Genomic DNA, 72,089 nt, shown 5'->3' on the forward strand with positions numbered 1-72,089 from the left:
GGACCTGAAGGACTCATCTGGGCCTGAAGGACTCATCTGGACCTGAAGGACTCATCTGGACCTGAAGGACTGATCTGGGCCTGAAGGGCTGATCTGGACCTGAAGGACTCATCTGGACCTGAAGGACTCATCTGGGCCTGAAGGACTCATCTGGACCTGAATGACTCATCTGGGCCTGAAGGACTCATCTGGACCTGAAGGACTCATCTGGACCTGAAGGACTGATCTCGGCCTGAAGGACTGATCTGGACCTGAAGGACTCATCTGGGCCTGAAGGACTCATCTGGCCCTGAAGGACTCATCTGTGCCTGAAGGGCTGATCTGGACCTGAAGGACTCATCTGGACCTGAAGGACTCATCTGGGCCTGAAGGACTCATCTGGACCTGAAGGACTCATCTGGACCTGAAGGACTCATCTGGGCCAGAAGGACTCATCTGGGCCTGAAGGACTCATCTGGACCTGAAGGACTCATCTGGGCCTGAAGGACTCATCTGGACCTGAAGGACTCATCTGGCCCTGAAGGACTGATCTAGGCCTGAAGGGCTGATCTGTGCCTGAAGGACTCATCTGGACCTGAAGGACTCATCTGGACCTGAAGGACTCATCTGGGCCTGAAGGACTCATCTGGACCTGAAGGACTCATCTGGGCCTGAAGGACTCATCTGGGCCTGAAGGACTCATCTGGACCTGAAGGACTGATCTAGGCCTGAAGGACTCATCTGGACCTGAAGGACTCATCTGGACCTGAAGGGCTGATCTGGACCTGACGGACTGATCTGGGCCTGAAGGACTCATCTGGACCTGAAGGGCTGATCTGGACCTGAAGGACTCATCTGGACCTGAAGGGCTGATCTGGACCTGAAGGACTGATCTGGGCCTGAAGGACTCATCTGGACCTGAAGGACTCATCTGGACCTGAAGGACTCATCTGGGCCTGAAGGACTCATCTGGACCTGAAGGGCTCATCTGGACCTGAAGGACTGATCTGGGCCTAAAGGGCTGATCTGGACCTGAAGGACTCATCTGGACCTGAAGGACTCATCTGGACCTGAAGGACTCATCTGGGCCTGAAGGACTGATCTAGGCCTGAAGGACTCATCTGGACCTGAAGGACTCATCTGGACCTGAAGGGCTGATCTGGACCCGAAGGACTGATCTGGGCCTGAAGGACTGATCTGGACCTGAAGGGCTGATCTGGACCTGAAGGACTGATCTGGACCTGAAGGGCTGATCTGGACCTGAAGGACTGATCTGGGCCTGAAGGACTGATCTGGACCTGAAGGACTCATCTGGACCTTAAGGACTCATCTGGGCCTGAAGGACTCATCTGGACCTGAAGGACTGATCTGGACCTGAAGGGCTGATCTGGACCTGAAGGACTGATCTGGGCCTGAAGGACTGATCTGGACCTGAAGGACTCATCTGGACCTGAAGGACTGATCTGGACCTGAAGGACTCATCTGGACCTGAAGGACTGATCTGGACATGAAGGACTGATCTGGGCCTGAAGGGCTGATGGAGTCCTGCGCTGTTAGGGCCTGACAAGAAGACAAAGGGTCAGAAGACCAGCCCGGAGTGGTGCTCCGGACGGGCGCTTCGACACTCAAGTCAGTATGAGCAGGAGTGCAGAGCAATTCCGAACTGAGGAGCTTAGGATTTTGGATTTCAGATCTTAGAACCCTCACCTTAGCACAAGTGAAGGCTATTTATAGTGATTCTGAGCCACCTGTCCAGGACAGGTGGTAACACCTGACTGGACCAGGTTTCATGCCTAGTAAGGGCAGGTGGAAGTCCCTGATTGGTCCAGGCAGCATACCTAGCAGGGGACAGGTGTGGGCTTTGCAGTGGTCCCTGTGAGGGCCACGTGTCAACAGCGATTGGTTGCATATTTTGGACCCCATCAGTTGCCCCCTGGTTCTTCGAGCCATGAGAGTGGCTGGGAGAAGCAAAGAGAGGGTTAAAAACAGCATCTGGCCGGCCTTAAGGCCTCTGGGCAGCTCAGGCCGGCCTCAGACTGGTCCTGAAGAAACTGCGGCCGGACAGGGGCCTCCGGGCGCTCTGGTCTGGCCTTGAAGTTTGGCCTGAAGGAGCACGGCCGGATAGGAGCCTCTGAGCTATCCAGTACGGCCAAATTTTGGAACAGAAGTCTGGCCGGCCAAGCCCTTCTGGGCGGCCTGAAAGGGCAGAAATTGCGCTGGAGGTTTGTCCGTCTACGCCTTCTGGGCGGCTCGGCCGGGCAGAATCTGCACTGGAGGTCTGTCCGTCGAATCCTTCTGGTCGGCTCGGCCGAACAGAATCTGCACTGGAGGTTTGGCCGGCCGAGTCCTTCTGGGCGGCTCGGCCGGGTAGACTTTTTGTCTTCTTCAGATGACCAGATTTTCTGGTCGGCCTGAGATGACCTAATTTTCTGGTCGGCCCGAGCCCTTCTGGGCGGCTCGGCCGGGCAGAATTTTGTCTTCTTCAGCGAACGCATCATATCCTGTCCGGCTAAGCCTTCTGGGCGGCTAGGCCGGACAGATCTTTGTCTTCTAGCGAACGCGTCATATCCTGTCCGGCTAAGCCTTCTGGGCGGCTCAGCCGGGCAGGTCTCTTGTCTTCTAGCGAACGCGTCATATCCTGTCCGGCTAAGCCTTCTGGGCGGCTAGGCCAGGCAGGTCTTTGTCTTTTAGCGAACGCGTCATATCCTGTCCGGCTAAGTCTTCTGGGCGGCTCGGCCGGGCAGGTCTTTTGTCTTCTAGCGAATGCGCCATATCCTGTCCGGACAGCCGGACAGGTCTTTTGTCTTCTAGCGCTTTTGTCATCTAGCGATTGCGCCATATCCTGTCCGGCCAGCCGGACAGGTCTTTTGTCTTCTAGCGCTTTTGTCGTCTAGCGATTGCGCCATATCCTGTCCGGCCATACGGACAGGTCTTTTGTCTTCTTCAGATGACCAGATTTTCTGGTCGGCCTGAGATGACCTAATTTTCTGGTCGGCCCGAGCCTTCTGGGCGGCTCGGCCGGGCAGACTTTTTGTCTTCTTCAGATGACCAGATTTTCTGGTCGTCCTGAGATGACCTAATTTTCTGGTCGGCCCGAGCCCTTCTGGGCGGCTCGGCCGGGCAGAATTTTTTCTTCTTCAGCGAACGCGTCATATCTTGTCCGGCTAAGCCTTCTGGGCGGCTCGGCCGGGCAGGTCTTTTGTCTTCTAGCGAATGCGCCATATCCTGTCCGGACAGCCGGACAGGTCTTTTGTCTTCTAGCGCTTTTGTCGTCTAGTGAATGCGCCATATCCTGTCCGGACAGCCGGACAGGTCTTTTGTCTTCTTCAGATGACCAGATTTTCTGTTCGGCCTGAGATGACCTAATTTTCTGGTCGGCCCGAGCCCTTCTGGGCGGCTCGGCCGGGCAGACTTTTGTCTTCTTCAGCGAACGCGTCATATCCTGTCCGGCTAAGCCTTCTGGGCGGCTCGGCCGGGCAGGTCTTTTGTCTTCTAGCGAATGCGCCATATCCTGTCCGGACAGCCGGACAGGTCTTTTGTCTTCTAGCGCTTTTGTCGTCTAGCGATTGCGCCATATCCTGTCCGGCTAAGCCTTCTGGGCGGCTCGGCCGGGCAGGTCTTTTGTCTTTTAGCGCTTTTGTCGTCTAGCGATTGCGCCATATCCTGTGCGGCCAGCCGGGCAGGTCTTTTGTTGTCTTCAGATGACCAGATTTTCTGGTCGGCCTGCGATGACCTCATTTCTCTGGTCGGCCTGAGATGACCATGATTTTCTGGTCGGCCCGAGCCCTTCTGGGCGGCTCGGCCGGGCAGACTTTTTGTCTTCTTCAGATGACCAGATTTTCTGGTCGGCCTGAGATGGCCTAATTTTCTGGTCGGCCCGAGCCCTTCTGGGCGGCTCGGCCGGGCAGAATTTTGTCTTCTTCAGCGAATGCGTCATATCCTGTCCGGCTAAGCCTTCTGGGCGGCTCGGCCGGGCAGGTCTTTTGTTGTCTTCAGATGACCAGATTTTCTGGTCGGCCTGCGATGACCTCATTTCTCTGGTCGGCCTGAGATGACCATGATTTTCTGGTCGGCCTGAGATGACCATTTCTGGTCGGCCTGAGATGACCTCATTTCTCTGGTCGGCCTGAGATGACCTCATTTTCTGGTCGGCCTGAGATGACCTCATTTCTCTGGTCGGCCTGAGATGACCTCATTTTCTGGTCCGCCTGAGATGACCTCATTTTCTGGTCGGCCTGAGGTGATCTCCACTGCTGGCGTCCTCGGCTGGAACTGATCTCCAAGCCACCGGGATGAGCCGGAGTGGGCACTGCTAGCGTCCTTGGCTGGAACTGATCTCCAAGCCACCAGGATGAGCCGGAGTGAGCCACTGCTGCTTCAAGGTGGTCTTCACTGCTGGCGTCCTCGGCTGGAACTGATCTCCAAGCCACCAGGATGAGCCGGAGTGAGCCACTGCTGCTTCAAGGTGGTCTTCACTGCTGGCGTCCTCGGCTGGAACTGATCTCCAAGCCACCAGGATGAGCCGGAGTGAGCCACTGCTGCTTCAAGGTGGTCTTCACTGCTGGCGTCCTCGGCTGGAACTGATCTCCAAGCCACCAGGATGAGCCGGAGTGAGCCACTGCTGGGCTTCTAAGTCTGCAACCACCTAGCTGTGAGCTAAGTATGCAAACACTTAGAGTCTTCGAAGGTGGTATTCACTGCTGGCGTCCTCGGCTGGAACTGATTTCCAAGCCAACAGGATGAGCCGCAGTTCACCACTGCGGGGCTTCTAAGTCTGCAAGCACCGAGCTGAGAGCTAAGTATGCAAACACTTAGAGTCTTCGAAGGTGGTATTCACTGCTGGCGTCCTCGGCTGGAACTGATCTACAAGCCACTAGGATGAGCCGGAGTGGGCCACACTACTGGCGTCCTCGACTGGAACTGATCTCCGAGCCACTAGGATGAGCCGGAGTGCACCACCGCTGAGTTTGCGCTTCAATCCGTCCTACCATTTTTGTCTGAGTGAGATTTCGAACAGCTTTTTGTTGCGGGGTCCCACGGATGGCGCCAAATCTGTTAGGTCTAAAATTGGTAACAGGTTATGGTAGGGCCGGAAAGGCTGATCTGGACCTGAAGGGCTCATCTGGACCTGAAGGGCTGATCTGTGCCTGAAGGGCTGATCTGGACCTGAAGGACTCATCTGGACATGAAGGACTCATTTGGGCCTGAAGGACTCATCTGGACCTGAACGACTCATCTGGGCCTGAAGGACTCATCTGGACCTGAAGGACTCATCTGGACCTGAAGGACTGATCTGGGCCTGAAGGGCTGATCTGGACCTGAAGGACTGATCTGGACCTGAAGGACTCATCTGGACCTGAAGGACTCATCTGGGCCTGAAGGACTCATCTGGACCTGAAGGACTCATCTGGGCCTGAAGGACTCATCTGGACCTGAAGGACTCATCTGGACCTGAAGGACTGATCTAGGCCTGAAGGACTCATCTGGACCTGAAGGACTCATCTGGGCCTGAAGGACTCATCTGGACCTGAAGGACTCATCTGTGCCTGAAGGGCTGATCTGGACATGAAGGACTCATCTGGACCTGAAGGACTCATCTGGGCCTGAAGGACTCATCTGGACCTGAAGGACTCATCTGGGCCTGAAGGACTCATCTGGACCTGAAGGACTCATCTGGACCTGAAGGACTGATCTAGGCCTGAAGGGCTGATCTGGACCTGAAGGACTCATCTGGACCTGAAGGACTCATCTGGACATGAAGGACTGATCTGGGCCTGAAGGGCTGATCTGGACCTGAAGGACTCATCTGGACCTGAAGGACTGATCTGGGCCTGAAGGACTCATCTGGGCCTGAAGGACTCATCTGGACCTGAAGGACTGATCTAGGCCTGAAGGACTCATCTGGACCTGAAGGACTCATCTGGGCCTGAAGGACTCATCTGGCCCTGAAGGACTCATCTGTGCCTGAGGGGCTGATCTGGACCTGAAGGACTCATCTGGACCTGAAGGACTCATCTGGGCCTGAAGGACTCATCTGGACCTGAAGGACTCATCTGGGCCTGAAGGACTCATCTGGACCTGAAGGACTCATCTGGACCTGAAGGACTCATCTGGACCTGAAGGACTGATCTAGGCCTGAAGGACTGATCTGGACCTGAAGGACTCATCTGGACCTGAAGGGCTGATCTGGACCTGAAGGACTGATCTGGGCCTGAAGGACTCATCTGGACCTGAAGGGCTGATCTGGACCTGAAGGACTCATCTGGACCTGAAGGGCTGATCTGGACCTGAAGGACTGATCTGGGCCTGAAGGACTCATCTGGACCTGAAGGACTCATCTGGACCTGAAGGACTCATCTGGGCCTGAAGGACTCATCTGGACCTGAAGGGCTCATCTGGACCTGAAGGACTGATCTAGGCCTGAAGGACTCATCTGGACCTGAAGGACTCATCTGGACCTGAAGGGCTGATCTGGACCTGAAGGACTGATCTGGGCCTGAAGGACTCATCTGGACCTGAAGGGCTGATCTGGACCTGAAGGACTCATCTGGACCTGAAGGGCTGATCTGGACCTGAAGGACTGATCTGGGCCTGAAGGACTGATCTGGACCTGAAGGACTCATCTGGGCCTGAAGGACTCATCTGGACCTGAAGGACTCATCTGGGCCTGAAGGACTCATCTGGACCTGAAGGACTCATCTGGACCTGAAGGACTCATCTGGACCTGAAGGACTGATCTGGGCCTGAAGGGCTGATCTGGACCTGAAGGACTCATCTGGACCTGAAGGACTCATCTGGGCCTGAAGGACTCATCTGGGCCTGAAGGACTCATCTGGACCTGAAGGACTCATCTGGACCTGAAGGACTGATCTAGGCCTGAAGGACTCATCTGGACCTGAAGGACTCATCTGGGCCTGAAGGACTCATCTGGCCCTGAAGGACTCATCTGTGCCTGAAGGGCTAATCTGGACCTGAAGGACTCATCTGGACCTGAAGGACTCATCTGGGCCTGAAGGACTCATCTGGACCTGAAGGACTCATCTGGGCCTGAAGGACTCATCTGGACCTGAAGGACTCATCTGGACCTGAAGGACTGATTTAGGCCTGAAGGGCTGATCTGTGCCTGAAGGACTGATCTGGACCTGAAGGACTCATCTGGACCTGAAGGACTCATCTGGGCCTGAAGGACTCATCTGGGCCTGAAGGACTCATCTGGGCCTGAAGGACTCATCTGGACCTGAAGGACTCATCTGGACCTGAAGGACTGATCTAGGCCTGAAGGACTCATCTGGACCTGAAGGACTCATCTGGACCTGAAGGGCTGATCTGGACCTGAAGGACTCATCTGGACCTGAAGGGCTGATCTGGACCTGAAGGACTGATCTGGACCTGAAGGGCTGATCTGGACCTGAAGGACTGATCTGGGCCTGAAGGGCTGATCTGGACCTGAAGGACTGATCTGGGCCTGAAGGACTCATCTGGACCTGAAGGACTCATCTGGACCGGAAGGACTCATCTGGGCCTGAAGGACTCATCTGGACCTGAAGGGCTCATCTGGACCTGAAGGACTGATCTGGGCCTGAAGGGCTGATCTGGACCTGAAGGACTCATCTGGACCTGAAGGACTCATCTGGACCTGAAGGACTCATCTGGGCCTGAAGGACTGATCTAGGCCTGAAGGACTCATCTGGACCTGAAGGGCTGATCTGGACCTGAAGGGCTGATCTGGACCTGAAGGACTGATCTGGGCCTGAAGGACTCATCTGGACCTGAAGGGCTGATCTGGACCTGAAGGACTCATCTGGACCTGAAGGGCTGATCTGGACCTGAAGGACTGATCTGGGCCTGAAGGACTCATCTGGACCTGAAGGACTCATCTGGACCTGAAGGACTCATCTGGGCCTGAAGGACTCATCTGGACCTGAAGGACTCATCTGGGCCTGAAGGACTCATCTGGACCTGAAGGACTGATCTGGACCTGAAGGACTCATCTGGACCTGAAGGACTGATCTGGACCTGAAGGACTCATCTGGACCTGAAGGACTGATCTGGACATGAAGGACTGATCTGGGCCTGAAGGGCTGATGGAGTCCTGCGCTGTTAGGGCCTGACAAGAAGACAAAGGGTCAGAAGACCAGCCCGGAGTGGTGCTCCGGACGGGCGCTTCGACACTCAAGTCAGTATGAGCAGGAGTGCAGAGCAATTCCGAACTGAGGAGCTTAGGATTTTGGATTTCAGATCTTAGAACCCTCACCTTAGCACAAGTGAAGGCTATTTATAGTGATTCTGAGCCACCTGTCCAGGACAGGTGGTAACACCTGACTGGACCAGGTTTCATGCCTAGTAAGGGCAGGTGGAAGTCCCTGATTGGTCCAGGCAGCATACCTAGCAGGGGACAGGTGTGGGCTTTGCAGTGGTCCCTGTGAGGGCCACGTGTCAACAGCCGATTGGTTGCATATTTTGGACCCCATCAAACATCTTTAGAATGTCTATACTGAATTATTCTCGGTGGGTCAATACCATACATCCTTGATCAAAGCACACTGAATTATTCCTCAGTTTAACAAAAAAATAACTTGTTTAACTAATTCCCTACTGCCCCTTCATATAATTGATCAAAGGACACAGGATTATCCTATCGAGATGATTTTCGGGGTACTGTCTTTCTACGGTGGGACCAAAAAATGAATGGCTTAGAACGTCCAGTTATATGGCTCCAATTGTACTTTTGCCACCAATAAATATGCGCTCGTAGATCATATAATTGCTATGTTTAGTGCATAATATAAAGATATATAAAGGGCAATGATATTTTCACTCCCCCTACAGCAAGCAGTCGCTTCCCTCTTAACGTGATTTGACGTCAAAAAGCGCTAATAAGGGGAGCAAATGCGTACCGCAGGGGGGAGTGAAAATATCATCACCCTTTTATATATCCTTATATTATGCACTAAACATAGCAATTATATGATCTACGAGTGCATATTTATTGGCGGCAAAAGTACAATTGGAGCCATATAACTGGATGTTCTAAACCATTCATTTGTTGGTCCCACCCTAGATAGACAGTACCCCAAAAATCATCTCTATAGGTTAATCCTAACCCTCCAATATATTTGGTGTAAAATGAACGGCTTAGAATGTTTAAAAAATGATGGTATAAAAATTTCCACAAATTGAAGGGTTAGAGCTTAGGACTAGGGCTGCAACTCGGGTCGGGTGGGTCGGGTTTTGGAGAACCCAACCCTACCCGAGAAATATCTCAGGTCGGGTCGGGTCGGGTTTTTTTTCGGAAAACCCACGATTCCCAAACCCGGCCCTACCCATGATAAATCTCGGGTTGGTTCGGGTTTTTTCACGTTGACGCAATTTTTTAAGGAAAATTCTTGTTTGGCAAGGCAACTCAACTCATAGAAGCAGAAATTACACTCACATTACACTTGAATCAAACAATGATGTAATTACACTCACATTACACTTGAATCAAACAATGCTGTAATCAAACAATATTGTAATTACAATCAAACAATGCTGAATCAAACACTTGAATCAACTCAACTCATAGAAGCAGAAATTACACTCACACGCAATAACAGTGGGTGCGTGGGTTTTCACTTTTTACTTTTAACTAACAATAGAAAAAAATGTACATACTATAACTTATGTAACTCGGGTCGGGTCGGGTCGGGCCCCTTCAAACCTGGCTCGACCCGAGATTCATGCGGGCTTTTGAATGCTCAACCCGGCTCGACCTGAAACCCATGAAACCTGAACCCAACCCAGGCTATTTTCGGGTCGGGTCGATGCAGGTCAGGTAAAACCCGGCTCGAGTTGCAGCCCTACTTAGGACCATACTATGGAGATGGATTTTGGTTTAGAAAAGTCCTTCAACAACAAATAATTCCTCTAACTTTTTTGTTTGCCACACACCCATTTACTTATGACCGTTTTGAGTATATATATAGTGATATACTAATATTTTGATTTTCCTTCTGTGTTTCCACTCCCTTGTTTTGATAACATCACTCCTGACTTCATTAATACGCCATTGGATGTGTTTAATTTGAAGGTGATAAAATAGTCCCATCCGGACAAAAATGATACTAGAAGCCAAGCTAGAGTGACATATATCTAGGATTTGACCTTGAAATGTGGGCAACTTTATGTCAAATCACGCTGTAAGGGGGTATGCAAGTACTGTTTGTCCTTGAAATTTTGTAGAAAGCTTTCTTTGATTTGACCTTGCTTCTCAGATAGAAAGGACTAGAAGCCAAGCTAGAGTAACATATATCTAGGATTATGTCTACTAGTAATACCCGACGTGCGATGCACGACACTGCCAAAAAAAGACTATGATACCAAGAAAAGATTTAGTTAAAAATATGTAGAAACAATATTTTTAACCACGACGTGCAATGCACGACACGGCCAACAAAAGGAGTATGATACCCGACGTGCAATGCACGACACGGCAAAAAAAAAGGCTATGATAACAACAAAAAAATTAGTTAAATATATATATAGAAACAATAGGCAAAAAAGTATGCATAACCACGTACCAAGTAATGAAAAAATGCAAAAGAAAGAGTTTTCTAATTACTTTTTCTGGAAAAAAAAATATGCACGATACAGCGGAAAAAAAGTATATGATACAAAATTTCGTAATTAATTTTTGTGTAAAAAAATAAAAATATGCACGACACGGCCAAAAAAAAGTATATGATATGAAAAAAATGTTATTTAAAAAATATGTAGAAAAAAGAAGTAAAAAAGTAGCTACAAATAAATATGCTTTTTATATTTTTCTAAAAATATTTTCTAATGCTTTTTAACAAAGGACGGGGGTAGGATTGAAATTATGTTGGTTTAATGGGTGCCTTTGTTAAAAAGCATAAAGGAGGGGGTAGGATTGAAAATATGTGGGTTGAATGGGTGCTATTGTTAAAACGCATAAAGGAGGGGGTAGGATTGAAAATATATGGGTTGAATGGGTGCCTTTGTTAAAAAAAGGAGGCGTAGGATTGAAAATATGTGGGTTGAATGGGTGCCTTTGTTAGAAAAAGTCAAAAAAAGTGAGGTGTAAATTCCATAGATTTTTCAAAAAATTCAAAAAAGCTTTGGCTTTTCCATCCAGCTTATTATAGTAGATTCTTCCAAAGGGTAGTACCATTGGACGCATTTGGTAGTCATTTCAAGTTTCAATAATGGTACTCCATTTATTAATTAGCTTTTACAAGTTACAAGCATGGTTTAAAATTTCGGTTTCGGTAACCGTTTCGGACCCCACCAAAAACCGAAATTTTAGATTTCGCCCAAATTTGGTAATTTGGTTCCAAATTTCGGACCCAAATTTCGAAATTTCGGACTGAAATCCGAAATTACCGAAATTTGGTAAATGGCGAAAAATTGAATTTCGGAAAAATTTTCGATTTCGGTCCCCACCGGTATCCAAAAATTCGGATATCGGTCGAAATTTAAAACCATGGTTACAAGTTACAACCATGGTTTAAAATTTTGATTTCGGTACCGGTTTCGGACTTCCCAAAAACCAAAATTTAGACCGAAATTCCGAAATTTCAGTCAAAATTTGGTAATAATTTAAAAAAGAATATTTAATTGATTTTGAAATTTCAGCTGAAATTTTGTAACATATATATTTTTATTAAAAAGATTTCAATTACCAAGATGCTCTAAATCCGAAATTTAAAAAAGGTCTCCACCGAAATCCGAAATTTCGGATTACGGTCGAAATTTAAAACCATGGCTACAACTACGAAGATGCTCTAAACCGCAAACCAGAATAGTAGTTAATAAAATAGATTGCCATTACAAAAGGGAGTACGCATATATCATTTCCTCCCAAAAAAGGGTGATGATATTTTCACCCCCTGCAGTACTTGCACACCCCCCTTATAACCTGATTTGACGTGAAATGTGGGCAACTTTATATCAAATCACGCTGTAAGGGGGGTGTGCAAGTACTGCAGAGGTGAAAATATCATCTCCCCACAAAAAAATCTAAAATTTAGGAGAAAAGTACGGAAAGGGCTGATGTTTGGAGTAATTACGGATTACGGCACCGTTTAAAACAAGAACGAAACACGGGCTAATCTTCAAAATCGGGTTGGAAAAGACCCTGATACCCTTCTGACATCGACAGAAACGTCATTCAAATTCCTTTTTCATTACTGCCTATTAAATTGGCGTGCTTCACAAGGCTTCTTTTGGTTCGTTTGAATGCGTATTTGAACCGAAAGAACATTAGGTTCATTTCTATCTTGGCCATCGGAAATAACTAGAGACGGATGAATGCTTGACACGTGTTGAAAAAAAAATTGGAACGCTGACAACCCAAAGTCAATCATTATCTTTTTCACTTCTCTTTTGGCTTAGATCGGTAACGTTATTGAAACGTCTCTTTTGGCTTTGGGTTCGTTTCTATCTTTTTGCTTCTCTTTTGGTCCTCACTTCTATTTTGGTTTATAACGGTAACGTTATTTAATACGCCTCTTTTGGCTTAGAACGGCGATGTTATTGAATATTTTATTATTTCTCACGTCTCTTTTGGCTGAGAACGCGCTAGATTTAGCAGTACGCCACCGGAATATTAAGGGGTACGTCGACGGAAATAAGGTGTAAGCGGAAATAAGGTGTACGCCGGCGGAAATAAAGGGGTACACCGGCGGAAAGCGTAAATAATGAGGTAAGCCAGCGTAAATAATGAGGACCGAAAGAGAAGGAAAAAGATTCTAAGCCAAAAGAGAAATAATGGGTATGCCGGCATAAATAATAGGGTACGCTGGCAGAAATAATGGAGACCTAACAAAGAAGGGAAAAGATTCTAAGCCAAAAGAGAAATCATGGGTATGCCGGCGGAAAGCGTAAATAATGAGGAAAGCCGGCGTAAATAATGAGGACCAAAAGAGAAGGGAAGAGATTCTAAGCCAAAAGAGAAATAACGGGTATGACAGCGTAAATAATGGAGACCAACAGAGAAGGAAAAAGATTCTAAGCCAAAAGAGAAATAATGGGTACGCCGGCGGAAATAATGGGATACGCCGGCAGGAAGCGTAAATGATGGGATAAGCCTGCGTAAATAATGAGGATCAAAAGAGAAATGAAAAGATTCTAAACCAAAAGAGAAATAATGGGTACGCCGGCGGAAATAGGGTGTACGCCAGTAGAATTCATGGGTACGCCAGTGTAAATAATGGAGATCAACAGAGAAATAAAAAAGATTCTAAGCCAAAAGAGAAATAATGGGTACGCCGGCGGAAAGCATACATAATAGGGTAAGCCGGCGTAAATAATGAGGACCAAAAGAGAAGGGAAAAGATTCTAAGCCAAAAGAGAAATAATGGGTACGCCGGCGGAAAGCATACATAATGGGGTAAGCCGGCGTAAATAATGAGGACCAAAAGAAAAGGGAAAAGATTCTAAGCCAAAAGAGAAATAATGAGTACGCCGGCGTAAATAATGGAGACCAACAGAGAAGGAAAAATATTCTAAGCCAAAAGAGATGTATTCAATAATGTTATCGTTCTAAGCCAAAAAAGAAGTGAGAAAAGATAACGCTGCTCACTAAAGTATTCAATAAAGTTAGTGTTCCAAAAAGTGTAAGTTTTCCAACACTTGTCAAGCATCCATCCATCTCTAGTTATTTCGGACGGCTAAGATAGAAACGAACCAAGGTTCTTTCAGTTCAAATACCTATTCAAACAAACCAAAAGAATTCTCGTGAAGCGTGCCAATTTAATAGGCAGTAATGAAAAAGGAGGACTATGTCGATGTCGGAAGGGTATCAGGGTCTTTTGACCACCCGATTTTGAAGATTAGCCAGTGTTTTATTCTTGTTTTAAAAGGTGCACGTAATCAGTAATTTCCCCAAACATCAGCCCCATTCCGTACTTTTCTCAAAATGTATTCCCCGTAGAAGAATGGCACAGTAGGGCACGATTTGCCTTTTCTAGGATCTTTACTGTACGGCCCAAAAATCTTGTAATCATAGCATCCAATTATGTATATGTTTAGCCGTTGAATGTGATTTTTTTTGGGAGATGATATTTTCACCCCTCTGCCGTACGCATTCGCCTCCTTATAACGTCAACGGTGGGCAACTTTAACGCTTTTTGATAGGGCTGTAACAGGGTCGAGTTGGATCGGGTTTTTCAAAACCCTAGCCCAACCCTGGAACTCATTATCTCGGCCCTGACCCTGAGTCAGGGCCGAAAAACCTCAACCCATTGCCCGCCTTACAAGACTCAGTGCTAGCCCTGGCCAGCCCTGATTGGCCCTGATTGGGCAGGGCCAGGCCAGGCCGGCCCTAATTGACCCTAGTGCAAATACCTGTTAAGAGTGCCAAAAATAAAGCAACCACTTATCATATAAAACAAAATGATCCATAAACAGAGAAAGGAAACAAAATAAGACAATATGAATTCAACAACATGATGGCCGACAGAGACAATTAATAATAATAATCTAAAGAAACATCAATCTAAGATAATAGAAAACATTAGCAAAAGAAACATGCACAGATGGTTCAATTCTATAATAGAAAACTTAGGGTCGGGTCGGGTCGGGTACCCGAGGCATTAACCCAGAACCCGACTCGACCTGAGTCAGGGTCTACAAAAATGAACCCTGACCCTCCCTCAGGGTTGGAAATCCCACCCTGACCCTGCTCGGGGTCGGGGCTAACAGGGCCAAACTTGCACCCCTACTTTTTGACGTCAAATCACATTATAAAGGGGCGAATGCGTACAGCGAGGGGGTGAAAATATCATCGCCCTTTGTTTTTTAAACGGTGAGTGATACATTAATAGATAGCACAAGTCCCAAGACTGAGCAAGTCAAGGGGGAACAACCAGGAGAGAGATAATACAATGGAAAAACCAAAATCAAACACGGGGAGGAAAATCAAATCTTTTAAGGAAAAATTGCTAAAGGGATACACCCAAAATACGAGAATTGCCTAAGGGGTACACAATTTTAAAAAAAATTGTTAGAGAGGGACGAAATGGGGTTATCAACTATCTTAAAGGGGTTTATCAATCTTAAAAGTCGCCCTCCCATTCACGGGTGATTGAGTGCATCGATAAGGATTAGTCCCACCCAAAAATGGGATGGGGTGGGGATACCCTATGTCATCAAAAAGAAAAAGAAAATTAAAAAAAAAAAATCTCATCAATTAAATCTGCAAATCTGCACGGGTACTCTCTTCTACCATCTATACATCTAATGGTGTTAAGGAAATCTCCCTCAACAATCAATCTATCAAGAGGCTCTTCTGCTATTCGCATGCCCTGTCGAACTGCTCTAACCTCTGCCTCATTGACATCCTATCTCCAATGAGGTCCAAAGAAAGGTCATTTAATTTCACGCTCCTCATCTATAAGAAAGAAAGGTCACTAGTAGCGGCTGTCCCAAGTTATAAAAAAAGGGAAAATTGCATTTACACGCCATCTAGTTTCTGACACATCCACTTCTACCCCTGTAGTTTAAAACGTGACAACTACACCCCTGTAGTTTCAATTTGTATAAGGTAGGCCCCCCTCAGTTGACGGGTTCGTCCACAGATTGAAGGGTTAGAATGATCCGATGGAGCTGATTTTTTAGGCACACCCTATCTATGTCAGAGCCCATCAAATCAAATGAACACTTTGGATCATCCAAACAATGTGGGCCCACTGTATTTTTGGTAGTGTTTGGATTCGGGTATGGGCCGACATTGTTTGGATGATCCAAAGCGTTCATTTGATGGGCCCTGACATAGATAGGGTGTGCCCAAAAAATCAGCTCCATTAGATCATCCTAACCCTTCAATCTGTGGACAAACCGTTAACTGAGGGGGCCTACCTTATACAAATTGAAACTACAGGGCGTGTAGACGTGTAGTTGTCACGTTTTAAACTATAGGGGTAGAAGTGGATGTGTCAGAAACTAGAGGGGGTGTAAATATAATTTTCCCCAAAAAAGGGTAAATACATCATTTCTCATGTTACAGTTGGACGATTTTTGGGCCACAGGGCATACTCCAACCACATCTTACAAGTTACAACTTTCATCATACGCTCTCCAAAGATCACCTCTTCTCAAAATTTCAAAAAGTATCCTTTTAATCTCTGATATGGTACAATTCTTTTCAACATATTTTTCTTGATTTTGTGCATCTGATCCAAAAACTCCCCTTGGTTTTGAACAGAAGGTGTCTAATTCCTAGTAATCCCATCAGGGTGTTCTCCAAGGGGATGGAAATACTTGGATAAGTGCCCCTGGGATTGGCTATCCTAATTGGATAATTTTAGTTTGAAACTATACTGTCCACAGTTCAACCATTTTGTTCTGGTAATATTTTATCCAAGATCAAAGGTCGACTTGAACAGAGGATAGCAAGTCTAGCCAAGGATAAAATAAACCACGACTCGCTATCACCATGGAGAACAGCTCTACTGGGAAATTGTCCTAATATTTAGGCCGTTTAGATGGACCCTGATCAATGACAGGATCAAGAGGAGGAAGCTGAGGCTCTGACTGTTGTTGGGCGTCAGGGCCTTTCTCTGCCTCTGTAGTTGGTGGGGGTACATAGCCTTCTGGAAATGGTGGGGGTGGAGGTGCCGGTGGGAGCTGCACAAATATAATGTAATGTTTTAAGATTAACATCCATAAGAATTTAAGAGTACAATTAATTGTAAGGAGATAAATCTAACGAATTCCTTAACTCACAATTGATTTTGCAGAGATAAGAAAATTATTTCCATACAATCTTATATGAAAATAATGAAAATTCATCTATCACTTCGAAAAAAAAAATGAAAATTCATCAAATTTCCTGCGTGTACCTTCTGTTTATTTTTTTATTTTTATTTTTTTCGAAAGACTAAGGGCCTCCATGGATACCTCTAAAAATTATTTCCATACAATCTTATATGCAAATGGTTTTGAAGTTAAATATGATTACTTGCAAATAATGATTATAATAGTTTTAAAGCTGATATAATTAATGGCTTTCCAAGGAGGCCTTAACGTCCCATTTACAAATATGATTAAATTAAAATAATATTACCTGTAAATAAGGACCAATGTTGGTACCAATCTCCTGCATGCTCTAGTGATACAGGCAATAAGTACTCTGTTGCCATGAGGTGTAGGGCTCAAGACTGATACAGGAAGAGAGTAAAGCCCTTCAAAAAATACCAATGTTGGTGGCATCGGCCCTAACTTAGTAAATTTTCTTTCCCTTGGGGAGGCACGCACTTCAGCCAACGCTTCCAATAAATGGCACCACAGCTCTTAACACCATGCGTAAAGAAGATAGATAGCCACACCAAGCATCTTAACTCCCCTTCAAACGGAGAAGGTCGAATATGGTCCTACCCAAAATCTAACCTTAAGCTAGACTCATATAATGTGACTGCAGTATCTTGCATTTCACGTTCTTGAAGAATCAAACTCGAACTGTTTTCCCAGCATATGCTAGTTAATATCAGTTCTAATGACTGCTCAAGATTCAAGAACCTTGATCATTGTTGAGCTTGAGGGAGAGCCTTGGAGAACAATTTAATATATTTTTTAGCACATGCTAGTGTTATGTGTGTCTTTTAAGTGGGCTTAGTAACCATGTGTTGTTGTTTACTAACATATTTTGCAGTTCCCTCTATATAAAGGAGCTGAGATCCGTCCTGAGTCTAGCCCTCTCATTGTGAGAGTTCAGAAATATCGTAATCCCACAGTAGTCTAGCTCTCTCATTGTGAGACTGCTTCTCTAAGCTTCCTAGTTACTCTCCTAAGTTAATAGCGGTATTCATCTACTGCTGCAGTATAGCAGTAGCATCATCATCTATGCTGAAGATTCGAAATAAGAACTTGAAGCATAAGTAGAATAGGAGAAGTTTGGTGGGCCAAATGTTTCCATCAATTTTTGGAGTTTTTTTTATTTTTGTATTGTTAAAAATGTATTATGGGGATGTTTAGAAGTAACGTTAATAAGACTTAAGAGTAAAAACTTTGGTCTTTTAAGTTTCTTTAAAGCTGGGGGTAGTTTAGGTATTATAAAAGTTCCACTCAATTTATTTTGCGTAGTTCTCATGAGCCCTAACAATGTAAAATATGAAATTTTGGGTAAAACCTTACTCTTTAAATAGTTTTTTGGAGTTCCCTTTTGGATCCAGTTAGGTCCTCTTAAGAGTCAAGATCAGGGGTTAGTATTAATTTTAGGGTTTATGAGGCTGGGAAGTTACATAAGTTTCATTTTCTTTAACTTTCTATAGTTTCTTAATGAATAAACATACATTTTCTTATTCTTTGTGTAATTGTGTGTGGTGCTTGAGATTCTTGTAGTGAGTCAACAAGGCTCACGTGGTGTGATACCACATCAATGAGTATTCTTGTTCTTGGTGTGATGCTTCTAGAATAAGAGTGGATTCATGATTAGATTAAACAAATTATTGTTTAAAACCGCAAGCATACAGAGACAGGCAAATGCTTTCGACCTGAATGGACGGCCAGATTCTTTGATTCAGATGTCCTAGATCGACGATTTGACGACACAAATGTTCAAACATATTCCAGATGCCCGACGGGCTTACATATATTTTTCAAAGATGATTCAAATGTCATGCGGGCCATTTTGGATTCCATATGTTCTTTAGGATTTTTATTTTAATTATAGGGTTTTAAATGAGTTGTCATTCAAAAAAAAGTCTTTTATGAGTTTTTTAAGGTATAAGAACAGGGTCTTTTTTTCATCAAAATAGCTTAAGTTCTTATGTTATGGCTGTTTTAAATAGGCCTCACACATGTGTTATGAAAATTTAAGTGGGGACAAGCCTTTAAGTCCTAATGGTGGTTTGGTCCTTAGGGTTTTTATTTGTTTGATATAAATATTTTATGTTGTATTTGGAACAGACAACACAGCATTGATTGGCTATTCGATATTGAGAGCTTCTTGGAGAAAAGGCTTCATCTTCTTCCTCTTTGGTGAGATCAAGGTTTTAAATCTCGGTTTCGGTTTCGGTTTCAGTACGAAACTTCGGATGAAATCTTGTAAAAATTTCACCGAAATTTCACGGAAATTTCTGAAACGTTTCACCGATATTTCCAAAATTTCGGGTGGGTGAAATTTTGTACTTCACCGGAACGTTTCACCGAAATTTCCGACCGAAACGAAACGTTTCGGGCCGAAATTTCCGAAACGTTTCGGCGAAGTTTGGTACTTTTCCGACTCACTGTGAATTTCGTTTCGTTTTCCACCGAAACCGAAATATTTCGGCCGAAATGAAACGTTTTGGCCGAAATTTAAAACCATGGGTGAGATGGCAAGGATTCTTTGGTGATATGCCAAAGGAACTCATGGTGTAAAGCCTTGAGATAAATAGAATACTTCTCATTAATTGTCATTACCTGTTTCTCCTAATCTTTCCTCTTCTTTTTTGGTTTTGTTCCCTTAAACCAACTTCCAAGGAATCCCAAACCTCTATTAATCTCAACCAAAACCTCTCGTGCATTCTTTTTCACCTACCTCTACCCAAAACCCCTAAAATATCCATTATAAAAAAAATTCCCAAAACTAATGTCACACAATCCCGACATATGTTTGGAGCTTTCTAACATACATGAACACTCCTCCAAACCTATCTTACACCCCGGAGAAATATTTTCCGAATCTAATCAACTATTTTAGAACCCAAACTCTTAATTTTCACCCAGCATTTTCACTCATATCCCTACCACAAGGTCCACAACACTCTACATCAGCCCGGCATAAATATGCAACTTCCTAGCTTGTGTCCGCCCATCTCTAAGCCTACCCACCCAAAAGCCCTCTTTGAGATCCAGAATCTTCCTCATAACTCATAAGCATATTGCTATTGTTTGGAGACCTTGTGAGATTTTGTACATGAGATTGCAATACATTCTTTGTGGGGTTGCTAAAATTTTCTGATTGTGAGAGTTGTAACTTCTTGATATTCTTTCTACTTGCATGCTTATGTGTAAATTGATCATATAATTAAATTTACTCAGATAATTTTAAAATCTCCATTATTTAATCATATTTTCCAGCTCGAATCATAGGAGTTTCATGCTATTCATATTTAAGGTTGCTAAAATTTTCGGATTGTGAGAGTTGTAACTTCTTGATATTCTTTCTACTTGCATGCTTATGTGTAAATTGATCATATAATTAAATTTACTCTGATAATTTTAAAATCTCTACTATTTAATCATATTTTCGAGCTCGAATCATAAGAGTTTCATGCTATTCATATTTAAGGCACTTTTATTATCCTTTTCATATTCATGGACGTCCAAAACTTTGATAGTTTGTCACTCTTGTTCCAATTTTTAGAGAATCTTAAAATCTCTATTGTTTAATCAAAATTTCCTGGTCGAATCATAGGAGTTTCATGCTATTCAGATTTAAGGCACTTTTGTTATCATCCTTTTCATATTCATGGACGTCCAAAACTTGATAGTTTGTCACCCTCATTCCAATTTCTAGATATTCCCATACAGGTGTGATCTGTCATACGTCAAATTTGGTATCAGAGCTTAAGGTTTAAGGTCTCATATCCATTCATTCTGTTACCTTCACATTGGTCTTCTTTCTACTGTTGGTTTCCCCATTGAATGCCCGCACATAGTGGTCTTGATTACCACTTGAGTCTGATGGAACCCAACCGAATAGTTGAGTTGTTGAAAGACTTAAATACCAAATTCGAAGGGTTGGAGTCCCATCTGGATTTCGTGGATCGCACTACCCAAGATTTCCAGACTCGTCTTCTATCCTTAGAGACTCCACGGGTTGTACAAAGTCAAGAGGTACCTGCGGCTGAATCCACACCAATACGTGCACAAACACCTCATCTCACGTCCAACCGTAGCCACCTAGGCTGCAGGAGCCTCTCCCACCTTTTAAAAACCCACACCTAGGATATGCTCCATGATTTAGAGTATCCCCACCATCCGGGTTATTCTACACGACATGACGATCACATCATCAGGGCTATGCCTCATGACAAGAGCACCCCTAGCATCAAGATTATATTCCCCGTATTGTTAGGATTGTGAACCTCGGCATGATCTCCCTCCTCGATATTGGGATGAGTTTGGAGAGCAAGAGAGGATCGAAGAGGATCAAGCACCAAGAATGTGAAGGTTGAGGCTGCTACTTTTAACAGACGATTTGACCCAAAGGTCTTTATGAACTGGCTCACTAATATGGACCAATATTTTGACTGGTATGAAATGATCGATGCACAGCGAGTCAGGTTTGCAAAGATGACTCTTGCGGGACAAATGAGACTCCATTGGATAGGAGAAGAGCATCAGTTAGAGGCTATGGGATAGGAGCCCATGCTTCATTGCGAAGAGACGAAAGTCAAATTAGAAGAAAAGTATCTTCCCACTAACTATAAGGATAAGCTTCTAGATCAACTCTTCACCCATTGCCAAGGCATCTTGACTATGTCGGAATACATGGGTAAATTTGATGAACTCATGGTAAGGTGCGATAGGCACAAAGATCCCAGAGTCACTCTCTCTAGATTCAAGACTGGGTGGAAGCCTGACATTAGATGTGAGATGCTCATGTGCCTCGTAGAAAATCTAGATCAGGCTCTCCAATTAACACTCGAGGTAGAGCAATACCTATGGTCTCTGGCCCCTAGAAAGTTCAGCTCCCAAGCCGAGGAGTTACTTGCATGCAGATATGGGGAAGGAGACCAACTGGGTCCATTGATTACCGAGTTGAAGAGCTAATAATTGATTTTTCATTCATTAATGCAAATGTTTGTGAATGCCCACCTCCCCGGTGTGAGTTGTTCATGCATTGATGTGTATGTTTATTCAAATTAATGGAAATGTTCATGAATGCTAGTCTATTTCTACTGTCGCATTGTTTGTTCTCCCAAACATTTTTGTTGACCATGATTTAGAATTAACAAAATAATTATCTTATACTTACTAGTTTTCAATAATGGAACATAGGCTACAAGAATGAACAGCAACGCCTACAAAAAGGACTGTAATTTACTAGTTTCCTATAATGTTACACATGTTATTAGAATGAACGGAAGCACTTAAAAAATAGCATGATGAGCTTTACGAGACAACATTATCAAGTTACCTTGCGTTGTAACAATCCAAGAATATGATCAACTCGTTTGACTTCCTTATAATCAATCGTTTCTTTTCCAAATTTTGGTTCAAGATTGACATTTTCACTCTCAGCGTCAACTGCAAAGCCAAGTAACATTTAAAAGTTGAGGAGAAATAAGAAGCTAAGTAAGATATAAAGCACATACAATGAAATTAATAATGTGGATAATCATTGAAAGAGGAAACATACAAATTCATAAACTTGATATCAAAAGGCTAAGTTGGGATTCATATAATATTGATATTAATCAATAAGATCAAAGTGGAAATTAAAATTAGCATTCCGTAGTGGTCATAAACTTAGGATAGGTTTTGCTAAAATTTATAATTCTAGTCTCACAGTGTGCATTTTTGTTGATGTAATAAAGTGCAGGAAGGGGATATATGCCTGTATAGTGCCTGCTCGATTTTCTTAGCATTTCATTGCATAATTGACTAGGCTCAGACCCAACTAGCACGGACAATTATTTCATTTCTTTTGAAAAGGACAGCCACCCAATTAGTGCATGCATGCAGAAAGAGCAGCTTTTCATTGGGGGGGGGCATGATAAAGTGGCGAGGGAGCTTGCCGATGCAAGACAATACCTAATTTAGGGAAAATCCTACACTGTTAATGGGATAATGGCTTTAGGAAAGGCTTAGGGTTAACACGGAAAACTCAAAACACCTAAAGAACTCACCTAGGGCTGATTTAATGACAATTTAATTAACGGGCAGCAGCAATAACGAGACTGAAATTGCATTCAATAATTAGAAAGAAGGTAGTTATCAAGAGATAAACCTTAAACCAAGCAACCAATAGGTAAAAGATCCTTTAGGTAAATTGTTAATGACAAGATCAGTTCTAAACTAGCGTTTAACATGCGACCAATTAAAATAACTAAAAATTGATGCAAATACCAATCGATTAAATCTATTTCAATAAGAGAATAGTGATATTTCAATGAAGAACAGCAAGCAAAATTATCATCAGCACTAAAAAGGTCAAACAATCCAGTTTTAGGCCAAAAGAGTATTTTGGTAATTTGGACAGAATAGGGTAAAACTGCTGTTGGGTTTTATGGTTAATATCTAAAACGTAGAAACAATGCAAATTTCAGGCCTAGGATGAGTTATGATGGTTGGTTTATGCTATCAATCTCTAAAAACGAAATTTAGGGTTCATTAGGTGTGAAAATTCAATTGGGCTAAACAAAAAAAGTTTAAAGTTATGGTTCTTGTAAGGTTTGGCTGAGGTTTAATCACAAATAAAGTTTCTAAAAATCTCAAGATAAGATCTTGAAGGATGAAGAAGTTATTTAGATTCTAGGGTATAAACTTTAAGGTTCAAGAAACACAAAAGATTGAAAGATTCGATGCCTTACCTTGTTTGTAAATGATTTGAGAGAAGAGAAGACGAGAGGAAAGTGAGAGAGATTGGCTCCAAGCCACCAAGAGGAGAAGAGAAGAGACAATTCCAAGCCACAATAGCTATATAAAAAAAAAAGTTAATTGTATTTCCCCACTAAAATTAACGTTAAACACATATATAGGTCTATTGTGGTGCTTCCCTACAATTTAGGTAAAGCTCCACAATTTTAGCATCTTTCTCTTATCACAATAGAATAATCCTAATCTACTAAACTTAGCACATTTAATTAGTGCCACTAAATAAGGAAATAAATAATGTCTCCTTAAATAAAGAAATAAAAAATAGACTACACAAAAAAAAACATCACATATATGGGGTATATATGTGACGTCCCTGGCTAGGGGTGTGACGCCCCATGGCTAGAGTGTGACGCCCATGTCTAGTACATGGTCTCCATGCTAAATCAGTCCTCCACCTCTCTAAGCACTAGTGTGTTCCACGGCCTCGCCTGCGCCTATAAACCTTGAATTTACATGCATTGTTGATGTCCCCATCATTTCTCCCCGGCTTGGAAAGATTCACCTCCCCAATCTAGATGTAATCAGCCTTGCCCCTGCTTTGCAAAGAGGGCAAGCCTTGGCGCAACGGTAAGGTTGCTCCATTGTGACCTGGTGGTCACGGGTTCGAGTCACAGAAACAGCCTCTCTACAGAGCAGGGGTAAGGCTGCGTACATCTAGCCCTCCCCAGACCCTGCAATGGCGGGAGCCACGTGCATTGGGCTGCCCCTTTTTTTTTGGAAAGATTGGCCTCCGGTGAATTAGACTGATCGTACTGCTCCCATAAATCTGAAATGAGCTCCTGAAGCTCATCGGCTGTGATCCAAGAATCATCGCTCTGTCGCATCCTCGCATATGACTAGGAACTTCCTGACTCTGCTGGTGCGAGTGGAGACAATCTTCTCATCTAATATATCTTCCACTACTTCTTTCCTTTTCTCAAATCTACGTACTGGTGGTGTAGAAGAAGGTAGCACTGGGATGGTTGGAGATGAAGCACATTTGGAGTTTTCAATGGCAGGATATCGTTCATGGTATGGACAAAGGTCTTCAACATTGAAAGTATTACTAATTCCCATGTTAGGTGGTAGATCTAAAACATAGGCATTAGCACTAATCTTTTTAATTATTTTAAAAGGTTCTGCGCCACGAGCATGCAGTTTGCTAACAACACGTTTACCATATCGTTTAGGCCTAATTATTACCATTTCCATATCACCTTCTTGGAATTCTTGTAGCATTCGATATGTACATCTGCATAAGATTTATATGTTTCATTGCTAATTATTGTCTTATTTCTACATGTAAGTCTCGAATATGCTACGCAAAGAACTCGGGGACACTCTAGAACTAGCACTAGCTATAGGAATAAGATCAATTGGTTTCCGAGGGGAATAGCCTGTGATGATCTGAAAAGGGGAAAGACCTGTACTACAGTTCACAGAACTACTATAGGCAAACTCAGCTTGGGGAAGAACTCTATCCCAACTAGAAATGTGATCACCAACAAGACACCTAGGAGATTCCCTAGGCTCCTATTAATGACTTTTGTCTGACCATCTGTTTGTGAGTGGTATGCACTAGAAAATTTTAATTCGGTTCCCATCATATTCCACAAGGTCTCCAGAAATGACTGGTGAACTTAACATCACGATCAGACACAATTGTTTTAGGAGACCATGGTGTTTCAAAACCTCAAGAAAAAATATCCAAGCAATAGCAGAAGCATCGGATGTTTTAGAACAGGGAATAAAATGAACCATTTTCAAGAACCTGTCTACCACTACAAATATCGAATCATGTCCTCTTTGGGTTCTCGGAAGACCTAAAACAAAATCCATACTCACATCCCGTCATGGAGAATGACCCGTCATGGAGAATGAGGTACTGGCGATGGAGTATATAATCCCGTGTTCTATTTAGGCATCTTGGTTGTCTGACAAGTTCGACAATGGCTAACAATCCTAGCAACATCTCTTTTTATTCCAGGCCAATAAAACTTATCTTCAACCAACGATATGGTCTTATCTCAACCAAAGTGTTCTGGAACTCCTCCAGCATGTAATTGCCAAATCGTAAAATCTCGTAAGGAGGTACAAGGCAGACACAGTTTACTTCCTTTGAACAATTAGCCATCCAACATTAAATAGTCAGATCGTAATTCGGAATGTCCATCATTTAAGGCAATATACACACTTCCAAAGTCTGGGCAGGTGACATATTCATCCTTGATCTTGTCAAACCCAACGACTTCTACAATCTTTGAATTCAGCAAGTTCTTAAAGTGATTCCATGCTTGAAATTCACACGAGGCATTGATTTTTTGGAAGGCTTTAAGAGACATAAGGAGTGTGACATGGCTGAGGCCTGAAGGCATCTGCAGCTGTATTCTCAACATCGGGACGATGTTTGAGGACAAAAGTGTACTCTTGCAGATACTCTACCCATCTTGCATGTATCGGTTTCAATTTATTTTGAGAGTTAAGATATCTGAGAGCTTGATGGTCGGAGTATAACACAAACTCTTGTTGTAGCAGATAGTGCCCATGGTTTTAAATTTCGGCCGAAATCCGAAATTTCGGCCGAAATGTGTCGGTTTCGGTCCGAAAGAACATAGACTCAGGAAAATACATTGTGTCACCCGAAATTTCGGCGAATTGCCGAAATTGCCAGAACACGTGGTCTCGGTGGGAAACTTGCACAAAATAGCCCTGAAAATTGGAATATATGTGCCCCTGTTTTTACCTGGGACAGCTCCATATAGTGTATACGAGTAGCCATAAATACACTAGAGGGGGGCGCTATCCCAAGTAAAATAAGGGCTGCATATATCACTTACCTTGTTTTTTTGGAAGTGACAGACGGATAATTAATTGGGAAACCATCTTTGGTGCAGCTTTATACATGTGGCAGTGATAGTTCTGAGGGTTGTCTTTATTTTTTGCAAGTAGAGAGAAAAGGTGAAAGTGACACTCTATAAGAATCATAGGAAATCTTCTTCCTGCCACATGTCACAGCAATGATGTATTTCACTGTTGCCTTTTTCTTGTAAACACAGCAAAAAGTAAGTTGCTGATATTAGCAGTGCATTTATTTATAAATGCAATAACTTATCTTGTCCTTTATAATTTAAGAAGCTGTCAAGGGTTATTAGGGTACCCAAAAAGCATATCATATACTAATTATAAAAGAAAGGACAAGCTGAATTTGTGTAATTAAAGAGAGAGTGCAGAGAAAGTGAAGTGATATTGTCCCCCCTTTTTTACTTGGGACAGCCCCCACTAGTGCATTAATGGCTACTGTTTTACACTAGCAAGGGTTGTCCCAAGTAAAAAAAGGGTTGAAAATATCATTTCCAAAAGAGAAGGTAACGGATGCTCAATTGATTTTTAGTGGAAGCCAGCTCACATGCTTTCTATATCAGAGATAAGGAAGAGACGGCAAGAGGCAGGTCTTTCTGACTTTCTTTTTTGAATTGACAGATCCTTTTTTTTCTCTGAAATGCTAGTAGCCAACTCACACACTTTCTCTATCTCTCTTATGAGCCCTTTTTTTTTTTTTAGAATGCTAGTAGCCAACCCGCACTGTAGCATTCTCTCATTTAACCGGTCCTAAATGTAATTTTTTTTCATTTTTTTAAAAAAAAGGGAATGTTCCGAAATTTCAGTCCAAAATTTCGGACTTATTTAAATAATCATTTCGAAATTTTACCAAATTTCGGTCCGAAATTTCGGATTTCGGTGGGGTCCGAAATCGGTACCGAAACCGAAATTTAAAACCTTGATAGTGCCTCCAATGGTGCAATGCCTGGACTACTGCATAAAATTCTTTCTCGTAAGTGGTATACTTCTCCCTTCATTAAGTTTTTCACCGAAATAGGAAACTAAGGTGTCCTTGACTTAGAACACCACCAATTCCGACACCTGATGCATCACATGCAACCTCAAATACCTTCGAAAAATCAGGTAGACGCAATATTAGAGCCTCAGTCATGAGTCTCTTAACTTCTTGAAATGCTTTCGTGGCACTTTTGGTCCACTTGAACTTCCCTTTTTTTATGCAATCAGTCACGGGAGATATAATGGAACTGAACCCTTTAATGAACCTCCGATAGAATGTTGCCAATCCATGAAAACTTCGAACCTCATGGATATTAGTGGGTTCTGGCCACTCAACAATAGTACGAACCTTCTCAGGATCAACCTCAACACCTTTAACTGAGACAACAAACCTCAAAAATATAACTTAATTGCTCAAAAATGTCATTTCTTCATGTTTGCGTACAGTTTCTCCTTTTTTAGAGTCTCAAATACTTGTCAGAGATGTGAGAAGTGGGCAACTTTGGTTTTACTAGAAATTAATATATCATCAAATTAAACAATAAAAAATTTGCCGATGAATGGTCGAAGCACTTGTGTCATTACCCTCATGAATGTGCTTGGTGCGTTCGTTAAGCCAAAAGGCATAACTAGCCATTCATATAAACCATCCTATGTTTTAAAGGCGGTCTTCCACTCATCGTCGGCTCGAACTCTAATCTGATGATACCTGCTTTTAAGATCGATCTTTGAAAAGATGGCAAAACCAGCCATCATGTCAAGCATATCATCAAGCCTGGGAATTGGAAATCGATATAGTGATCTTATTTATTGCTCGGCTATCGACACACATGCGCCAACTTCCATCTTTCTTTGGCGTAAGCAATGGGGGCTCCGCCAAGGACTTAAGCTTTATCGAATTAAGCCTTTACTCAAAGCCCCTCTACTTGCCTCTTTAACTTAGCATGTTCTTTAGGGTTCATGCAATAGTGGGGCAAGTTCGGCAAAGAAGATCCAAAAACTAAATCAATGGCGTGTTGAATGTCTCGCATAGGAGGTAGTTCATATGGGAGTCCCTCACGAAATATTTCCTCATATTCCCTCATCAGCAATTTCACTTCAGGAGGAATTTCAATAACAGCCTCATTCTTGAGGACGAAATCCACTTTTGCCACTAGAGCATAAATCTTCTCAGACTCTTTACATTCCCTTTCAAACCCTTCTAATTAAGGATGCCTAAGGGTCTCTTGGACTTGCTAGTGGAAGCAACGTCCTTCCCTTCAGCCACTTTGAATTGCTTTGGTGGGCACAACTACAAGGTGATTTTCTTCCCTATATGCTCAAACGAGTATCACAACATCTCTGTCACACAACCACGGCCGTCCTAATAAAATATGAGTGACATTCATTTCAATGACATCACACCATTGTGTTGGTGAAAGACGAAAATTAAAAAGGCACTCGACATCTCTGGGTAACCGGAATGGTTGATTGATCGACCCAAGCAGCCTAGTATGGATTTGGATGTGGCTCGGGTTTGAGTCCCATTGATGCAGGACAATACCTAATTTAGGGTAAATCCTACACTCCTAGTGGGATTAAGACTTTAGGACAATTTAGGGCTTACGCGGAAAACTAAAAGAACACTTAACAACTTACCTAGGGCCGAATTAATACCTAATTAATCTATGGGCAGAAGCAATAATGAGACTTAAATAGCATAAATAATTGTAAAGATTGTAATTAATCATGAACTAAACCTTATACAAATCAATCAAAGCGATAAGCATTTGTTAGATGAATTGATAACAGAAAGATTAGTCTGAAACTAGGCCTACGCATGCAACTAATTAAAAGAACTAAAAGCTAATGTAAGTAATAATGAAATAGATGTCACACAAGCATGAAAATAATATCCAATGAAGAAAAACAAAAAAAAATGTCCAGCAGCAGTAAAAGGCTCAAAACGGTTCAGTTTTGAGTTGTAGGGGTATTTTGGTAATTTGGCAGATCTGGGATTTTGGTTTAATACTGCTGTCCAAATCTTAGGTTAAGGTTTATAAGGTAAAAAAAGGTAATTATACGGTTTAGGTTCTGATTTGATGGTAGGTTTAGGCTATGGATCTTTTAAAGGGTTTCCAGCCTTAACAAGGGTACATATTTTCAATTGGCTGTAAAGGGGGTTTGAAGTTAGGGTTCTTGGGTGTTTAGGCTAAGGTTTAACCATAAAAACAATCCCTCAAAATCTCATAACAAGATCTTGGAGAACAAGAGAGATCTATGGAATTTGGGTTTTCTAGTTTTAGGGTTCAAGAACAAAGAAAATAGAAAATCTGATTTACTAACCTTGTTTATGTTGATTTGATTGAAGAAATAGAAGATAATAGATGAGAGAAGACGAGAGAAGAATGGATCCAAGCCACCAAGAGGAGAAGAGAAGAAGTAGAAGCCACAATAGCTCTCACAAAAAAATTCTCAATTCTATTCAATATTCCAAAGTCTTACACTGCTTTCATAAGATGTATTTATAAGAAAAGAAACCCTAGAAGATAATCTAAAGTTAAAAACTAATCTCAGCCATTCATCTAATCTAAAGCAAAGCTAAATAAAGATAAAAACTTACCTAAAATAGTAATCTGGTAATAGACCTCTACCACTTCCTAAAAACACTCATAACTTGCTCAAAACACATCCAAATCTTGTGATCTTAGGCCCATTAGATAAGTAATTGAAAAAACTTTCTAATAATACCAAAAACACGCCAAACGGATGATATTTGATACCTAAAAAGTAGGCTACAAATAAAATGACTAAAATATAATGTAATAATAAATAAAAAAAGCCAATGTCTATGGCCCATGCTAGAGTCCCCGCCATCAGTCTCGTCCACCTCTACGCTTGTAAACCTTGAATCCACACCCATTGTTGATTTCCCCATCACCCACTCTGCTAACTCCACTAGGAGAAACCACATTCATACAACTTCCACTATCAATAATAACTTGACAATTCTTGCCTTGGTGTTTAGTGAAGGTGTAAAAGATGATGTTCCTTCTCTAATCTTCATCCACCTTTGGTTGCGTGATCATACATCTCCTCACGCTAACCTTGTTCGGATGCCCGATTAGCTTTTAGGGGTGAGTTCTACCCGGTTAAATTCCCTACATGGACCGTATAATTTCACCCTACCCTAGTCGATATAGCGCTGAATTTGAGGAACATGTTCATCATATTGAGGAGGTATGCCAAGAGGTGTTGAAGCGGCTGCGCTCTAGACACGATCAGTACCAGGTAGCTGCAGACCAGCACCACAGAGGCCATATATATCTTAGGGACTATGACAACGATGCTCCTTTAACATAATCATTTCGTCACCAGAGCCATTCATCCCACACACTTTGGAGATTCCACCGAGACTTTCTTCATCACTTCATCCCCTGAAGGTTACTTCAGTAGCACCTGGGCACTTAAGACCCACCGAGTGTTTCGTTGGAGGTAATTAGTTTGCAAGCGAGGGCAATCAAGTTCATGGCTAGATGTCATACTAATGCAACATCTTCACAAGGCCGTATTTCAGCACGTAGCAAATTTTACTCGACGGAGTCGAGTTCTTCCCCACGCAAGGAGAATTGATGTGATCCAGTATTGCCTGCATTTTTAGGGACTTTCTATTTATGTAGTTTCTATTTTTTAACTGAAACTATCTATTTTATAATGTTGCTATTTTGGAGCCTAGATGTGGGGGTTGTCTACATCATCTAGGGCGCCGCCACCTTACACACAACCTCACTATGCTTCATCCCATAGCTTGACCATATTACCCTTGAATGTGTAGTCTACCTTTCGTTATTAAGTGAGGGTATTTAAGACATTGTATAATGACTTAAATTATATCCTATCGGTCCATAGGGTGGGTCCGCTTACTTATGTTATAATTTATTGGCCTTTAGAAGGGGGGCCCACCTTTTTCTCACATAACCCTTTATAAATAGACCCCGAGAAAGGAGAATCCCTGGATTTGTCGTATATTAACTATTTTCCCTTATTTCTCTCTCCTTTCTTTCCTTCTCTACTCTTTTGTCCTACAAGCTTTTAGGGACTCTTAGATAGTGATGTAGACTGTTCATTACAACAGTACCCGTTTCCCCAACTTTCCCTTACCATTATTCTCTTCTTGATCCTCTTCTACATCTTGCTGTTTGGAGGTTTGCAAGATCATATCCACATCATATTTTCCCCTCCTTAGCTCTATTTATAGGTGACGACTGCAGTCTACTTTGTCCGCTCGACTGCTCGACTCTGCTACTTCTCTTGGGTCCCTTCATGCTAGATCAGAGCATAACGCACCTACTTATCGAGTGAGATCATACCTTGTTGTTTTAGCCCTATCAGTTCTTGATATTGACTTCATCGACATCTTTTGATCATCTCTGTTTTGCACCTATTTGCCCTTGAGACTATTACCCAAGACCGGTAAATGTTTGGGCCGTAGATTTTTCGTTTCTTTCTTTATTTTACATTGTGTTCAGATCTTATATTTGTTGCTATCAAATTTATATATTTGCCATCTATTGATATGATCTATTGTTTGCAATGCATGTTCAGTATGAGTTGACGCATTTAGTGTTTAAAAATGTAGATGTGATGCGGAACGTGGCCATGAAAAAATCCTTGTCGACTCGGCGCGGACGCGGCCAAGAACACGGTTGACACGGTCATAACTCAACAGAGTCAAAGGAGTTTTTATTGACTCTGTTGGCAAAATGCGGATGTGGTGCAACGCGGAACGGAGCCAAGGTAAAACGGAGTCGACTCAGTTCCGAATCGAGTCAATGAGTTTTTAAACACTAGATGGGTTTATCGGATCCTAGTTCGGGATTGACGGGGCTCAAACCCGAGAACTTTTTTTTTTAATGGCAAGGATCAAAGTTTGGGTAGAACTTTAAGCTTATTGTTGATTGATCTCAAAGGTTAAATTAACATAAATTTCCTAACACAATTTGATTAATTTCTTGAATGACTAATCTAAAAATGGGACTGATTTGTGCTATTTAAACTTGGAGGACAATTCAATAAGCTCCTGAGGTTCTCATGAATAACTCATGAACCCCTGGGTTTGCACCAGCAGCCCATAGAAGCCAACATGCCTGGACAGAAAGAAGCAGAGAACCAGGAGCCCTAGCGCTCTAAGGTATTTGTGTAGGTTAGCCATTGGGTGGAGGCGTAGGTAATAGACCACACTATGGTTCTCGCTAAGTAAATTTTGGTTAATAGGAACCACGTTTAGGATTGTTAAGTCCTTGCCAGTTATAGGGGAAGCCTTTCCTTTGGGGCATCGACCCTAACCACAACCACTTTTGCAGCCATGTCCACATCCACCAGAACTAGAAAACTGAATAAAGAACCTCAATGTTGTCCTAGGAGGAGAACTATGATGTGGGGGCTTCTTGAAAAAAAGGGTGGACAATTAGAAAAGGGAAGTGATATTTATGCCCCTTTTGATCACCAGGGACACCCGGCGACAGTGTACATGGCAATCAAACCCTCTGGATTCTTCTGACGTCAAGTACATTAGCCCCCCTTTAGTCATTGATACACTAGCGCTGGGTGCCCCTAGTAATCAAAAGGGGCATAAATATCATTTCCCTTAGAAAAAAGGTGTGATCACTTATGGATCAAATAGAACTGCTTTAGAGAAGTCATAAAAAAGCAAAGACATATATAAAGCAAACAAAGGGTTGTGGACATCATTATTAATATAAAAAACTACAAAGAACTTCTAAACAAAAGTAGCATAGAGATAGTTATAGCAAACAAAGGGTTGTGTACATCGTTATTAATATGAAAGACTACAAGAACTAACAAAGAACTTCTATACAAAAGTAGCATAGATAGTTACCAAATGTCAAATGATGAAGAAACCTTTTCGAAATAGAAACTATAGAACAAGCAAGAGCAACAAAAAGATCACAAAAAGTAAAATGAGTATCAGCACTCATACCATATCCAATCTTCTCCAACTTTGAAGCTGCAGTAGTGAAAGCCTTTGATGTATGATAAATAGCTCGGGCCTGTCACATCGATACTTGATAAGAATGAAGAATAGGCAGTTCTCAAAGGCAATTCATAATCAAATGTCAAGATAAAAGCATTTAGTCTTGGGAACAAAATAACACCTGGATGATATAGACATTTTATATCAAATTGAATATTTCGATTTCAAGATATCTCAAACAAGGATCGCATCCAAGGCCTATCTTAATTAAAGTAGCTAATTTGCTTCTAATAGAAAAAGACAGGCTAAAGTTTTTCAGCATCCCGGAGACTACAAAGATGTCTTAGGGATACCACATGATTCTTGGTGCGACCAAATAAAATGATTGAGAACGGATTAAATGAAAATCATAGGGGCAAGACCACTCCTTAATGATAATTAACAAGCTATGCTATCTGGATAATGATACGGGTTGCCTAATACGGTGAAGGATCGAGTATGGGCATAAACCCCAAAATCCTAGGATACAACTATAGAAAGGATCCGATATGCTTTTGTTGCATACAAGTAAGGATAGTCAAACTATGATAGGCGGATATATTTCTACAGGAAAAGGTTTATGAGGTATCGTGCAGCCTGAGCAACCCTCTAAATACACCATCTCCCACAGTTGTTTGACTCATCCAACCCATTCATCCTATAGGTTATAGTTAGGATTATGGTTATGGTTATGGTTAGGATTATAGGTTATGGTTAGGATTATAGGTTATGGTTATGGTTAGGATTTGTGGAGGTTTAAAATGGATGGCTAGAAATTAGGCTCCTATAGATCGAATGGTTAGGATTATAGTATGGAGATGGTTTGTCAGGAACACCCTATCTGTGTGGGGTGCTATACAATGAATGGGTAGGATGAGTCAAACAACATGGAGATGGTGTGTTTATAGTGGCTTGCTCAGGCTGAGCTATAGCTCAGAAACCTCACCCCCATATTTCTAATGCCTAATTACCAAAATTTGTATCAATATCGGTTTCAAAATTTAATCCATAATTGCCAAAGTGGGAAACGAGTATGCGAAGTGAGGGGCTTAAAATGAGAAAATGCGGGAAGCGAAATACACTAAAGAAAGTAAAGAGATTGAAAGTCAACATGAAGCATGTAATAAGCCCATTAGAAGCGGACAAGAAGTACATAGAAATAGTTGGATTGTCGTAGGTTAGGGAAGAATGGTTAATATAGGTAAGGATTACAAGTAGAAAATAAGACTTTCGACTAATTAGAATTACAATTTTAGGAATTTACCAGTCACATGCTTTTGGAAAAAGATCCAAATAATTTTTATTTGAATCTTAAGATGAGTTTTCAAGTTTTAAATACACTAGTGGTTTAAATACGTCACTTCAACATTATTAAAAAGAGAATATATTCTTTTGGGAAGACATAGTCACCTAAATATGAAGCGTAGTCTTAATTAAGAGGAAACGCTTGGGAAGCGTCTAGGCAGCGTGCTTCCCCTAAATTTGGGGAGTGAGAAGAACTTATCTTCCGAAGCGAGTTTCCGGAGAAGCGAACTTCTCATCCAACTAGGAAGTTTCCAGTAACTATGATTTAATCTATCAAATAAGATACAATGACAAAAAATCTAATGAAAGACGGGTGCCTAATACGGTGAAGGATCGAGTATGGACATAAACCCCAAAATCCTAGGATACAACTATAGAAAGGATCCGATATGCTTTTGTTGCATACAAGTAAGGATAGTCAAACTATGATAGGCGGATATATTTCTACAGAAAAAGGTTTATGAGGTATCGTGCAGCCTGAGCAGCCCTCTAAATACACCATCTCCCATAGTTGTTTGACTCATCCAACCCATTCATTCTATAGGTTATAGTTAGGATTATAGGTTATGGTTATGGTTAGGATTATAGGTTATGGTTATTGTTAGGATTGTGGAGGTTTAAAATTGATTGCTAGAAATTAGGCTCCTATAGATCGAATGGTTAGGATTATGGTATGAATATGGTTTGTTAGGAACACCCTATCTGTGTGAGGTGCTATACAATGAATGGGTGGGATGAGTCAAACAACATGGAGATGGTGTGTTTATAGACATGGAGATGGTGTGTTTATAGTGGCTTGCTCAGGCTGAGCTATAGCTCAGAAACCTCGCCCCCATATTTCTAATGCCTAATTACCAAAATTTGTATCAATATCGGTTTCAAAATTTAATCCATAGTTGCCAAAGTGAGAAACGAGTATGGGGAGTGAGGGGCTTAAAATGAGAAAATGCGGGAAACGAAACACACTAAAGAAAGTAAAGAGATTGAAAGTCAACATGAAGCATGTAATAAGCCCATTAGAAGCGGACAAGAAGTACATAGAAATAGTAGGATTGTCGTAGGTTAGGTAAGAATGGTTAATATAGGTAAGAATTACAAGTAGAAAAGAAGACTTCCGACTAATTAGAATTACAATTTTAGGAATTTACCAGTCAAATGTTTTTGGAAAAAGATCCAAATAATTTTTATTTGAATCTTAAGATGAGTTTTCAAGTGTTAAATACACTAGTGGTTTAAGTACGTCACTTCAACATTATTAAAAAGAGAATATATTCGTTTGGGAAGACAGTCACCTAAATATGAAGCGTACTCTTAATTAAGAGGAAACGCTTGGGAAGCGTCTAGGAAGCGTGTTTCCCCTAAATTTGGGGAGTGAGAAGAACCAAGGTTTAAAATTTCGGTTTCGGTAACCGTTTCGAACCCCACCAAAAACCGAAATTTCGGTCCGAAATTTGGTAATTTAGTTCCAAATTCCGGACCCAAATTTCGAAATTTCAGACCGAAATTTTGTAACACTTTTTTTTTAATAAATAATGTCTTTTTTTTAAATGGGAATAAATAATGTCTTTAAATGGCGAAAAATTGAATTTCGGAAATTTTCGGTTTCGATCCCCACCGGTATCCGAAATTTCGGTCCGAAATTTTGGATTTCGGTCGAAATTTTAAACCATGAGAAGAACTTATCTTCCAAAGCGAGTTTCCGGAGAAGCGAACTTCTCATCCAACTAGGAAGTTTCCGGTAACTATGATTTAATCTATCAAATAAGATACAATGACAAAAAATCTAATGAAAGACGGTGGGCAATATCCAACTAATCTAAACAGGCATAAGCAAGAGTGATAATATTTTTTTTTGAATTGAAGAGTGATATAATATTAGCCAACAAAAAAGACAAGAAATACAATAACAATTGTATTAATAAAAAAACATTCTGTTATTCAAATAAAAGACAAATATATTAATATGAAGTTTAAATTAGATTAGTTTTTAATTTAGAATATGGTAAAGATAATGATTTCAACCTTAACGACAAGTGAGGTCGCAGTTCAACTGATAAGGTTGTCTTAGTTGTCTATTCATCACACAAGGAACATAATTTTCTTAGACCACATGGAACATAAATTTTGTAGGCTTGATTTGAATACTCAACTTTTAAAGGCTTCAAGATCGTAGTTCACATGTCAAAATATTTACTTTAAATGGTCACTAAGTCAAATTCCATAAATTGGGTGTTTGTGACAAGAGAATCGCTCGATTAATTCGTTATCTCCACTAGTAGAGCATGAGTTGACACTTTTTGGCTTTCATTGAGAGAGTGCAACATAACTTGTAGCTGCTACATCCATGGGCAGCACAAGAAAAAAAAATGCAGTCTTCCCCGACCCCATGAAAATAAAAAAACAAAGCTATAAAAAAAATTAGAAATTATCCAAGAGAACCACGATGAACCAACCAATGCACTTAAGCTGGAACTGCTCCAGAGTTGGAATAGAAATAATTCATTGTTTAAATACACCTAAAAGGAGAAACAGAAAATAAACATAAGATCTAAGTAAGCCCAAAGATATTCCATGGATCCCATGTATTGCCAGCACATATCAAGAGCAAAGTTGTAGACACCCCATTTTGACCGTGCCCTAAACCTCTTTGTATAAATAGAAAATCCTTCAAATCAAGGAATTAGGGCCCCAAATTTCACCCTAGGATAGGTTAGGGTCCCAACTATGTCCTGCAAAATTTCATCAAAATCCGAGCAAAAATGCCTAATAAGACGACCCGAATTAGAATTGTAGTGCGAAAGGGGAGTGAAATATCCTATAAGGCAGCCAGTTTTTACACTAGAGCAGAAAGGGGGGTGCATTATCCCTGTAATGTCGCCCATGAAGAGTTTTATTTGAAAATACCCCTCATTTAGTTAAAATACAACATATACATGAATAGGGGTTGTCCAAGGTAACTTAAGGGGCAAAAAATTTCTTTTAGTTAATTTTTCATTAAACTTTTTTCCAAATGGCCACCCTTTTGCAACCAAAACCAAAGAAAAATTTTTGAAAAGGGGTTGTCCTATAAACTAATGGGGAACAAGAAATAAGGGAAGACTATAAATAGAGCATTTGGGCTCTCATTTGAACAAAATTAAGGCTTTTAATCTAATTTTAGAGAGAGGGAGAGCTTTCTAGAGAGAGAAGATCCTAGAGAGAGAGCTTTCTAGAAAGAGAGTGACAGAGAATTCTAGAGAAAGAAGGAGATATAGAGAGATCAAGAAGGATATCTACAGAGAGAAAGAAGGAGATCTAGAGAGAGAAAGAAGCTTTCAAGGAGAGATCCAAGAGAAGAGCACAAGGTTAGTAGATTTTGAGTTTGATTTTGAGTTTTCTTTGAAAATCTAGCCTAAAATGAGAAATCTAAGTGGAAAATGCTTAAATATGGTTAGATCTAGTAACCTAGAGTTAAAATCTACCAAAATATATTTAAAAACATGTCTCATTTGAAGATCTAAAGCAATTCACCGTTCTAGTTGAATTTCGATATAAAAATGACAAAACTAAGTGCTGTCCAGCCTCGTTTTTGCCAATTTCATCAATTTTTCTATTGGAATTCGTGGTAATTTCTCGCGGGAAGATTTAGTACTCGTTCAGATCTTCAATTTGGCGTATAAAGGCCCAAAATTGGCCAAGAAACGAAGAAGTTATGGCCGTTTTAAGATTTCAGCTCAAAATTCGGTACAAATATGGTGAATCTATGTGTGTTTTTGTGAAAATTCCTTAAAGATCTTCAAAACTGAAACTAACATGGTTAGATCTAAGCCTAATCAGCATGTATTATCATATACTTGTGTCAAATTCTCATAGATCTTGTGTTTGAATGAAGTTTTGATGTGAAAAGTCATGAAATTGTGTTGAACTACATGCTGTCCAGATTTTATTTTCAAATTTTCACTAAAATACGGTTAGATCTAGCAGTAGTAATACACACGGAAGTTGTAGATTTCTCGAGATCTTCGATTTAACATCTTCCGGGCCTCATAACGATGAAAAATGAAAAACGTTATGCTACTTTTAAGATATCAGCCAAAAACACTACATTTCCAGACTTGGACTTGATCGGAAATGGCCGTTTTCCGGCCACTTCCGGCAAGATCCAGCCGAAATTGTCAACAGAGAAAAGTTTATTGGATCAATTTACTAAAACTTTGTAGTTGAACACTTTTCTTGAAAAAGTATTTTTGATCCTCTGTTTTGCAAAACCAAATCAGAACTTTTGAAAAGCAAAACTGCATAAATGAAATCTGAAATCAGCCCAAAGATGGTCATTTTCCGAGCCCTTCCGGCAGGAACCAACCAAAATTGTCAACGAAGAAAAGTTTATTTGATCAATTTTCTAAAACATTATAGTTGAACACTTTTCTTGAAAATGTATTTTTGATCCTCTATTTTGCAAAATCAAATCAGAACTTCTGAAAAGCAAAACTGCAGAATTGAAATCTGAAATTTGCCCGGAGATGGTCATTTTCCGGCCCCTTCCGGCGAGAACCGGCCAAAGTGCATAACTAATCAAATTTTTCCTGATGTGTCCCATACAACTTTGATGTATATCACTTTTACTAGTTTTGTCATTTGGATAGTGTAATTTTAAATACAAATTTTTAGCTTGCATATAGAATGCAAATGTGTGCTTTTGATGCTTAATTCATGCTTAGCCTAGTCGGCAATGAAGGTGTTAACCCAAGCCCATCCTTAGGGGACTTGCTCAGTCCAAATAACACTCCCCTCTTTAATTTGGAAGACTTGCCCAGTCTTTAAGATACCGTTAAATAATTAGATTCTCCTTCTAATTGTTAGGGCAATGAAAGAGTTATTTAAGTCACACCCTTTAGAGAGACATGCTTTGTCTCATAGAAAGCTTACCCTTTGGAGACATGCCTTGTTTCAATAGTGAGTCTGCTCATTGGAGACTGTCCAAGTCTCAAATAGAACATCTTCTACTAGTTGAAGACCAACTTGGTCTATTAATTGCCAATTCCATTTATCGTTGCAAGGGCAATGATAAGGCTACTTGGAGCCCTCCATAGGAGACATTCAGTGTCTCATTAGAGTTAGTTGTTCCCCCATAGGGACATGTTTGTCTCATAAAAAGTCACACCCTTTAGAGATACAAGCTTTGTCTCATAAAAAGCTTACCCTTTGGAGACATGCCTTGTCTCATTAGTGAGTCTGCCCATAGGAGACTGTTCAAGTCTCAAATAGAACATCTTCTACTAGTTGAAGACCAACTTGGTTTATTAATTGCCAATTCCATTTATCGTTGCAAGGGCAATAATAAGGCTACTTGGAGCCCTCCATAGGAGACATTCAGTGTCTCATTAGAGTTAGTTGTTCCCCCATAGGAGACAGGCTTTGTCTCATTTGTCCCAGTTATCATTTCTTCTAGGAGACTAGCCCAGCCTCATTAGCACTCCCCTGTAGGGTTATACACTAGGAGTCAGTCCTTTAGTATATGAGTATGTCCTTACCTAGAGAGTCAATTTTTAGTATGGGAGTCAGTCCTTCAGTTTCAGGAGTCTGTCCTATCATCATAGGGAGTTAAGATTCTGTCCAACCTTTCATAAGTCATGTGATTTTGTCCAACCCTTACAAGGCATAGGATTCTGTCCAATCCTTGTAGAATCGTGATTCTGTCCACCCCCCACAAAGTATAGGATTCTGTCCAACCTTTGCGAAATATTAGGAGTCTGTACTACCCTAATGATTATAGGAATCTGTCCTCTTGAGTCAAAAATATCAAAAATAATTTTTAAAAAAAATCCAAAAAAATCTCAAAAGTCTTGAGTCATTAAGAGTAGTTAGGAAAGTCTGTTTCCGAACTACGTTGGCTTGATCCTCTTCCACGAGGTACGTAGGCAGTTGGCGAACCACATCACCGACTAATGACTAGACTAGGATGCGTTAGTGATCCCATTGTTTCCTTTAGGAACACTGCCTAGTTATACATAGGATGTAGGGCCCACCTGCATTAGACTAGGTTAACTTGCATCTAGTTAGGGCATATAGGGAGTCCTAAAAATCCACAATTTACTTGAATTTAAATAATCACAAAAGAAACTATTAACAACAGGTCAAGTCTTCTAGGTCGAGTTTAGGATAGCAGTCCTAGATGTGTTAGGCATTGTAGTTTAGAATAGACGTGCGAAGAACTACGTTGCCTTGATTCTTATAAGAGGCGGGGATACGTAGGCTTTTTTGGATGAACATCAGATCATCTAAAGACTCGGGCTTAAGCATTAGGGTCTTTGGGTCTGTTGTTAGCACTTTAGGGCTTGTGTTTGTATATGGATGATGATTTTTGCATAGGATCGTGATAGTGTGTGTTCATTTCTTTGTTTACTTAAATGCTTAGCTGTAGCTTATTTGTTTTACTTACATGCTTAGCTGTAGCACTTACCTGCTTTGATTATCAGTTAGCTGTAGCGTTTTACTGCTTTACTGCTTATCATATCTGTCATTTACTGCTTTCTAGATGGGATGTGTTAGGATTTTATATTATATTAGGCGCTATGTGTTCGCCCTAATGTAGATAGGCGTTATGTGTTCGCCCTAGGTTTTATTTCATTACTGCTTATCATATCTGTCATTTACTGTTTTCTAGATGGGATGTTAGGAGTTTTTATTATATTAGGCGTTGTGTGTTCGCCCTAATGTAGATAGGCGTCATGTGTTCACCATTGGATTTTTATTTCATTATTGCTTATCCTATCTGTCATTTACTGCTTTCTAGATGGGATGTGTTAGGATTTTATATTATATTAGGTGCTATGTGTTCGCCCTAGGGTTTTATTTCATTATTCTTTTATCTGTCTGTCTGTTTGTTTATTCTTTATTTCGTTTACAGTATTCTTAATTCATTTCATGATTAACTGCAAGTTTTAGATTTCTCATCCTGTGCAGACCTTATACCTTACCTTTAGCTGTAGCATGCATGTGTTTGTCTATCAGAACTTAGGCACCAATTAGGCATGACACTCATAACCTAGCTATTCTTCGGTGACATTTCTTTCATTTTTTTCGTGTGTGTTTATTATTCATCTCCGAGACATGCATGATTACATAGACGTCTTCTCGGAGATATATGATCCCATTTCACATGATTTTCACCCAAAACTCTTCAAAATTAATATATAAATGGCATAAGAGACCAAGTGCTAGCACTTGGGCGGATGAGGTGCTCTTCGGACCTTCCAAATTCGTAACCAGGCACGAACCTTTTGTATCTCTGGTTATCCATTGCAACAGAGCATAGTATGGGTTCCAGGGCCGACTTCCCTGGATGGCGACTCTTTCTTTGTTTAAGGTACGTCTCGAATCAGGGCTAGTCCCCGAATCAAGAGGTATCTCACTTTATATCGCCACTCATGCTGTGAGGGGCACTTTTTTTAGAGTTCATTGGTAGAGTTATCCTTCACGTGGATGATCTAGAGACTTTTGGAGGCTCGTCCCCAGCCTCTCTCGGATCGGGGTCTACAACAGTTGAATATCTACTAAGACAATAACATACATATTGATCCGAAGAGTTGCAAAGGTTAATCCACAAGTTAATGTCAATATGTGTTTAAAATTGCAAAACATTACTCCAACCAAGTAAGTCATATAAAAATAAGATAATTTGCCAAAAATTCTACAAAGAAATATACCCATAAAATCTTAAATACCAATATGCACAATAAACCAGGACAATGATATCTGCACTCCCTTATTTTTAATAATGGAAATCCACTCTTCATCTTATGATTTTCCAAGGGTCCGTTCACTTGTTTTCCCGAGAAAGGAAAAGAAAAGGATGCTTGAGAAACTGATGTGGTAAAGGAAAAGAAATCTCGAGAAACTGTGCAAGAAAAGGTTTCCCACGCCTGTTCACTTGCCAATTAAACAGTGGTGGGAAACATAAACATAAAAACTCATTTTAAACCACCTTACACTATTTGTCATAGTTATATGCCTAAAAAGCAAAGCAACAAACCCCACAAGAAAAACTAACAAGAGAACTAGTCACATCGGAACTTGTTGAGGATTGGGAATCCACAGGAAGGTGGTTGGTCTCTGCTTTCCTATCTTCTCTGGGCCCACTAATGCCTTGTATAAATGCTCGAAGGGCAACCTCTGCCTTCCCTTGAATACCACATAAAATTTTATTTTGGCCATTACCCTGTTAAATTTGCAATTCGAAACAAATTAAAGAAAATAAGATCCAAGTACTAATAATCACCACTAACATAATCAACAACAAACCAAACATAACCACCAACTTAACGAACACAAGAGTATAATAAACACCATAACATCAGTTTGTCACCATAACATCAGTTTGTCACCACCAACATAACCAACACAAACCCACCAACTTAACCAACAAAAAAGTATAATAAACACCACAACATCAGTTTGTCAACCCACCATAACCATATCCAAACATAACATCAAAAGTATGATAGTCAACCAACCATAAACAGAGTCAAAAAGAATGGAACAACCAAAACCAGTGAGAAAAAGGCTACTACTCCAAAATGGCAATCAATATCTCGTGACGTCCCTCCTCCTCCAAGGAAAGGAAGACCTCAACTTCCTTATGATGGGTATGGAGGTACGAATAAGCTCTAACCCGGTCCCTGTAGCAGAAACTCTCCATGCTCATCACCGAGTCTTTAAGCTCATTGAGGTCGTGCACCTCAACAGTCGATGTGATGGCCTCAGCCATCATCCTGATACTGTCGGACAGCTTATCCATATCTGCTGAAAGCGTTGCATCACCAGCCCACCTCCTCCTCTTTCCGCTTCTACCCGGAGTAGGCGCTTTCAAAGGGGATGAGTCACTGAACGCCATGCTAGTGTCTCTCACAGGAGAAGAATGGTGTGATTTAGAACGTCGTGGAGGACCTGAAGGAGTAGATACAGGGGGGAAACTGTCGCCCATATCGTCAAGCCCCACTGGCCCGCTCAAAGGAAAAGTACTCAGATCATCCTGGGAAGGGGCATGGTTGTCGTCAGCAAACTCCCCTGTAGCATGATCCTCCCCAAAGACATTCTTTCATTCCTCGTAAAGCGGATAACGGGTGTTAAAGAACCGAAGATGTCCGGGATTACTCTATTAAAAAAAGGAGACATTGTAAGTAATGAGGAAATTGATTAGACAAAAAGCAGAGTGAAACCTGTTCTTATTTCAAATGAACTAATTACCACATTTATCAGACAAGCAAAACTGAGAGAAATTATATTCAATAATCAAGCATTTCACAATGGAATCATCTAAATTTCGAGCAAAGGTCAAAGCTACGAAATCAGAATTTTATCATGAAAAAAATAAAGAAAAATAACTTGAACTACGAAATCATAACTTTATTATGAAAAAAAACACAAAACCCTAAACATCATAACCCTGGATCCTAAAAAACAAAGAAAAAATACTCTGCTTTCAAGAAACAGCCAAACAAGGACAGGGATTTCAGCCAAAGATGAAAGACCGGAGAGGAGATGAAGGATGGGGGTTTTTTCCAACAAATACCGAAAACCCTAACCCTAAAAATATACCAAAAATCCTTTTTTCCAAAACAAAAAACCAGCAAAGTGATCATACCCCAGACCCACAAAAATCAAGAGTCAGACCCCTTTAGAAAACCAAAACAATAACCCTAAAAAACTGAAATCAAACCCTAATCCTAAATATTGAAATCAAAACCCTAACCCTAGAAAAGTGAAATAAAAAACATAACCTGAAGAAGATGAAGATATAGGAGATGGAGTGTGTGTTAAAATAGGAACTCCCATGAAAAAACTGAATCCCCTTCACAGAGCAAATCGCAAAAGCCAAAACAAAATGAAAAAAAATATGAGAGGAAGAAGACGATGGAGAGAGATAGAGCAGGGAGAGGATGGCCTACCTGATACGAAGATGAAGGGGAGGAAGGCGTTCGTTGCGTGTAGAGGAGCGAGGAATAAGACATTGTTCTTCAAAGCGTGATATAGAGGAGCGAGGAAGAGTGATGTAGATGATGGCTTGCCCTTTTTTTTCACACGACTTATTCCGTGGGAAACCAAATCGCGTCAAAATAGTGGGATTTGGTTTCTCACACTTGCGAAAAAAGAGTCTTTTCCACGTCATTTGTGGCATTTTCCATGTCATTTTTTACATTTTCCACCTAATCCTGTTAGTTTCTCGGGAAAACAAGTGAACACCACTATTTTAGCTTTCTCGGGAAAAAAAGAGGTGTTTTTCCGGGATTCAATTTCCCGAGAACGCAAGTGAACAGAGCCTAAGTGGATTTCAGAGGCTGTTGCACTTCCCAAGATGTACTCACAGTAAATTTTAATAGTGATTAATAAAGTGTGGAGAGGCATTATCAAACAAGGGCATGCCAATATTATTTCCCTAAACCAATTGCCAGAAATTCGATGCAAATAACCTATGAAAAACATTTCAAAAAAAAAAAAAAAAAAACTTACAATTCTAGCTGCAAAGACACTCCAAAGCTGTGGTGCTTGGTAAATCGATCCATCAAGGATGTAGTAAGTGAGCATGGGGGTGACCTTCTCAGGCCCATCTCTCTTCTGTTTTCGGATAACAAAGAGATGGGGCTCCATAACATCACTCAGCATATATTCGTTGCCCGTCATTTTCCTATATGATGAAGGGCATATATAACCATTTGCAACTTCAATTTTACGAACAACAGTAATTAGAAAAGAAAACGAAGAAGAAGAAGTGTATCGAACAAACATCAATTCATCAAGGATACCTAAAAGAAAAACACATAAAGTTACACACTGATATGTACCTCTTATGGTGTATGTGTTGTAGTTACAAGTAGTTACTAGATGGTTGTTTATGTTAGTGTTATGAGTGTTAGTTTTAATTATGTGTCATGTTAGTGGGGTAAATGGGTTGATGATGTGGCTCTCTCTTTGTGTTTGTATTTAAGTTCTTTGTTTCAATTAAAGGAGAGAAGAAGAGAAATTTTATAGCAAAGCAAACTTTGTTTTGAGGAGAGTCATGGTTCCTCTCGAATGGAACCTGTAGGAGGTCCGGTTGCCTCGAATCAACCTCTTTCCAAATCTTTTTTGTCTTTTTTCTTGTTTTTTTTCCAAATCTTTTCTGTCTTTTTTCTTGTTTTTTTCCGTTACGACCAATTAGGCACGCAACACACATAGGGTTTAAAATTTCGGCCGAAATATTTCTATTTTTTTTTTTTACCAAATTTTGCCTTGACATTTCGTTTTCACGCCTATTTACAAGATTTCCACCAAAATTTACAAGTTTTCCACCAAATTTACAAGATTTCTACCGAAACCGAAATTTAAAACCTTACACATATTGTGAACGAATTGACAAGTCTCCATCAAAATAACCACATTCTTCCCAGAGAAATAAAGAAATAAAGAAAGAACATAACGAATGAAAGATTCTTAACTAGGCAAAAGAGCGAATTGACAATTCCTTATGTTTTTATAAAACCCTAGTTTAACCTAAATTTCAGTAGTGTTTAAAGAGATTACGAGAGATGAGATATATCAAGCGGGTGTATGGATCGCATTCGTAGCTGCTCGTTGTTGCAGGTCCAATCGTAGAAAGGCGAAAGAGCGAAGTAATCGAAGACGAGATTTCGATCCAGAGGGTACGAATTCAGCCATAGCTGATCTCTGAAGCATATTCCGGTCATGTCTGTGCCCGGAGCCGGTGGATTCGCCGGATTCCCGTCCAAATTTGGTGCACCTCCGGCCGGATTAGGCGGGAGCGGCGTCGCTGCCATTTTTCCTCTCTCTCTCTCTCTCTCTCTCTCTCTCTCTCTCTCTGATAATTGCGTAAAAGGCTTTATCTCCGGTCGCCCTTCTAAGTTCCAACTTCGAAGAGGGCCGAGATAATATAAAAAGGGATACTGATATTGGCACTACCATATTTTGATAATTGCACTAACTCAGCTTGTCTTTTGATATTTAAATGGCTTTTGAGAGCTTTTTGGGAACTGTAACTAACAATCTATGATAGCGGTTTAAATATAAAAAGTCAAGATGAGTTAGTGCAATTATCAAAATATCGTAGTGCCAACTAAGGCTGCAATCTTGGGTCATGGTAGGGTCGGTTTTAGTTTTAAAAACCCGGCTCAATCTTGGGTAGTGGGTAGGGTCGGGTTTAAAGAAAAAAAAACCTGAAACCCGTCCCAACTTATGTAGGTGTACTATGACATTTTTAATTATCTTTTGATTAACATAGCAAATTATTTTTCAATATATTGATATAACTGTTTTCATTGAGGTGATCATGTTTGTGATGTGGAAATATACAGTGGCGGACCTAGGATTTATGCATAAGGGAGCAAGCTTACACAGGCTTATACATAAAGAGGGTAGGCCTTCAAATTTCAAAGTGGGTTGGGCCTACTAAGGATTTGATCCAACTCAACAGGGGCAACTGCCCCCCTTATGCTACATGTAGCTCCGCGCCTGAAAATATAGTTTCCTTCTTAAATTTACACTTGATTACATAAATTTAGAGATTTTTGGTGTGAAGATTTGTTTTTTTTTCTACAACGCATCAAGGTGAAAAAACCCGACCCGACCCGACCCGAGATATTTCTCGGGTAGCGTAGGGTTCTTCAAAACCCGACCCGCCTGATCCGAGTTGCACCCCTAGTTCCAACATAGTAGTACACCCCAATCAGTGAATGTTACTGATATTGGCACTACCAATGCCGTTCAAAACTCATTTTAATCATTTTAATGGTTTGTTGTTTAGAGTTTGGTGCCTGGCCGTCATATAATTTCTCTGTTGTTAAAACTCTTTTTTTTTTTTACTTTTATAGTATAAATAGCTCTGTTTTTTTGGGCAAATGATATTTTCACCCCCAGTATGCATCCGCCCCCCTTTTAACGTGACTTCACGTTATAAGGGGTCGAATGCGTACCGCAGACGGGGTGAAAAATATCATCTCCCTTAGGAAAACCTATTAAACACGTGTTTTAAACGTATTTTACACCTTTTTTGGACAAGTTTCCAACTTTACCTCTACTACTATATTTTGTAAATTACAAAATTTTAAATGCATTTTTTGTGGGGAGTGATACATCTACCCCCCATATATCTTAAATCGACCCCTTTTAACAGAAAATGTTAGGGCGTGTGAGTTGTACACTTGTACGGTGCTTAAAAGCAAATGAAAATTTTATTCACAGGCCCTATTGTTTTATGTTAAAAGGGGTCGATTTAAAATATATGGGGGTCGATTTATCACTTCTCTTTTTTGTGTTTCCGTTCATTTACTATGTTTTTTTTTTTATAACCAAAACAGTATTAAACTCAATTTTTACGATCCTATTTTATTGATGAATCACGTTTTTCTAACTTGCACTAAAGCTCCTTGTGTTTCTTTCTCTATCTGCTTTTTAGAATATTTTCGAAAAGGAATTTGCTAGGGACCATCGCATAAGGCATTTCACAGGGTGATTGTTGCATGAGAGAGCAGCCACATAGGCTCACTTTTTGTCTTATTCATTTAATTGGAAAAAATGTAAGCCTATTGGGCTGCTCTTTCATGCAAGAGCGGTCCGCAAAATGTCTTCTGCAATGGCCCTAGCAAATCTCTTTTTGCCACTTTAGGACGTCTAGGTGGCTGTCGGAACTCCGGTGCGACCAGGGGCAGAGCCAGGAATTTCCACTTGGGGGGTCAAACTAACCCTAATATAGATTGAATCCTCAGACACTTAGCATGTATTTCAAGGGATTTTGCAAGTCATTGGGGAGAGGGGTTGTGTGTGTGTGCAGTGGCCACCCCATGCTATATGTACCTCTTGATCCCCATGCTATATGTACCTCTGCACCTACGTGCAACCGTCGTTTGATGTTTACAGCCCTCAAACGTATACATAAAATCTGAAGGAGGATCTCAGACCCCAATGGAGAGCACCAATGTACAAATATGTCCTTTTTAGTTTTTTCGTTCATTTCCGAAAAATGATATCTGCACAATGATACGTATATGTTATTGTGTATGGGAGTTATTGCAAGGTAGTTATTGTAGGGATTTGCATTTTAGGTTAGTGGGTATGGGTTTAGAGTTATGGGTGTTAGTTTTTATTATGTGTCATGTTAGTGTTAAGTGGGTTGATGATGTGGCATTCTCATTGTACTTGTATTTAAGTTTATGTATTTCAATGAAAGTAAGGAGGAAGAAAAATTTACATCAAAGGAGACTTTATTTAGGAGAGTCATGGTTTCTCTCGATTTGGACCACTAAGAGGTATGGTTGCCTCAAATTAAACATTCCCTCTTCTCTTTCTATCTTTTGATTTAGTTTATTTGTGTTACGGCCAATTAGGCACGTAACAAGTGGTATCAGAGCTGACGATCTTGTACCATGGATGCATCTTCTGAGTTTTAGGAATCCATACTTAAAGATTTGCAGGAGATTAAAACATTGGTTGTGAAAATGAAGAAAGGACAACGACAATTCGTAGAAGGCTTGAACAAAATCAGCGTAGTGGTTGAAGAAATCCGCAAAGACGAAAGGAAGTTGAATCTTGCGAAGGTTGATCTTGTGGTGGAGAAAAATGCAAGCATTGATGCCGACGAAGATGATTTAGTTGAACACCATGTCAAGGAGCATCTTCATTTCGTCGACCCATTCGATCATCCCATTGCTTCGATGCGCCGCTATGAAAAATCATTTTTGCTTGTACCTTTGATCACAACGGATTTTGAAAGTGAAGTTCCAAAGATCTCGACCGTTATTTTCGAAGATGGAAGTCCAATGTTAATCGTGTTACTCAAGCAAATTATGCCCATTACGATTTAGGATCCCGGTGGATTAATGTATTTTATTTAATATTTCGACCTTGAGGACAAGGTCGTTTGTAAGGAGGAAGGAATGATACATATATGTTATTGTGTATGGGAGGAGTTGCAAGTTAGTTATTGTAGGGATTTGCATTTTAGGTTAGTGGGTATGGGTTTTGAGTCATTGGTGTTAGTTTTTATTATGTGTCATGTTAGTGGTAAGTGGGTTGAAGATGTGGCATTCTCATTGTACTTGTATTTAAGTTTATGTATTTTCAATGAAAGGGAGGAGGAAGAAAAATTTACGGCAAATGAGACTTTGTTTAGGACAGTCATGGTTCCTCTCAATTTGAACCACTAGGAGGTCTAGTTGCCTCGAATCAACCATTCTCTCATCCGTATCTATCTTTTGATTTTGTTTATTTACGTTACGGCCAATTAGGCACGCAACACACAACCATGTTTTAAGACATGTGCGGTCCTAGTGTGGTTGTTCTCTGGTGCAAAACTTAGCCATGAAATGGCGGCTTTCCACAAAATTGCCTAGCAAATCCCTTCTAATTATAAGTTAAGTGACAACATTTATAAGAGGTGTGGGAACGGTAGGGTTTGTAGGAAACCAAAAGTGTTCTCTTCGATTCCTTTTATCTTCTCCGTATCATCCTCCTTTAGTTGCTTCGCTTTCTTTTTAAGCTAGTAACAACATATTAGAATACTGATATGATCTTGTTCTAGTTATCTCTTATTTCCCTTCCTGTTCCATCTCAATTCAAGTTCTATTTTAAGATTGAAGATCTCGTGAAATCCTTGCCTTTTATTTTTTTTCGTTGTGTAGCCAACACCACTTGCTATTCTAGATGGGGTTTTTTTTATAGGGTACCTACATATTGAGTTCCCTTTCATGGATCCAAACACAGAGAGGGGATCTGAAATAGCCCGATCAGTCAGAACTAGGGATGTCAACAGATCCACTTTAGATCGGATCCACCTATGTCTTTGTCATGATACATTCAAATCTCTTATGAGTTGGACCGTCCATTAGAGTGTCCTAGTAGGTCCTGCTTACATTTTACACGGTTAAAATTGTCAAAAAGAGGGCGAGACAGGTAACCTAGGGACTTGGGTCAATTGTTAGAGAACTAGAGAACGAAGAGAAGACGGTTGACTTAGAGAGAGATGAATAAAAAAATACTGAAGATAGGAATCATTAGACAAAATGCACTGCTCATTTTGACTAAAATACCTCTACTTAAAGTTGTAAAAGACATAGGGTATTTTCATAAAATGAAAACTGGATTTAGGACTTTCCCATGTGCTTTTGTTAGCTATCTGGATCCTAGGGGTGCAACGCGGGTGAGGCTGGGTCGGGTTGAGGCCAACACGAACCTGACGTGAGGAACCATTTACTCAGCCCGAGCCCAACGCTCCAACCCGATGAGGTTCAACCTGAGGAACCCTTTTTCCATCCCGATCCAACAGCTTTTGTTTTCATTAACTGTGTGGCCAGTCTGACATGCGACAGACACGAAATGCCTTTTGCAATGGACCTAGCAAATCCCATAAAAAATACTAATAGGAATCATTAGAAAAAATGTATACGGCTTATTTTGACTGAAATACCTAAAAAATTATATAGGGTATTTTCATAAAATAGTAAAATAAAATTGGATTTAGGACGGCCCCATGTGCTTATGTTAGTTATCTGGATCCTATCGGTCATAATTTCGGATCCTACGATGAGCACCCAGAATGAGTTCATAGTGTCCAGATCTTGCCCGATTGAGTTTGGATTCGGATAGTCCATCGGACCTCCGTTAAAACCCAGTTCCCAGATTCCAATATAACCTGTCAAACCCCAGAGGACCTGTAAGAAAATGAAATAATAGCGTCACTATCACGCGCATCCCGAGAACTTCAAAACCGTCCGTCGTAGACACGTGGAGGTTTGACCTAAAATTAGCCCTCTCTGTCACCTAAATGCTAAAAGGACTCACAGCCGCGTGTACGTTCGAGAAGGAAAAGAAGTATTCTCAAACATAAAATTGACACGTGGATTTTTTCCGGAGTAGCTCACTTTCTTTTTCTTTTTTTTATTTCGAATCCACCCGGTCCAGAAAAACTATTGGATCTTAATCGGATCTTGCATGCGCACCTTAGGGTTTTCAATGGATCCGCCTATGTCTCAGTCACGATCCATTGAAATCCCTTATCGGTCGGATCGGATTCGGAGTGTTCTTTGGATCCTACTTCCCTATGTGCCGGTCACGATCCATTTCAAATCGGACCACCCATCAAATCGGACCACCCATCGGAGAGTCCTAGTATGTCCTACTGACATTGTACACAATTAAAATGTCCCACTTACATCGGGTCAGGTTCGACTTCAAGTTGCACCCCTACTCCTTCGGTGTCCCTCACGTGTCGCTTTAGAAAGTGAAGTTACAAATTTTTTGAAATATTGTAAATTTTTAGAAGGGATGGCTTTTGCATGAGAGAGCAGCCACCTCAGATGAATTAAATGAATAAGTCAAAACCTGAGCCTATGTGGCTACTCTCTCATGAATTAAATTGAACTCACATTCTAATCAGGCAAATACGTGCATTTGATTATTATTCAATGTTTTTTGTTGCTTATTTAGAGATAGATACACATAAATATACATACATACATACATATATATGTTGTAAATAGAAGAGAAATGATATATGCGCCAAGGTGTTTCGATAAACAAGCGCTCCACTTGTTTGTTGTGTAGCATTTAAAGTGATTTTCAGAGGATATTACTGTTCTCAAAAAGCTCTTTAAACCCTTTAATTACTACATGACAAACAAGTGGAGCGCATGTTTATTGAAACACTCAGCGCAGATATCATTTCCCAAATAGAAATGCATATATGCATTTTGGCTCAGCTACATGACGCCGATATGATCTGAACTCCTCATTCAATGGTTCTGTGGTACAGATGATTTTCATAATTTGATTAAGTTATTGATACTGGCACTACTATGTTTTAATAATTGCACTAACCTAACTTGGCTTTTCTGTCTTAAGTGGCTTCTGAGAGCTTTTAGGGAGCATTGTGAGATCTGTAATAACCCGAGCTTTTAGGGAGCATTGTGAGATCTGTAATAACCCTTTGACAGCTATTTAAATAACAAAAGACAAGATGAATTAGTGCATTTATTAAAATATGGTAGTGCCAATATCAGTAGCCTTTGATTATTGGCCTTCATGTTAATAATAACTAAGGCCCAGTTTGGAATGCAAGAGTTTCCAGGCAAAAATTTACAAAGGAAAAGTATTCCCAAAATTTCCTACTTCTTTACACTAAAAAACAAAACTTTAACCAAACTCATTCAATTATTTGATCTCTAGAGTGGGGGAAAAATTGCACTGAGCTAAATCTTCCTAAATGGAATATATATGAACCACGATAGTGGGATGACATCTGCATTATCTTGTTTTGATAGTTACACTCCACTTGTTGCCAATTGGAAAATTTTACAAGAAAGAGAGTTTCTTAGCTTACTCGATGGAGGAGTACAAGTGGGGCCTATTTGTTCAAAGATCCAAACATTTATCTGATACTTGGGAGATGTTATCTTCACTCATTTTCTTTGATAATGACACCCTTCTTTTAGTCCATTGGAAAATTATACTCCATATAAGAGAGGTTCTTATGTAAGGGAAATTATATAGCGGCCCTTGATATTTGATCCAACATCAGCCTCTTAAAAAGTATGAGATGGTAGGAGCACTAGTGGGGCTTACTCGTTCATTGATCCAACCCATTTATCTGCTGGGCTTTACTATGATTAAGGCCATGCATCAAAATTCACTCCAATTTGACGATTCTAAGTCTAATTTTTAAGGACTTGTTTGATGAAAACATATATGGCATGTTTGGCAACCAAAAATAAAATAAAATATGGGGGTTTTCCAAAGAAGTCTCCTACTTTGCATGATTTGCAAAAACACTCTTCTAGTCATCGAATTTACGAATATTTGAAAACCATGTCATGTCATTAATTTGTGACCAAAATACTCATGATAGATTTTATTTATTTAACTTTTAAAAGCTATATATGAAAAGATGAAAATTACCTAGTAAAAAAAGGGGAAGTGATATTTACGCCCCTTTTGATTACTAGGGACACCCAGCTCCAGTGTATCGATGACTAAAGGGGGGCTGATGTACTTGATGTCAGAAAAATCCAGTGGGTTTGATTGTCACGTACGCTGGCTCTGGGTGTTCCTAATTATCAAAAGGTGTAAATATCACTTCCCAAAAAAAAAAACTAAATACTCGGTGACGCTCAGTGATATGATTCGACAGGGAGGGTCCTGCCAACTCAACTCAAATCCATGTATTAGGTGGGGACCACCATTTTACCCGTTTTGATGAAGTAGGTCCTTTGATCTCCACCAAGCCCATTAATTTACACCAACGACAGCATGAGCCAAGAGTGCTAGCTAATACATGTATGAGTGTTTTACACCCCATGTTTTTCCTGATGGGTATTTTGGAATGAGTATTTGTGAATTGAGTATTTTGATGGTGATGGTGCTGAAATTTGGTTGAAGGATCAATGGTTGGTAGAGCTCATAGAGAAAGCGTTAGGGGTTCCAGAGTTGTGGCTCTGGGAGACCACTCCGACGATCAAGTCAGAAATCAGCACAACATGAGAACAAAGTTAGAGGTAGAAGACAAAATTGTAACTCTTGATAGAGATTATAGAATGTGTACCTTTGAGCGTGGGGGTATATATTTATAGAGAAGGAGTCCACAACTGTTTAGGGAACTTGTCTCAGTTAGAAACTTTTCTTATTGCGCGGTTTCTTGGGGAGACAAATACCAAGTATCCTTACCGGACTTGGTTTCTATTTTGGGCGAGTGATGTTATTAGAGAGTTTCCGTCCTTAAGTAGGACTTTCCTTATCGGAGATGTTGCTATTCTTGAGATAGAGGAGAGTCTCAAAGATTTACTCAGTTTCCAATCTCGGGACAGTGCCACGTGTCAGTCATCGAGGGGGTACCGATTTTACCCCCAACAGATGGTGTGTGGGAATATCATTTCTACTTATACTTGGGTTTTTGGCCATGCTATGAATGTGTGTAAAATAATGGGCCCCACACCATCAAAACATGAGGTGTAAAATCGTGGGGCCGATCCTATGCATGGGCTTGGGTGGAGATCGCTGGACCTACTCCATCAAAATATGAGAAAAATGGGTAGACCCCACTTGATACATGTGTTTGAGTTGAGTTGGTAAGACACATCACGGAGCGTCAAGGGTATTTTGGTCTTTATACAAGGCAATTTTTATCTTTTGACATGTAAGGGCATTTTGGTCTTTGAGTCGATTTCACCTCCGCGATTAAGCGGGTCACCCAAAATCAGCCCAATCACTTTCTTGTAAATGGGTGAGATTGATAAAACCATTTTTCAATCAGACTAATCACAACCATTCACAGGGATGGGAATGGAATGATTTTCCGCGTAATTAGTTGCAGCGGAGGTGAAACGACCTCTTGGTATTTTCATGAGTCAAAAAATCTGAATTCCAAGTATGAAAATGATTAAGGCCACTAACGGGAACCCTTGGACTAACAAAATCTGTAATAGGTATTTTGGTCACAAATTGATTGCATGATCGGATTTGCAAAATCCACTGATTTGTGATGACTCTATTTGTAACTTGGGAGAGCATAACGTCAGCAGACATCCTTGTTAACTTAATTACTATTTAATTAATGCGGAACTTACCTCCGACCACGACTATTAGTAGTTGAGATTGCGAATTCCTACGAACAATGAATGAATGATCTTATATTTTGAAAACGACTTTAGGCTCTATCGATCCAAATAACACTATTAGGGGTGTAAATGGATATTCGAAAATTCGATTACCGTCCGCATCCGAATCCGTTTAAAGCGAATATTATCCGGATCCGTTTCAAGCGGATATTATCCGAATCCGTTTATGAGATATCCGGCTCTTAGCGGATGCGAATCTGGTAAATGGTATATCCGATCCGTTTAACATCCGAATCCGAGAAGTAAATTTTATTTATTTATTATTAATAATATCATTAATATTTATTTTTAGTAATGACACACTATCTTTTGTTTCTAAAAGAAGAGTAAATTTTCTTTTTAGAAAAAAAACAAAAACAAAAAGTGTTTTAGGTAGGAAAGGAAGTAATCTCTCATTTTAAGGGCATTCTTGGAGTTTGACATGGCTTCTTTATGAAGCAACAAATGTGGCCTGTAGGATGAAAAAAACAAATGGATGCTGGTGATTGAAAGAAGATGGCATAGTTTCTAGAGAATTATAGAGCAAAAAGGTGGGTGCGGGTAACCCGGAAAATTTTGTAAATTTAACAGAAACTAAGGTGCTGTACTTTTTCTCAAAGTCTGTGTGCTTATGAATTGATGTCTAGCCATATCCGCTTCAAATGCAATCCCACCCATACTGACAAGAAAGATAACATTTTTCCTTTTGAAGAAAATCCTTCCCTTCATTAATAAGTCCATTTGTTGGGTCTATCAGATCTACACCATCCATTGGTTGGCCATACAGTCACATCTGGTAACAAGAAATATGGATTTTATATGGTGTAAGCATATAGTCCAGTATTAATCAAAATGTACTGTACGGTCCATCCAAACCGTCCATTTGATGGGCCACAATGGAAATAGGGTTGTGCCCAACTTATCATTTCCATAGAATAATCTTAGGTCCCAACCCTCTGATCTAGAGGATTCTATAATATGTATGGGAATGATTGTTTAGGCACAATCTATTTGTGGATTATTGGATTATTGGATTGTAATAATTATTCTAAGTAAGTGTTTCTTTCAGTAATTGTCATAACCTTAAATATTTTATTGGTAATGTTTCATTTAAAACTTTATACTTTACTATTTTACTTTTTTGTGTGTAATGATTACGTTTTTACATTTTTGCTAGCACGAATTGCCAATCGGCGCATCTTTGCACCACCATTGCTACTTTCCAAGAGGAGAAGCTTGGTAGCAAATTATTATAAAATAAAAAAAAATGAAAATGTTATCAACACTACTGTCATACGGGCGCACTCTCACTTTATTAAAATTATGGTATGGCCCATACTACTGTTATTAAAATTATGTTATCTTCAACAGACAACACTACTGTTTTGCAAATTTAGTCCCACATCGGGAGAGAGGTGAAAACTTGTGTGGAGCTGTGGGTATAAATATGGGCCGGGGTTTAATGATAAAATCGTCTTAAACTAATGTGTAAGTAAAACAAAGCAAACGGTGGTAGCTGTTTGCTGCCCTTATAAAATTTTTTTGCGGATTTAAATTCGGATATCCGTTTATGGATTTCAATCTGGATAAACGGATACATTCAAATTCGGATGTACGTTTATGATTTCGGATATGTTCGAATTTGGATATCTGTTTATGAATTTGGATTTGAATCCAGATAAACGGGATATGTTCGAATTCGGATATCTGTTTATTAATTTGGATTTGAATCCCCGGATAAACGGGTAACAAATTTTAATTATCCGTCGAATTCGGATGCGAATTCGGATACTGAATTTTGTAAACGAATTCGAATTCGGATATAGCACTATCCGATTCGAATTCGATCCGTTTACACCCCTAAACACTATGAATACCAATAAGGTATTTGAATGGATCATGACTAAGACAGATGGACCCGTCTTAGGCACGACAAATGCCACAGCCCAATCCATCCGAGTCAACTCGGTTTGCACTCAGCCCATCAAAGCTGGGATCGCTGACGCGTACAAACCCTGTCGCTAGCGGCATCTCAACTGCCAAGTGTAGTGGCGACTGTGTTGTTTTTTCTCTATTTTGTATTTATCCAACCTCGGATATGATTTTTTCGCCCTCACTTTAAGATAATGCGCCCCACTTTTAACGTGAACTGTGGGCGGATTTTAACGTTTTTTGACGTTCATAACAGTGGGGCGCATTATCCTACAGGTGGCGAAAAAAATAAAAAATCCTCGCCCTAACGTTTAAATTCTAAGCAAAAGCACTGAAACGTGTCCTCAATGCAGTCTCTTCTGTCCGCGTGGCTGACACTCCATATCCCTTTCTTACCCCTCTCTTTTGATATTCAACGCCCAACTTATACAAAATAAGGCTACTGATATTGCCACTACATGTTTTGATAATCACACTACCTCATCTTGCCTCTTATTACTTAAACAGCTGTTATGGGTATTCCAGTTCCCCAAAAAACACTCAGAAGTCGATTAAAAACGAAAAGACAAGCTAAATTCGTGCAATTATTAAAAACTGACACTGCCCATATCAACCGCCTAGAAAAGAGAGAGGTATCAAAAGAGAAGATTTTATATTACTATTTTACTCTTCCCTTCCTTTTTTATGCATATTTTAACCTATCTATATCCTCGGTCGTACATTTTAAACCTAACTAGGGTTAGTTTTTAACCCAACCCTTTCATTTATATTCAAGCATCGGATAACACCTTCGATGTCCTAACAGAAGGAAAGAGGGAGACAAAAAAATGATGCTGGGAGAAAAAAATCAAGCAAATCCGATGGTCCACGTTCCACCATGGAACAACATGTTCGATGATCCAACGGCTGGGATGCTATTTCCCACCCCCGTTAACGGAGCCGGCGACTACTCACCCTATCTCGACGCCTTAACAGCCTTACACCGTTACCTCCCATCTAACGACGATCCTGACTCAGCCGAGTCCGATATCCCAGTCGACTCTTTCTCTTGTGACGAGTTTCGGATGTACGAGTTCAAGGTCCGAAAGTGCGGGCGTGGTCGGTCCCATGACTGGACCGAGTGCCCATACGCTCACCCTGGTGAAAAAGCTCGCCGGAGGGACCCACGAAAGTTTCATTACTCCGGTACTGCATGCCCGGATTTCCGAAAAGGCTCGTGCAAGAGAGGTGACACGTGCGAGTTCGCACATGGGGTTTTTGAGTGTTGGCTTCATCCGGGTCGGTATCGGACCCAACCATGTAAGGATGGGACCAATTGCCGCCGGAGAGTTTGTTTCTTCGCGCATACACCGGAGCAACTTCGGATCCTACCGCAGAGCCCGCGGACCCCATCTGGGTCCGGGTCCGGGTCCGGGTCCGATACTTATGATGGGTCTCCTCTAAGGTTTTCTCCGCCTTTATCTCCACAGTCGGATTCGCCTCCGATGTTGCGTAATGGGAATTCTGTGAATGGGGTTTTGGTTTCTTTGAGGAAGTTACAGCTGAGTAAGGCGAATTCTGGGCCGTTGATGAATTGGGGGTTTGGATCAACGGTCGGATCGCCGGTTGGTGGGTTTAGTAGTTTGCCGGTGACGCCTAAGAATTTGGGGTGGATGGATGGTTGGGAGGAAGAGAATATGGAGAGGGTGGAGTCTGGGAGAGATTTGAGGGCAAAAATATTTGAGAAATTGAGTAAAGAAAATTCCGTGGAAAATGCGAAAAATTCAATGGAAAATGCAGGGCCTGATGTGGGGTGGGTCTCAGAATTGGTTAAATGAAGTTTTGGAATTGGAAAGAAGGGATTTCTAATTTTGGGTTTTTTGGGTTGGATGAATTGCCCTATTTTTCTGATTGTGAATATTGAAGAGGAGATGTGAAATTGATGATGATTTTTGTGTATAGAGAAAGGAAGAACAAGAACAAGAAAAAAAAACCTCGTTTGATGAAAGTGGGGCGGTCTTTTTTTTATTAGTGGAATTTGTATAGACAAATGTGTAGAATTTCTCAGGTAGTCGGAGATGGGTATTTTCAGGTTATTTTGTTTTGTTTTTCTAATTTTCTGATCTTAATGTGGAAACTGAAGATCTTTCTTCCATGTATTTTGAATTCAGTAATGAAGAATCTGTTTTTTTGTTAAATTCTGTTTAATGGGTTTTACTTATTTTCTTATTGTCATTATGAAGATCTTTAGTAGCCAATTTTTTTGGGTACTGATAGTAGGGCTGCAACTCGAGCTGGGTTTTACCCGACCCGCATCAACCCGACCTGAAAATAACCTGGGTCGGGTTAGGTTTCATGGGTTTCGGGTTGAGCATTCAAAAGCCCGCATGAATCTCGGGTTGAGCCGGGTTTGAAGGAGCCGACCCGACCCGAGTTACATAAGTTATAGTATGTACAGGTTTTTCTATTGTTAGTTACAAGTTAAAAGTGAAAACCCACGCACCCACTGTTATTGTATGTGAGTGTAATTTCTACTTCTATGAGTTGAGTTGATTCAAGCGTTTGATTCAGCATTGTTTGATTGTAATTACAACATTGTTTGATTCAAGTGTAATTACATCATTGTTTGATTCAAGTGTAATGTGTGTGTAATTTCTACTTCTATATGAGTTGAGTTGCCTTGCCAAACAAGAATTTTCCTTAAAAAATTGCATCACTCGACCTGACCCGAGATTTATCATGGGTAGGGCCGGGTTTGGGAATCGCGGGTTTTTCAAAAAAAAAAACTCGGGTAGGGTTGGGTTCTCCAAAACCCGATCCGCCCGACCCGAGTTGCAGCCTTAACTGATAGTGGCAAATACATTACTAAAGTTATTCTGATATTGACACGAAATCACTTTGTCTTTTAGTATTTAAACAGCAGCTCAAAGAGTTATCACAACAAAATTTCCCAAAAAAAGACAAGGTGGGAGTTAGTGCAATTATGAAATTACTGTAGTGATTATGAAATTACTGTAGTGCCAGTATCAGTAGCCTAATTTTATTTTTGGCTTTAATGTGCTCATTTTAGCTGTGCGATTTCGGATGATCTCGGCCGTCCATGCGTCCGGTCTCAATGTGGGAGACATGTGATTACTTGCCACGTGAACGGTTGAGATTTTTGCGATGTGTTTACTAGACGACAAATTCATTAAAGTGGGGTGATCTCTAGACTAAGACGTGGACGTGGAAACCTGAATTCTTCCTTATCCTCGAAATAAATTTTCCAAATTGATTTATGTGTTGATTTTTTCAGTGGATTTGGCAGGAAGCGTTTATAATTTTCTTTGATTGTGATATCCTCATTTTTTTATTCTCAACCTGTTGTGACTTGAAGAGACAAGATAAGATGGGACCATTTAATCAATAATTAAAGAAAACCATTAAAATCCATGTTTTGTCGTACTATAGAAGCTTCCTTTTAGAAAATTAAAGCATTGGTTAATTAATCTGATTAATTAAGAAACGATTAAGGAGTCTTTGTGTAAGGAGGTTTTTGGATTTAAAGAAGAAAATTATGGAAGTTTCCACGGAAAATAAAATTTCAGGGTCTAGTGCTTTCTCAATGAACCAAAGTTGGAAATTAATTTTCCATGGAAAACATTTAAGGGCCGTTTGGATATGCGGATTTTAGAATCCGGGATTTCTTCAAAACTGTAGCTAGGAGACAAGAGAAGAAGGACCGACGGACCGTTTTAAAACCTGAATTTCTCACTTAAAATCCAAGAAACACTGTCACCATAGCATACAGCAGCTTGATTATGAACCCACTTGTACACTGACTTCGAATTATAAAACTTGAATTTCTCACTTCAAATTCAAGAAACACTGCACCACAGCATACAACAGCTTGATCACGAACCCTCTTTTACACTGATTTCGAACAAAAATCCTGGATTCTAAAATTCGTGTATCCAAACGGCCCCTTGGGTATAAAATTTCATTTTGGTATGCTTTATGTCACGTCTTTTCACGTGGTTAAAGCGTAAGAATGGGTTCTTGCTTTTTATGAAAGCTTTTTTGGAAGGGGATAAGACCCTTGAGAGGTATAGAATAAGATTAGTTAAAAGATCTTCTACTCCTTTTTGGTTTGTTTTATTATTTTTAAGGACTTTATGGGGTGTGTTTTTAAAAGATTACTGGGGGTGTGTTTGTTGGGTTGGTACTATCCATCCATATCCATATCCATATCTCCACGGGTAAGATGGGGTGACATTAATTAAAAAGTAGGTAGCAGGATATTTGAGGACAGACAGGACTCCATCTGTTCTCGAGGACTAGAGAATGTCGATTAAGACATTAGAAAGGGGTGGCCCGAGGAAGAAAATAGGACGAATATATATATAGGTTGCCCAATCCGTACGAAAGGGCCCACCATTAATCAAGATCCTACGGGCAGATTTTCTTGGGATACAAATCGGTATTCTCATGATTTATCGGCCTGGAAATCTATGTCTTTGATTTGTTTAGATTACGTTGGAATCTCTAAACCAAAGAAGATTAGGTTAGGACGACAGAGTAGTCCACAAATAATTAAATGGAAAAATTACATTTACACCCCTTCTAGTTTCTGACACATCTACTTCCACCGCTATAGTTTAAAACGTGACAAATACACCCATGTAGTTTCAATTTGTTTAAGGTAGGCCCCCTCAGCTGAAGGTTCGTCCAAACACTACCAAAAAATCATCCAAATAATGTGGGCCCACATTGTTTGGATGATCCAAAGCGTTCATTTGATGGGTCCTGACATAGATAGGGTATGCCCAAAAAATCAGCTCCATCGGATCATCCTAACCCTTCAATCTATGAACGAACCTTCTGCTGAGGGGGCAAACCTTAAAACAAATTGAAACTACATGGGTGTATTTGTCACGTTTTAAACTATAGGGGTGGAAGTGGATATGCCAGAAACTAGAGGGGGTGTAAATGTAATTTTCCCTAATTAAAAATAGTAGTCCGCACAAGTAGGGTGGCCCGGTGAAGAAAAGGGGGTGAATATATCACATCCCCTCATCGATTTACGACTGTTCATTTGATTGGCCCTACCGTAAGATTGTACATGCCTCGAAAGTGTCATATGATAATCCTAGTAATCTAAAATCACTGTCTATTCCTCATTGAATTTGAACCGTTGGTTGTATTTTCAAATCTCACTGGATCAATACCAGTAATGCATGTTTGGCAGCCATGAAAAAATATTTCATGGAATATTAGTGGGCCCATTTCTGAGACAAGGGCAGAGAGGGAGAGATTTTAGAGGGTAGAGTGAAAGACTGAAAGGTGTATTAAAACTCCTCAAATAATTCAAAAAAGAAAAGAAATGCTACCCCCATTGGCTGCACATCACAATCTTCAGCCAATATTAATGCACTTTGGCGACATGCACCCAATGAAGGTGCCCTTTGACCTCTTTTTTGCAAGGGTGCTCTTCAATCTAGCATTCCTCTTAAGAAAAACAATTCGAAGCATCGTAATTTTTTTCACTGCTTTTGAGGGATTTCTTCTTGTATCTCAGAACCGAGAAGAAGAGGAAGATAATCGTAGTGAATGGGGCTCACATGGTCAATACCTTTGGGAGTTTATTCTTCTTGGTTCTATGGCATACTATCCTTGATTCTTGCCTTTACTCTTGATTGCCTTTATGCCCCTATTCCTGCAACGTATCCATTGCACTCCCCATACGTTATGGTGAGGCCATTATGGGCACCACCATAACATTTCTCATGCTCTATCTGGGGTGGACATATATAATCGGTTCCCAGAAATTGGAATCAGAACCGAACCATTTATCTTTAGAACTGAACTGAACTTGATCGGTTCGGTTCTCAGTTTACCCAACCTTTGACCAAATGGAGATATTTTGCATAATCTTCTCAATAGAGAAAATTTTCATGTGGTTTTCTGCTCCATGAACTACACACAGTTATATTGGTTTTCAATCAAATATTTATCATTGCGTCCACATCAAATTGGCATAAGAGCCTCTACAATCTATGATTTTAGCAAAATTTATCATGGTTGGCCATGGGAGAAGATCAAATTTAACGAACAACCAGTTTTATCGAAGCATAACTCAACTCAATAAAGCCTTTGTCCCAAACTACTTTTATCGAAGCAGAAAAGACAAAAAAAACCGAAGGTTGGAGAGAGAGAGAGAGAGAGAGAGAGAGAGAGAGAGAGAGAGAGAGAGAGAGCCAAGAGCCGATGGACTGATGGATAGTGGAGACAGCAATGTTGGTCGTGGGCAAAGAAAAACGTTAAAGGGGAAAAGTGGAAAAGTAGGGTTTATAGTTTCAACTTTGGGGGGGGGGGACCATATATAATCGTTTCCCAGAAATTGGAATCAGAACCGAACCATTTATCTTTGGAACCGAACCGAACTTGATCGGTTCGGTTCGGTTCTCGGTTTACCCAACCTTTGACCAAATGAAGATATTTTGCCTAATCTTCTCAATAGAGAATATTTCCATGTGGTTTTCTGCTCCATGAACTACAAATAGTTTTATTGGTTTTCAATCAAATATTCATCATTGCGTCCGCATCAAATTGGCATAAGAGCCTCTACAATCTATGATGATTTTAGCAGAATTTATCATGGTTGGCTGTGGGAGAAGATCAAATCTCACGAACAACCAGTTTTATTGAAGCAGAACTCAACTCGATAAAGCCTTTGTCCCAAACTACTTTTATCGAAGCAGAAAAGACAAAAAAAAAAAACCAAAGGTTGGAGAGAGAGAGAGAGAGAGAGAGAGAGAGAGAGAGAGAGAGAGAGCCAAGAGCCGATGGAGTGATGGAGAATGGAGACGGCGATGTTGGTGGTGGGCAAAGAAAAATGTTAAAGGGGAAAAGTGGAAAAGTAGGGTTTCTAGTTTCAACTTTTAAAAAAGGCAAAGAAATACGTTAAGCGCGGGGGGGTTTAATTTTATCCGTTAGGAGGCGCATCATGCTCGGTTCTCGGTTCCAGGAACCCAAACCCAGAACCGAACCATCTAAAATTGGAATCGAACCGAACCGAACCGAACCAAAGTGACTGGTTCGGTTTGGTTCCTCGGGTTGGACCCGAACTATGTCCACGCCTGGCTCTATCCATGGTTTCTTTACTCGTGCTCTCTGAAGTCAAATCAATGGAAAAATAATTCAAGAGAAAAACTATTAAACAAAGGGAGAGAAACTTTTCTTTATTTCTTTATTTAATAATATCAAAGCTCGCCACTCTACACTTCACGTTTTGCTCTCTTTTTTATAGATTAAAAGCAACGAAGGAAAACAACTTGTAATCAAATTCCACTACAACTAAAATGGATGACCCAGTCCTACCAAAATATCTTTCTTACATAAACACTAAATCCTCCTAAAAAGAAACTCAAATTGTCACGCCCCAAACCCCCACCCTGGGCATAGGACATGACAGTGCCATACACCTGCAAGACAAGTCCCATAAATGTACAAGGTTACAAAGCAATAACAGAAGTAAATATGATATTTCATAACTGAAATATCCAAGTCTCAATTAATGCGGACCCAAAAAAGTCAAATCAAATCTCAACTCTCCCATGAATCGAAGCAAAATAATAAAATCTTTACATCTTATTCAAGTACTCACTTCCTAATGAATCGAAAATAATAAACTAAATCTCCAAGCCAAATCCGGTTCAAAAGCTAAGCGTCCTATTCCTCATTATTCCCTCTAGGGTCAAGACCTGAAAAATATTATATAATCACAGTCAGCTGAAAAGTTCAGTATATAATAAAGCACTACTCTAAGTACATATCTAAGCATGCCAAGGCTCAATATGGGTTAGATAATAGAATCAAAGCTGAATACTGAGGTCTCAACTGAACAATAGGCACAACAATAATTATAGGTGCATTCAAATAAATTCTGAGTTAAAGGTGCATTAGAGCAATTAAATATCAAAGTTATGGTTAAAGCCAAAAAGGTGTTCAGAATTCAAATACACTTCAGAATTATCGGCATGGTTCAGAAGACATGTTATTGCTTACACCGACAATCCACGGTGTTGGAATTAGTTCCTCAAAGTTTAGATATAAGTCGACAAGGCCAGTGTTATGTCCCACTGACGAGCCAGAAGTTCCAGTGTACTACCCCCATAGTGGGTTTCAGAGTTGCCAATTGTACTACCCCCACATGGCAGGGTTTCAAAAATACCCAAGCCTCCATAGAAGTGTCCAGAAATGGGTTCAGGGATTCATATTCAAATACTTCAAAAGATTCAAAGTTCAAACCTATAGTTTCAAAGGTTCAAAAATCAGAACTGATATCCACAACAATTATTTCAAAGATTCAGAAAAATAACGGTACCACACTAAATAGGTGAAGCAGAAATAGGCATGGAAGACCTAAAGCTATTTCATAGGTTCAAAGGTATCAATACGAGGTTCCAAAGTCGATATCAATTCAAGGTGCATAGGGCTTATGAAATACCCAAAGTAGTACGTTATTACGTACCTCAATGACGAAAACTTTTCATTTTTATTAATCACCTTAGTTACCTGCAATTAAGAGTATGGATATTCTCTATGAGTTTCATTATTAATTTTCCGCCTAACAGACATATACGTCCTCCTATTGACACAAGACACCCTTTGGTGCTTAATTGGAAAAGAATCGGTAAATCGTCGTATGGTTATTTTTAGTATTTTAGAATTATCATCATTATAAAGTTTCTAAAATCTTTTGAAACCATTTTCAACAGAAGGAACACGCTTCCTTCATGTCCGTAGAGTACAAGAGCGTCGAAAACAGATGAGAAATGAATAAGTTATGAATTTTCGAAGTTTAAGCCGTCGGGGGAAAAACTACGGTGCCGGATGTCCGGAAACTTTGCCGGACGTCCTGGAATCTCTCAGTTTGCCCAACTACATACAGTCGGACGATTGCCATCTTTTTCAGGACGTCCGCCCATGTGCGGACCCAGTTTTGCCCGAAACACGATTTTTCACCCCCTTTGACACTAAAACGGCCATAACTCATTCGTTTGAATTCCAAATGGCGCGTGGTCGGATCCGTTGGACTTGTATCAATGAGAGGAATCTATATAACCCAATTTCACGCTTTGAAGTTCTCAAATCTAATTACCAATTTTAATCTAAGCTTTTAGGCCGTAATCCAAACCTAGTTTCTTAGAGTTTCAAAACTAAATTCTTAGTTTCTTGGGGATTCATAAATTTATTCCTAAATTCTTATATAATTCTTTATACCAAACCTAACAATCTAAATTATAATAGCAAGTCTCATTAGATCATAGTTTTATGGTTCTTTTTATTCATTTAATCAATAAAGATCATAAGTCTTTCCTCGATCCGCGATCTCTCTTTTCAAATCGCGCTCTTCTTCTCCCTTCTTCTCCTTCACGTAAATCTCCTCTTTGGGCTGGAACAAATGGTTTAGGGTTTCTTAATGGTTGCACAATTCTCCTTAAGAGGCTATTTATAGGCTTTTCTAAAGAAGCCCTAATTCTAATTTAATTCTTGATGACAAAAATACCTTTTTGTTCACAAGGGGGACGGATTTTAAGAGGGAGGGCAAAATCGGGTATTTACACAAATAAACCAAAATCATATTCTCAACAAAGTGAAAAACAACCACACGATTAAATCATCTAGAAACACACTTGCTACAAGTCCTAATTTAACTCGGACTTGTATTCGCCTGTGGACCCCGATCCGAGATAGGCGAGGGAACGAGTCCCTAGCACCCTCTCTGGATCATCCACGTGTGAAGGAGAGCTCTACCAAGGAACTCTCAAAACGGATGCCACCCTCATAGCATAGCACGAGTGGCGATATAAAAAGAAAGAGATATGTCTCGATCCGGAGCCAAGGCTCGAAACCAAGACATACCTGAAATAAACTCAGAGTCGCCATCCATGGATATGCCATGGAACCCTAAAATCAAATCCTCTGTGCAATGGATAACCAGAAATATATATGGGTTCGTGCCTGGTTACGAATGGGGAAGGTCTGAGAGCACCCCCGATTTGTCCGAGTGCAAGCACTTGGTCTCTTATGCCATTTTCATTAACTCCAAAGAAGTTTGGGTAAAAATCATGTGAAATGGGAACAATCCTCAGGAGTCGTCTACCTAAGCATGCATTTCCTGAGAATACAAATAATAAACACACATAAAATAAAATGAAAGATGTGCCACCTAAGCATAGCTAGGTTATGAGTGACAAGCCTAATAGGTGTCTAAGTTCTGATGTGCAAACACATGCAAGCTATAGCTAAAGGTATGAGATCAGTACAAAAAAATAAGAAAACATATCAAATCATACAATAACTACACAACAAATCCTAAGACTCTAAATTATTAGCCTGAGTCCTCGGATGGTCTGGTATTCATCCAAAGAAGCCTATGTATCCCCGCCTCCACGAGAATCAAGGCAACGTAGTTCTTCGTGCCTATTCTAAGCTAGGATGCCTAAGACACCTAGACCTCTATCTTAGACTCGATCTAAAAGACCGGACTAGTTATTAAGGCTTCTTGAACGATTATTTAAATTCCAGTGAATTGTAGATTTTAAGACACCCTATATGCCCTAACTAAATGCAGGTTAGCCCTAAGCTAATGCAGGTGGTTCCTACAATCTAAGTGTAACTAGGCTGTGCGTCCTAAGAAAAACAATGGGATCACTAGCGTATCTAAGACCTAGTTATCAGTCGGCGATGTGAATCGTCAACTGACCGGACGGAGGCGCTCCTAGCTAGGACAAACTCCTAACTCTAACACAAACACACAACAAGCACACAACAAAAGACATAAAACTCTCTATCTAGGACAAAGTCCTAACTCTAGAGGAAGATCTTTTCGAAAAACAATATTTTGGAAGATTTTAATATTTTTTTTAAAAGGGTTAAAAGATTTATTTACAAAGTTTGGCTGGACCTGGGATAAGAATCCCAAGCTGCACTACGCTCGTGGAAGAGGATCAAGCCGACGTAGTTCGAAACGAACTCTCTAACTACACTCAGAACATTTTAAAACAATTCAAATGTTTCGATATTTTTGGATTATAGGTTTCTGATGTTTTCACCCTCTTGGTCAAAGACCGGAGGGAAAATACAAAAACAACACCCTATGGCCAAATCCTAGGGCTAAAAGGGGAAACTAGGCTATTATAAGAGCAAATGAGTCAAAGACTCTCTAATAACACCGTAAAGGACAAGTGAGTCAAAGACTCTCTGAAAGAAAAGGAATATGAGTCAAAGACTCTAACAATACCAACTAAAAGGATAAATGAGTCAAGGACTCTCTAAAAGAAATGGAAACACGAGTCAAAGACTCCAATAACACCAACTAAAGGATAAATGAGTCAAAGACTCTCTAAAAGAAATGGAACCATGAGTCAAAGACTCCAATAACACCAACTAAAGGATAAATGAGTCAAAGACTCTCTAAAAGAAATGGAAACACGAGTCAAAGACTCCACTAACACCAACTAAAGGATAAATGAGTCAAAGACTCTCTAAAAGAAATGGAAACACGAGTCAAAGACTCTCTAAAAGAAATGGAAATACGAGTCAAAGACTCCACTAACACCAACTAAAGGATAAATGAGTCAAAGACTCTCTAAAAGAAATTGAAACATGAGTCAAAGACTCCAATAACACCAACTAAAGAATAGACGAGTCAAAGACTCTCTAAAAGAGAAAGAAACATGAGTCAAAGACTCCACTAATACCAACTAAAGAATAGATGAGTCAAAGACTCTCTAAAAGAAAAGGAAACACGAGTCAAAGACTCCACTAACACCAACTAAAGGATAAATGAGTCAGAGACTCCCTAAAAGAAAAGGAACACGAGTCAAAGACTCTACTAACACCAACTAAAGGATAAATGAGTCAGAGACTCTCTAAAAGAGAAAGAAACATGAGTCAAAAACTCCACTAATACCAACTAAAGGATAGATGAGTCAAAGACTCTCTAAAAGAAAAGGAAACATGAGTCAAAGACTCCAATAACACCAACTAAAGAATAGACGAGTCAAAGACTCTCTAAAAGAGAAAGAAACATAAGTTAAAGACTCCACTAATACCAACTAAAGGATAGATGAGTCAAAGACTCTCTCAAAGAAAAGGAAATACGAGTCAAAGACTCCACTAACACCAACTAAAGGATAAATGAGTCAGAGACTCCATAAAAGAAAAGGAACACGAGTCAAAGACTCCACTAACACCAACTAAAGGATAAATGAGTCAGAGACTCTCTAAAAGAGAAAGAAACATGAGTCAAAGACTCCACTAATACCAACTAAAGGATAGATGAGTCAAAGACTCTCTAAAAGAAAAGGAAACACGAGTCAAAGACTCCACTAACACCAACTAAAGGATAAATGAGTCAGAGACTCCCTAAAAGAAAAGGAACATGAATTCGCACATTTGGCAGAGGTAAAACACCCAGCCGGGCCGGACAGCTACTTAGCCCTAGGGTGCAACAAATGTGCGCCTAGTACCCCATAAGGGTAGGAGTATGAAGCCAAGCCGAGTAGGGTGTTCTCCCAAAAACCAAACGACGCACAAAGAGGAGAACTAGCGAGAGAATGAGACCGGGCAGGTCTCCCAAACACACACAAAGATGGGCTCCAAGTAACCTTATCATTGCCCTTGCAAGGGGTAAGCAAGGCTAAGACAACTAATTGACCAAATTGGTCTCTAATTAACAGAGGTACAAATTGAGGTGCAACCTCAGAGAGGATTCTACAAATGAGGCCAAGCAGGCCTTCTAAAGGCTAATTACTTAAAGCCAAGACAGATGACTCCCTAATAACATCAATAAAGATCAAATGAGTCAAAGACTCCCCCGATAACATCACCACACAAACGAATGATTCAAAGGCTCTCTAAATGAGGCAAGGCATGCCTCCTATGGGTACACCATTTATCAAAATCAAAGCAACCTCCTTGAGGTTAATCTAAAAATGAGGCTTGCCTCCAAAGGAGGATTTCCTAACGAGACAGAATATGCCTCCTAGTACAGGTTCTAGTATCTAAAGAAGTCTAGAAGACTGCGTTAGTCCACCAAGAGAGCAGAAAAGAGCTACTAGGCAATCTCAAATTTCCATTCAATTCTTATATAAACAAATCAAGTACTAAGCAAAGAAAGACTTATAACTAAAGAGTACACAACCTGTAATAATAGCAATCATAGCATGATAAACAACATTAATTAGCCCAGACCAGACGCTAGGTAGCCTAATGAAGTAAAAAAAAAATCAATCACTTCAAAGCCAACCACAAACCCCAATACGGGGACTCCAATGAAATCAGATGATGCCAAAGTAATCATCTGATTTTCCTACACGTATAATATTTCTACAAACCGCCTTGAAATCAGACGATATTCGTGTCAAGGACATCGAATAGTGCAAATCATCTGATTTCCTTCTTCAATTAAACAATTTATTTAAATAAAAAATAAGTATGATAAGCTTTCAAGATAGTCTCACCTGAACAGTCCATTCATCTTCAGAACCTAACTCAAAACTTAACATAAAAGAAGAATCTTAAATTTTCAACAAATTATACAAATGCATGCAATGATATTTCTGATTTTTATAAATTTTGGTGCATAACAGGGGGCATCAACTTGTGCAGATTCAAGTGCAAAAAATGGTGAGCCACAAAACACAAAGACGGGCTCCAAGTAACCTTATCATTGCCCAGAGAAGGGTTCTTTTTAAAAAAATGGTTAAAAGAAATCCAAAAGGTTGGGTAGGCCTATTAAACAAAAGAGGGGAGCTCTACTTGGATTGAGCGAGTCCCCTAAAGATGGGCTTGGGCTATCGCCTTCATCGCCCTTGCAATGAATAAGAAGGGAACAGGTGACTAACAGACCAAGTCGGTCTTCAACTAAAAAGGAGGACAAACTGAGTTACAACTTATAAAAAGTCCTATACATGAGGCAAATCATGCCTCCTAGATGTTAACTCTCTAAGGTAACTAAGGTAAACTCTCTAAGAGAAAGGCAATGAACAACGAGGCTCGCCTCCAAAGGAGCACGGCCTAATGAGACATAGTATGTCTCCTCACGAGGGCTTTAGATGACTCTCTCACTGCCCTCTCCAAACACGCTTCTTTGCTGTCCGAAGCCCTTTCCTTGAAGACCAGCCCCCCTCACTAAAGCGTCCCGAATACTTCCACTGGCAGCTTTAGGCTCCTCTGCAGCATAAACATTTGTCAACCGCACATATTTGGCCCCATTATATGCTTCCATGTACAACAGATTTTCCTCAACTCCTCTTGCCAACTCTAAACTCCCACGCAACCCATGATATGTCACCATAGAAAAGCATTCCCCCCTCTACACCTTCTAGTCTGGCGTTTCGACATGCAGAGAGAAGGGCAAATGGAATTTACCTCACCTCAACTCTCTTGACAGAGTAGAAACATTCTTAAGAGAAGTCAGAAAAACAATCCAAGTAGCAAAGACAAGGCAAATTCATGTAATTATTAAAACATGATAGCGTCAACATTAGCTAGCAAATGCATTGCTACAAGCACTACCATATCTTGATAATAATTCCCAAACCTATCACATTTTTCTTATCGGATCATAGCAGGCATATACCTAGATATTTATGCTTATGAGAAAGCCAACCAAAATAGAATTAGAACCCGAACAACTAACACTGAATATCAACAAGAGCCATCAGATAATGACAGGGGGTGGAATCAACGAGTAGTATCTCTGCACTTAATGATCTTTTTAAAGCTCAAAAAGAAACCAAAAGTAGTGCTATGAGCAAACAAGGTGGTTGAGTTTTAATAGGAATTTATCATAGTATTACTTGAGTAAC

At 40.5% G+C, this 72,089-nt stretch overlaps 1 protein-coding gene and 1 pseudogene across 1 annotated transcript; one reads left to right on the forward strand and one right to left on the reverse strand.

The window, feature by feature from the left end:
* Positions 1–16,048: 16,048 nt before the first annotated feature.
* Positions 16,049–46,563, reverse strand: MED6 (RNA polymerase transcriptional regulation mediator-like protein). Its single transcript, XM_077361170.1, has 5 exons — positions 46,244–46,563; positions 45,194–45,368; positions 33,365–33,434; positions 22,106–22,215; positions 16,049–16,605 (listed from the first exon to the last, which is right to left on the reverse strand). Exons 1-5 carry the CDS (start codon positions 46,495–46,497, stop codon positions 16,444–16,446), a joined length of 771 nt encoding a protein of 256 aa, XP_077217285.1. The 5' UTR covers positions 46,498–46,563; the 3' UTR covers positions 16,049–16,443.
* An 11,469-nt stretch (positions 46,564–58,032) lies between these two features.
* Positions 58,033–59,426, forward strand: LOC143851689 (zinc finger CCCH domain-containing protein 20 pseudogene; annotated as a pseudogene).
* The last annotated feature ends 12,663 nt before the right edge of the window (positions 59,427–72,089 follow it).

Source organism: Tasmannia lanceolata, unplaced genomic scaffold, assembly GCF_043159265.1.
Source record: "Tasmannia lanceolata isolate RefF3 unplaced genomic scaffold, GAP_Taslan_0.1 ptg000003l, whole genome shotgun sequence".
Classification (NCBI taxonomy): Eukaryota; Viridiplantae; Streptophyta; class Magnoliopsida; order Canellales; family Winteraceae; genus Tasmannia; species Tasmannia lanceolata.

Coding starts and splice junctions, on each gene's coding strand:
- MED6 (XM_077361170.1), bottom strand. CDS start 46,497: ATGGCAGCGACGCCGCTCCCGCCTAATCCGGCCGGAGGTGCACCAAAT. Junction 22,216..33,364: donor GTTGGAGAAGATTGGATATG/GTATGAGTGCTG, acceptor TTGGCTTTGCAG/TTGACGCTGAGAGTGAAAAT. Junction 16,606..22,105: donor TTGGATTGTTACAACGCAAG/GTAACTTGATAA, acceptor ATATTTGTGCAG/CTCCCACCGGCACCTCCACC.